Genomic DNA, 63,178 nt, shown 5'->3' with positions numbered 1-63,178 from the left:
GACAATCAAGTTAGATCACTTGAGGAAGAAGAATACTGTTTTAGAGAGAGAGAGTCGTTCAGATGGCATACCTCCAACGTTTCCCTTCCTTCCTTTTTCTAGGCTGGCCATGCAACCTCAGGGATTATGCGTGCATTACCTCTGCTGTCCTTTCCTAGACAGGTGGCAGTGCTCGCCTCTCACCACCATACGCGTATAAAGGCCAAAACCTCCAAACAATATATGCAGAACTGCCAAGCGGTATTGACGCGTGCTTAGAGCGAGCTTCCCCTCTCCCACATCATTGGTCCAAGTGGCACACTCAATCGGGATACCATGACCGACCTATCCCTTGAAGAAACACAACTACGATTAATACGGCTAAGCTGTAAGAAGTCGGTTCTTCCAGATTGACTAGCCGTGAGGCGCACCGGCCTTCGCCCTGGTCTAAATTCATTCCGGGCTATGCTTGGCGCAGTTCCGATCAGGAACACGAATGCCTAGCCAAACACCTAGCCGAATCACAGCTCGGTCAGGAACACGCATGAGCCCATGCTCCAGTCGACTAATCTAGCTCGGCCCGGCGTGACGGCCTGTGGAACCGCTCCAACCGAGCAAACGATGTGACTCGGCCACCCGCTATAACCCGCGTTACCGTAGCTCGGTCATACCTTTCCGGCACAAATCTCCTTCTCAATTGCCCCTTAATCCCATCTGAGCTAAGCGTGATTAGGATTACTGCCATGACCGAGCTATCCTATTTGGTCGGTCTTCTGAATTGCACTAGTCGTCTTGTCACCGGTCGTACAACCGTACTGACAGAACCATTTCTTCGCTGCCACGTGGCTTCGCTCCATTGGCTCCGTGCTGCCCCATAACTGTCTTCCTCACGTGCAAAATTCAAACAGCTGCCGCCGTTTGGGTTTCCCACTCTTTTATACACACACGAGGGGTCATTCGTGTCCCTACTATTCATCTTCGTTTTCGAGCCCAAAACCCTAGCTCTTAAAACCGCCATCGCCATTTCTTAAGCTATTTTCGACTACCTTTGATCTTTTAACAACAGTAGGCGAGCTCGAGGTGTGCTAATCTTGCCCAGGCATCCATCATCCGTAAGTTTCCCTGCTCCTCTTTGTGTTTTGCTCTCATTGTTCTTCGTGTTCTTCATTTTTGTTTTTCACGTTTTTGCCTAGCACTGTTGGAATCCTATCAGTACCCTCTCTTAGGGGCAATATTGGTACACCCTAGGAAAAACTGGAATCGGAGAAGCAGATGGGGCTCCTGTGCCCCTTGTTTTCCCAAGTTTTAAAGCACTAACTCCGAATTTGGGATGAACAACCTAAAATCTGCGTAAGACCGATCTAAAAAAATAATTTAGATCCATAGATAGAACTTCAGCCGAGCAAAAACTAGTTAGTGGCTTCTTGTTGAGGCCGCGACCGTGCTGGACACAAGGAATCAGAACCGAATTAGGAAAGCCAAATCGGCAGGATAGTCGAGCCGAGATAGGAGTCGGGCCAGTCAAACGCCCCAGAAACCTTTTACCGAGCTAGGAACTTCACATAGAAGCCGTGCAATTTATGCCGCGCTAACCCTTGGACTGATTTCTTAACAATGCAGAACAAACTAGGACCGACCAGGCCCGTTCAGCATTACTTTCGGTGAGGCTCAAAGTCTGAGCAAACACACAAAATTTTTCATCGAGATATGACCTAAGTCACCTCAATAAATAAAACCGGGATAGATGGAGAAGTACCGGTTCATAGTGAGTTCTCCCGGGGCCCTTGCTGAGTTCCGTAGAGAGTACAACATTCCAGACGATGTCCATCTGGAGCTCACCAAGAAAGGAGACACCCCATGGGGCGAGCTAGACAAGTGTCCCTTCACGGTCGTGTCCATAGTGGAAGGAGGACTACGCTTCCCGGTCCAGCCCCTGATCTGCGAGTTTTTGAGGCAGACCAGGCTTTGCCCGACCCAGGTTTCCAACAATACATACAAAATAATAAACGGTGTGGCCGAGCTAAATAGATTACTTGGCCTGAATCTCGGCCTCGCTAAGATATTTCACCAATATACCCTTAGCAAAAATAAAGGTGGGCTTTGCTGGTATCTGAAAGTTAGGAAAGGCCGAGCAAAGCTTATTGAAGGTAATCCAGACAAAGAAATCAACGACGACGATTTCCTGTGGGTGTCCGGTCGTTATGAGGACACCGAGGCGCCCATACCAAGCTGGTACATTCGGAAAGATTTCGGGAGTGTCGGTGAGTAGCTCGGTGAACCGTGTTATTTTCTTTCTGCATTGGTCTTCTTTTGCCGATCTAACACTTGTCTTCTTTTTGCAAATTATAAGCTCTTGGCAGAGGATTACTCCCGCGCTAACCAAGAAGCTATAAGGGTTGTGTTGCGCCATCCGGCCGAGGAGTGAGAGTCACCAAAACTGCTCGGCTTCGAACCGACCTACCACTACACAGCACCGCGCAAGGGCAGGGTAACCGATTTTTTGCGTGCGCCTTCCCTAGAACCAGATCCAAACCTTCCACTGATCAAACTGGTCCCATTGACGGCCAAGCAAGAGATGGCCAAGATCTGAGTAATCAAATCGATGATCACCGGCGAGGCGAGCGACTTTCAGCCATCGGAGGCAGCCGGGGGGACTTCTTCCACGCTGGCCGCGCAAGGAGAGGGTGCTGTGTTAGCTCTGACCAGCGAACAAGCTGTTGGCCGGTCGAAGAAGAGGCCGAGAACGGATAAGACTGAACAGCACCTAGCGAATCAGGATTCAACCGAGCACGCTTGCACTGACTTGGGGGACCAGACCGAGCAACCGATCACCGGGCCATCCAAAAGGTCGAGTGCCCCTCCGGTTTGGTCGCTCGAGTTATCATACAAAGGCGGGGCTATCTCCACTGCGGATTCAGTTTACGCGGACAAGGACTACTCTCTCGGTTTCAACATGACCAAGGGGCTGCTCCTTCCCGCCGACATGAAGAAGCATGACAAGTTGTCCGACCTGAAGGTGCTCCGCTCGGTCTCGAAATCAATAGTGGTGGTAAGCTGACAGTCTCCTTTGTTCATCAAGTTTTTGCTCGATTTTTCCATTTTGACAATCTTTACGTGCTTTCAGGCCGCGCAGAAGAACTACTTGGCCCACGAGCAAATGATCGCCGTGCGGCAAAGTTTGCGGGATACAATTTCTGACAATAAGGCCAAGACGGCCGAGTTGACTAAGCTGAAGGCCGCGCAGGAGGCGGCAGAGACCGAGCGTGATACACTAAGTCAGAAATTGGCCAGGGCTAAAGAAGACAAGCAGAGGGCCGTTCAGCTGACAAAGGTTTGCTACCTCGCCAAGCTGCAAAAGCTTCGGGATGCCCACAAAGCCGAGAGGGAAAAGGCGATAGACGATGCTGAAGACCGCGGGTATGCAGAGGGTGAAAGGACTTATGAGCGGCAAGTTCAAGCAACCAAGGACATCTTTTTCCAGTGCGGTTGGAAAGCTACCGTGGAAAAAGTTGGCATTGGTCAAGACGCCAAGATGTTCCAAAACCCGCTTGCTGCCTACATCCCGGCCTATATGCAGGCCTACGCTAGCGCCGCGTAAAAAAGACTTATTGAAGAGGTGAAGAAGGTAGCTGAGGAAGAGGCAGTCGTCGTACAACCAGCCGAGCCAAATCCCCCCGAAGCTTCTGAAGGGGCTGAGGACCGTGAGGCAGAGCAAGAGGCTGTCGCGGTCACTGATGCCGAGACAGAAGATGTCACGACCCAAACCCGGCCCTATGGGTTTAGCACCGTAACCGGTCAGTAATCCGAGATTACCGAAGGCCTGCAGAACAGTAGAATAATAAAACAGAGTACAGGGCCTGGTGGAAGCCAATACCGTAAATAAATAATGTCCATTGAGCTGTGACGGTCTGCATGCCAAAAAGATTTTTCATGCATTCATACATACAAACAGTACAGTCTATACAATAATTTACAGTCACACAGTACAGGGACCTAATCCCTTGATAACAGTACAGTAAACATTCAGTCTATACAGAACAGTAGACGGTACAGAAGGGGAAATTGTAAAACACCCCTAAGCCTTAACACGATAGGCTCGGTACCTCGCAGTGAGGCATATAGGCTGGCTTGACAAAACTGGAGTTTAACCCACGCTCCTAGCTCCGATCTGGTGGCTGAGCACCTACATATATATATAAACAGTGAGCTAAAGCCCAGTGAATAACATAATGCGTAAAAGGGTTATGAATGAATGTCCTTACAGTAATGAAAACAGTCCATTAAATCAGTATTTCAGTCAGTACAGTCATATGTGGTACATCCATTAGCATAACAGTACAGTAAACAGTAGGTCTTAAAAGACCGAACAATAAATGATGGCCATCAGTCAGTAACACTAGTGGTTCCAACGAGGGAACCGACAGAGATCTCTGTAATAGTAACAGTCAGTAAACAGTAGGTGCTAGGGATGCCACAATACAGTTTAGAATATAGGACATACATTCATTCAGTTAACAGTAATCAATTCAGAAAACAGTACAGTTCAGTTGTTCAGAAGATATTCATTTTGAACATATCTTTACACAGTTGTTACTCACAGAGTTTGGGTTACAGTATGCTAGAGCGTGCCTCCCCAGTCGCCAACCCTACACAGTTAACAGATTGAACACACTAAGCTACACAGCTGGGAAAGATCATAATTTAATCCCTAATGCCTCGGTGTGCTCTACATCTATACCCTCAACAAGATACCCTAAACTAGGTCTAAGAATGCCTAGAATGGGATGAGGATGCAAAGATGTGATCAGAAAACAGTTTCAGAATTTTCAGAAAAACAGAGTCCCGCTCGAGCGCAGGTTTCCCCGCTCGAGCGGTCATGCAACAAAGGTACACGCTCGAGCGTAAACTTTCCCGCTCGAGCGTACTGTAAAAGTACTGGATGGGTGAAATCTCCGCTCAACGCTCGCTCGAGCTTGAGACACATGACTCCGCTCGAGCGCCCAATCCTCCGCTCGAGCGGACTGTAAAACAGTGCAGAGATACTGGATGCTCGGATTCCACGCTCAAGCGGCACTTCCCCCGCTCGAGCGGAAGTGCAGAATCTGGGAATTCCAGATTGCACCTCCAAGCTCAAACTCACATTCAAATACATCAAAACCAATCCTCTTGGGCCCATTTTCTGGAAAACGTTTATAAACACATAGAATAACATGGTTCAAAGCTCAATTTGAGAAATCAAAGCCCAAGGGTGTTTAATTCACACTCAATTTCAACCATTTTCAAGCACAAGATGAACATGCAAACATGCATGAATTCAAACCATTTTGAAGCTCCAATTTGATGCTCTAAGGAGCCAATTGATCCAAAAACAAGTTGAAAACATGGACCATTACAAAATTATGGACATGCATGCACCATTTTGCCATGAACTCAACTCCAAATTCAACCAAGAACACATGCAAGCATAAATTATGCTCTATATCAACATGTATGAACTAAAACATGACTTAGCTCTACAATTTAACATGGACCATGCAAGAATTAGTTCAAACACAAGAATGAGAAGGTGAAATTCATACCTAAGTTCCTTGAATGCAAGTCTAGGGGTTCAATTTAGCAATCCACACTTCAATTAGCAAGCAATACACCAAGCAATTCAAGCCAAGTCAACAAAATGAACTCCATTCTCTCCTCTAGTCTCTCTCTAGTCGGCAAGGCAAGGAAGAAGGCTGAGGTAAACGTTTTTTTGGCTCAAGTGTAATGAACTCAAAAGTGTATAGGTAGTGGCCCTCTCAAGGGCTAGGTTGTAATTAAGGCCAACTCCGATTTTATCAATATTTAATCTAATTTAATCATACCTAATCAGTTTTCAAATAATTATACCATAAAATCACATTAATTATGACGATCATAGGACACCAATCAATTCCCGATTCGGCCGCCGATAAGGCCTTCAATTAGCAGTTTAAACACAAAACGCAAACAGATCAAATAATCAATCAACAGATAAAATGCAATTCAAACAGATGTACTCATTCAATCCAGTTCCAGTTTTCAGTCAGTCAGTTTAGTACTTTAATCAGTTCAATTATCAGTCACAATCAGTTCAGTTTAACGGTAATCAATGTTTAACGGTAAGCAGTGGTGAGGGTTATTACAGAAGATGCCGAGGTGCGCCTGGCCAAACAAAATGTCCTTCTAGATTTAGATTGATCTCTTTTGTCCCTTTTTTTTTTTTTTTTTGAATGTAACCGGGCTTGGCCCCACTTTTGTAACCCAACTTGCTTTATCAATGAAAATTCTACTTTTCGCCAGTAATGTACAAGTTTTCTTCGATTTCAAATTTAGACGCTCGGCTACAAAGTTTGCGTGCGAGCAAAATCAGCTCGGCCCTTACATGAATTGGGCAAAACGCCAACTTATTCGTTGGGCGAGCAAAATCAGCTCGGCCAGTTGGAAGATTGGCAAAATGCCAACATTTCACGCGGTGAGCAAAGTCAGCTTGTTTCATTTGGGCGAGCAAAATCAGCTCGGCCATTACAAGTTGGTTGGAATGCCAACTTTTTACACGGACGAGCAAAGTCAGCTCGGCCCTGAAAGAAAATGGACAAAGTGCTAACATTTTATTTGGGCGAACAAAATCAGCTTGGCCCTTACAAGTTTATCAGAACGCCAACTTTTTACACGGGTGAGCAAAGTCAGCTCGGCCCTTAAGGAAGTTGGACAAAGCGCCAACATTTCGTTTGGGCAAGCAAAATCAGCTCGGCCCTTATAGGTTGGTCAGAGCGCCAACTTTTTACACGGGCGAGCAAAGTCAGCTCGGCCCTTAAGGAAGTTGGACAAGCGCCAGCATTTCGTTTGGGCGAGCAAAATCAGCTCGGCCCTTATAGGTTGGTAGGAGCGCCAACATTTTACACGGGCGAGCAAAGTCAGCTCGGCCCTTAAGGAAGTTAGACAAGCGCCAACATTTCATTATAGATGAGCAAAAATCAGCTCGGCCTTCATGCAATTTGGACAAAATACCAACTGTTTGTATGGCCTGTCTCTACACCGGCGAGAAAAAGTCAGTTCGGCTCAGTGTAAGTTGGCTCAGTGTAAGTTGGTCTTCTTGCCCCTGGCGTCTTTAGTGGCCTAATATCCCTGTGATGTCATTATGCAGAAACTCATAATATAAAAAAGTGGGGTTATTTCTCATTACATGCCAGCGATTTACATCAAATGGCAAAAGGCTAAAGATTCAAAAGGCTAAGTAACAAAAACGATTACATTTCAAAAGTAAAAAATCCTAAGATTAGCTGCATTCCATGGTCTGGGGATAGCTTTTCCATCTAAGTCTTCCAAATGGTATGCCCCTTTGCCTGCCAGGCCAGTCACCTTATATAGCCCCTCCCAATTTGCACCAAGTTTCCCTTCGCCAGGGACTACCGTGTTGCCCATCACCTTTCTTAAGACCCAGTCCCCAACCTTGAACAGCCTCGGATGCACGACCTTGTTGTATTTCTTGGAGAGCTCTTGCTGATAGGCTGCTATGTGGATCAGAGCCCGTTCCCTTCTTTCTTCGGCTAGGTCAAGTTCCAATGCCACTGCTTCATTGTTCAAGTCTGGCTCAAAACTTTCAGATCGGATGGTAGGCATACCAATTTCCAGTGGGATGACGGCCTCCATGCCATAGGCTAAGGCGAACAGTGTTTCCCCGGTAGAGCGTTTGGGCGTGGTGCGGTATGCCCAGAGCATGTTGGGGAGTTCTTCAGTCCACTTCCCTTTGGCTTTTTCTAGCCGTTTCTTCAGTCCGTCCAGGATGGTCTTGTTTGAGGCTTCTGCTTGACCATTTGATTGAGGGTAGGCCGGTGTGGAGTCGTAGAGCTCAATCTTTAACTCCTCGCAAAATTCGCGAAAAAGTTTACCATCAAATTGGGTGCCATTATCTGAGATGAGGGCCCTTGGTATACCGAAGCGAGTGACGACATTTTGCCAAACGAACTTCTTCACGTCTTTTTCCTTTATGGTCGCCAATGGCTCGGCCTCAACCTACTTGGTGAAGTAGTCGGTGGTAGTGATGAAGAACTTGCGGTTGCCCGGGGCTGCTAGGAGTGGTCCTACAATATCCAAACCCCAAAGCGCGAACGGCCAAGGACTTGTAAAGGGGAGCAGTTCTCTGGCCGGTTGGTGGATTTGGTGAGAAAATTTTTGGCATTTTTCACACCTGTGAACGTATTTCTGTGCGTTCGCCTGCATGCATGGCCATCAGTAACCTTGGGAAATCGCTTGGTAAGCCAGAGACCTGCCCCCAGTATGACTTCCGCAGATGCCTTCATGGATCTCGTAGAGGAAAGCTTCAACCTTGTCGGGGTGGACGCACTTCAGATACGGCCCGGTAAAAGACTTCTTATACAAGGCTCCGGATAGAGAGAGCCAAAACCACTCTGATTTGGCCCGAATTTTGTTGGGCGTCTTCTTCTCTTCTGGCAAAATTCTATCTTTTAGGAAGGCGATGATGGGGTCCATCCAGGATGGTCCTAAGTCGGTGCAGAGTACCTCGAACACTTCTGGTTCCTCTATGCTTGGCCGAGGTAGGAATTCTATCATCAAAGGATTGGGGAAAGCTGTTTGCGTGGATGCAAGGCCGGCCAACTCGTCAGCTGTGTTATTTTCTTCACGGTTGATTTGTTCCACTCTTATTGGGGCAAACTTCTTTATTTCTGCATGCACCAGCGCCTGATACTTGGCCATTATTTCATCCCTGGCTTCATACTCCCCAGAGACCTGATTGACCACCAACTTGGAGTCCCTGAATACCATAAGAGCCAATGCTTTCATTCTTAATGCACTCCTCAGTCCAGCAAGGAGGGCCTTGTATTCCGCCTCATTGTTGGATGTCGGGAAGCCGAGCATAATTGCCTGCTCAATAATCACCTCGTCCGGGGAAGTTAGCACGACACCTAGCCCGGCGCCATGTCTGTTGAAGGCCCCATTGACGAAGAGCTTCCACATCTCGCCAATGAACAACTTTCAGCAATTGGATGGGTTTTGGGAGCTCCTCAACTCCAAGGTTCCGGTCGGTTCATTCTGGTCTTTCTCCATGCCTCGGTTAGGCTTGTCTTTCGATGAGTTATCCGGTTTTTCCAGTTCGGCTGCCATTTGTCTTTCTTCCATTTGTCCTTCTTCCATTTGTGACCCAACACTTGTCTCTATTGCATGTACCATGGGCCATGCCAAATCTGCACTAGCCAAATCAACCGGGCAAGCCGGATGCATTCCAGGGGCAAACTCCGCCACAAAGTCTGCAAGAGCCTGAGCCTTGATCACTGTACGCGGTTGGAACTTGATGTCGTACTGCCCTAATTCTACAACCCATTTCAAAATTCTCCCTGTAAAGTCTGCCTTTTCAAAGAGCACCTTGAGTGGAAACTCGGTCAACACCACTGTCGTGTGGGCATGAAAATAGTGTGCCAGTTTTCTGGAAGCCATCATCAGGGCTAGGGCTAATTTCTCTAGTGGCAGATATCTCGATTCAGCAGGGAGCAAGGTCTTGCTTACGTAAAAGATGGGAAGGTGCTGGGTGCCTTCAGCATGGACGAAAACCGCGCTCACCACATGTTGAGAGACCGCTAAGTAGAGATACAATTCTTCGCCCGACTGCGGTGTAACCAGGATAGGGGCAGAGGACAGGTACACTTTAGATCTGCCAGCGCACGGTCACATTCGTCATCCCAGAAAAACTTGGTCTTCAAAGTTTTGAAGAAGGGCTTGCAACGATCTAAGGACCGGCTTATAAATCTATTCAGCGTGGCTGCCATCCCGGCGAGATGTTGCACGTCCTTCGTGGAGTTTGGTCGCTCCAGCTCTTGTATTGCCTTGATTTGGGATGGGTTGACTTCAATCCCTCAGTTCGTGACTAGAAAACCCATAAACTTTCCAGTGCCGACTTTGAAGGCGCACTTGGAGGCATTCAAATGAAGCTTGTGATGTTTTAGTGTAGCGAACATCTCTGTTAGGTCGGCAAGGTGTTGAGACTTTTCCTTGCTCTTTACCACCATATCATCTACGTAAGCCTCCATAGTGCGTCCCAGAAGGGGAGCGAACATCTTGGTTACCATCCTTTGAAAAGTTGCCTCAGCGTTTCAGTCTGAACGGCATGACTTTGTAACAATACAGGCCCCTCGGTGTGGTGAATGAAGTGATCTCTCGGTCTGGTTCATACATGGCTATCTGGTGGTAGCCGCAGTATGCATCCAGGAAGCTGAACCTCTGATGGCCAGCGGTCAAGTCCACCAGCTGGTCGATCCGTGGGAGGGGGAAGCTATCCTTTGGGCACGCACGGTTGACTGTTTTATAATTAACACACACCCGCCACTTGCCGTTCTTTTTTGGAACCACCACCGTGTTGGATATCCATCGGGGGTACTGCACTTTTTCTATTGCCCCTGCTTCCAACAAGTTCTTGACTTCTTCTGCCACCACCTCGGCGTGGTGCAAGGTCGAGCGGCGCGTCCTCTGGATGACCGGCCGTGCATTAGGGAAAACATTCAATTGATGGCAAATGAAGCTAGGGTTGACGCCAGGCATATCATAAGGCATCCACGCGAAGGCTTCCATATTGGAAATCAAAAAGTCAACGTACTCATGTCGCTCGACGATAGACAGGGATGAGCCCAAAAGAAAGAACTTATTGGGGTCATTCTTGTCTATGCGCACCTTCACCAAATCTTCAATTGATTTCTCTTCGGCCTTTCTCCTCACGTCTTCCAAGACCTCCTTTCCCTCCAGTCCCTCTATCATTTGAATGAACCCTCTCGGCTGCCGTTCACCGCAACGAAACACTGTTTCGCCATCACTTGGTCTCCCCGAACCTCTTCTATTTGACCAGTTGGCGCCGGGAAGCGTAGAACCTGATGGTAGGTTGATGCTACAGCTTGCATGGCGTGCAACCAGCCCCTGCCTAAGATTAAGTTGTAGGTGGATAGGACCTTGAGCACCCAGAATTCTACTTGCTTTATGATCGAACCCGCCTTGACCGGCAAAATGATCTTTCCCACCGGCCACGCTGGCTGAGAGTTAAAGCCAACCAAAGGAGACGTCGCAGGGGCCAAGGCCTTGTCCTCCAACTTCATTTGCTTGAACGCGTCGTAATACATGATTTCGACCGACCTCCCCTGGTCAATCAAGATCCTTTTGATGTCAAAGTCCTTGACGTGAAGAGTCACTACTAGGGCGTCATTGTGGGGCATCTGAATTCTCTCCAAGTCTTTACTGGAAAATGTGAGGATATTCTTCTCTTCGGACTTTCCTTTCTTCACAGCGGACTGAACGGAGAGCACTTCCCTCATGTGCTCGGCTTTCTTAATCATTCCTCTCAACTCGCAGACCCTTGCCGGTTCAATGATGCCATGGATGACATTGATTACGCCTTGGGGCGCTGCCTCCAGGGCGGCCAGGCCGTTTGGCTCGGTTTGCTCCGGCGGGGCGGCTTTCATACCCTCATCTATGTACTGGTCCAAATGTCCCGCTGCTACCAACTCCTCCAAATATTGTTTGAGCGGCAAATATTGTTTGAGCGGCAAGCAATCCTTCGTTCGGTGCCCCCATTCCTTATAGAAGGTGCAGCGATACCTTGAGTTGAAGCCTCTTTGTGCATTCCCCAACTTTGCTGGTTAGTGGACGAAGGGCTTACCTCGAATTTCACTCAGGATGTGGTAAATAGGGATCTTAAGGACTGTGGTGATACCAGTTCGCGCCTTCAACATCCTCTTGGCGTCTTCCTCTTCATCACGAGGAGCGTTAGCTCGGTCGTTTCTGCGGCCTTGGTTTCTATCATCGTAGTTTGAGTTACGATGTTGATTTTTTGACCGGTCATTTGGGCGGTTATCCTCCTGTCCGACTGAGTGAACCTTCCCCACCACTCTTTTATTCGCCGCCACCGGATTAACCTTCTCGGTCGTGGAGGCGGCATCATCCTCCACACGGATGTGTTTATTGATCCGTTGCATCAAGGATTCCATGGTTGTGGGCTGGTGCATTGTAAACGAATCTTGCAGCCTATGACCGACTGGGAGACCTCGCTTGTATTGAGTAATCGCCAGATTGGTAGGGCAGCCAAGGATCTCATTGCAAGTTTCCCAGTACTTTGCATTATACGCCTTCAACGAACCTCCAGACTCCATCTTGACGCCCAGGAGATGGTTGACCTCCTTTGGTGTTCGAGCGTTGGTTTCGAATCTGGTGACGAAGGCCTCCGCTAATTGCTGCCACCCCTCGATACTCCCCTCCGGAAGCCTTTCGAACCATTTTAGGCCTAGTTCTCCCAAGCTTACCGGGAATATGGGGCACATCAAGGCGTCATTGCGCCGGTGTCCAGCCATTACTTGCCGGTAATGACTCAAGTGCATATACGGATCCGTCTTGCCGTCGTACAAGGTGAACTTAGGCTGGTGGAATCCGGCAGGGAGTGGTGTACTCTCGATTTCTGGAGACAGCGGCGTAGCTGTAAGTCTCACCAGCTCTTTGTCCACAAGCGCTGGGGCCACCATTCTGGGCGCTGGCATTGCCACTTCCTCACTACACTGGATTTGGGAACTTAGCCTCTGCAACGCCGGCAATCTCTGAGTCTCTTTACGGCATGCCCTCTCCTCCAACATATCCCTCAAGTCTCTGGAACGGGTGGAAAAAGAGTATCGCGACGTCATCGATGGGCGCGAGGAACAGTAGGTGCTGTCGCGAGTGAGAGATTTGCCCTCCTGTGGGTTGGAGTCGCCAACCCCATAGCTTCTGGTGATAGAGAGAGAATGTGTCCTTCCTCGGCGGCGACTGCCAGAACGAGGAGACAGGGTGCGCTCACTGAGGTTGTCCTCTCCAGCAACACTTTTTCCTTTGATCTGGCGCTTCAGCACCTCCATTTCAGCCGCCATCTTGCGAATAAAGGCGTCCTGATCTTTGACTTTGTGCTCCAGGCGCTGTGCATGCGAATCCCCCCGCTGACGACGGCCCTCTGGACTCTTCGAGCGATCAGTATTCCTTCCGCGTTTGTCTCACGCACCTCTCGAAGAGGTCTCTAGGCCCGCCATGGATGGAATGTTTGGGGGGCCTTCTCTTCGACGAACAGATTCTGGTGTGACACCATTGACGACGAATAGTGGAGTTTCGCCGTTGCTAGCCATGGAAACGGTCGAAAAAGCTTGAAGAGCAAGGTTTGTGTATCAAACTCTTCCCACAGATGGCGCCAATTGTACAGGGGTGAAATATCCTTTGCTTTCCGTACTCCTTGAACTCAAGCTTCACGTAACGACGTTTGACCTAGAAACAGAGAAACGGTGAGCTGCCCGGCGGTGTGTTGCCGGATAGACCTTTCGACGATCAAGTCGAATCACTTGAGGAGGAAGAATACTGTTTTAGAGAGAGAGAGTCGTTCAGATGGCATACCTCCAACGTTCCCCTTCCTTCCTTTTTCTAGGCTGGCCATGCAGCCTCAGGGATTATGCGCGCACTACCTCTGCTGTCCTTCCCTGGATAGGTGGCAGTGCTCGTCTTTCACCACCATACGCGTGTAAAGGCCAAAACCTTCAAACAATATATGCAGAACTGCCAAGCGGTATTGACGCGTGCTTGGAGCGGGCTTCCCTTCCACCACATCATTGGTCCAGGTGGCACACTCAACCGGGATATCATGACCGACCTATCCTTTGAAGAAACACAACTACGATCAATACGACCGAGCTGTAAGAAGTCGGTTCTTCCGGATTGACTGGCCATGAGGCAAACCGGCCTTCGCCCCGGTCTAAATTCATTCCGGGCTATGCTTGGCGCGGTTCCGATCAGGAACACGAATGCCTAGCCGAACGCCTAGCCGAATCACAACTTGGTCGGGAACACGCATGACCCCATGCTCCGGTCGACTAATCTAGCTCGGCCCGGCGCGACGGCCCGTGGAGCCGCTCCAACCGAACAAACAATGTGACTTGGCCACCCGCTATAACCCGCGTTACCGTAGCTCGGCCGTACTTGTCCGGCGCAAATCTCCCTCTCATTAGTTATGATACATTGTGATGCTGGTTATACCATTATTTTGATTATGATCGGAGAGTAATTAATTATATTTCATATGATGTTTGGTTATAATTCATTTTTTTTTTAGTTATAACTCTCATAGTATTTAATTATACTATTTGTGATAATCAAACTCGCAAATAATATAACTTACATATGGTACACCCTTTAAAGGTGTGTACCATAACATTTCCCTACAAACCACAGCTTCCAAATTGCCTTTATTCTGAATTAATTAAGTACACTCTTGCGTATAATTAATAATTAATTGCTCAGGTTAGTTATATGTTCGTGGCTTAGTTCTTTGCGTTTTGTGACTGTTTTGTATCTAAACTTATATCCTTTTTATTAATATATAATCTGTTTTACTAGTTCTAAAAAATAAAAAAAAAAATAAGAAAAAGACAACGGTTAAGGTGAGATGGACGGCAACAATATGTTGAACACATCTTGATCTTGTAAGTATTAAATTATTAAAAAAGAAAACAGACTCCAAGCCAATCAAGAAAATGGCCAACGATAAACCACGCGACACAACACAACCAATTCAATAAAAAATCATTTCCTTTTGTTTTATGTCCAAGATCATGTTCAAATTTCAAATTTTAATTTCAATTTCAATTTCAATTTCTTTCTAACTCTTAATTAGAAATGAATAAATGGTTTTAGGAGAGTTCATACCCAATGAAAAAGTGAGACTCACAATTTTCTGTTGACACATAAAAAAAGAAAAAAATTAGAATATATATTGTTTAGTAATTTGTGAATAAAATAGTCACTTGGTGTTCTCAAAGGGTATCAAATAATTTTATCTTAACTAATTTGTGCTCTGTTTTAATTGTCACTTTTCATTAATAAAAATCTTTATCATTATTATTATAATTCAATTCAACATCTTAACTAACTTTTGTTGTGTTAATTGTCACTTTTTATTAATAACAAATCATTATCATTGTCATTTTTTTCAACCTTATCCTTCATATTTTAGATTTCTCTTTTTACTTACACTCACACCTAAAGAAATAGTAAAATTGCTTTCATTGAGGTATACCATAAAAATAAAAAATAATTAGATAGCTTCTTTCTCCTGAGTAACTCAGAACTTCTGAGTCAGAAAGACTTGGTGAAGATCAAATCCTTATGAGAAAAATTCCATTTTATCATTCAAACTATCACTTAAAAATTAATTCGACATCTGTTCTTTTAATAATATCAATTTTATACTTAAACTATTCATTCTTAGATCAATTTTATCCCAACTGTTAGTTATATATGGCCCCGAAAGTTCAATTGAAATTTCATTTTATTTTCCAAATTATGCTCAAAATATCAATTAGACCCCTAAATATATATAAAAATAAATAAATTTAAATATCTAATAGTAATATTCATCTAAAAGAGTGAGAAAAATAAATTTTAAATAATCAAATTGCAAAAAGTATTTAAAAATATACCCCACTTTTAGCAGTCTACTAGTCTTCCAACATCTCTACTTTGATTATAACGAGTACAATAGCAAGCTGATTGATTGAAATAGGTTATGGAATATGAGGTCCCGGACTTTATTCATTATATAATATGAATTAACCACAGAATACACATTTTGGATCTGAAAATGAGTACAAGAATAATAACTTATGATAGCTAGTCTCTAAGTTAAACAGGAATAGCAGGTCGGAGAGTGATTAATGCTTTCTTAATTCGGTCCACTGCAGCCTTTAGGCTGGAAAGAGATGATGCATACGAGATGCGAATGCAGCTGTCATCCCCAAATGCATCTCCTGGGACAAGAGCCACCTGAGAATCATAACCTTAAAGTCATTAATAATAATAATAAGAATAATCATGTGAAGTAAAAGCAAGAAATGAACTTCACTGCTTTCGACCATGTTTTTATACCCAGATAACAAATTAATGAGCAGACTCGAAAATAGAGTTTATAGCACTGTCCAGCGCTTGGGTCTAATTCATCTACTTGTGAGTTCTTCCTGACCTAGTTACTACATTCCCTTAGATGTTATTTCTACTTTCTTTTTGTATGAGAGGGTTCAAGAAAAAGAGTTAGAAAATTCGAAAATCGAATTCTCTAGAATATGATGAGAGGCTTAGATTCTTCAATAATCTCAACTTAGGAACACAACAACAAAGGAGATGATGGAGATAAGAGATTGGGTGAAGAAGAAGGCAAAATGGCTAGAGAATAGAATAATGGCAAGGCTCTCCCATGGATCTCCCACTTTCGCTCTCAAGGTTGATAGTGGAGAAGAGAAATTAGTTCTTTTCCAAGAGTTCAAAAATCTCCAAAATACATCCCTTGTAAAGCTATGTGTGGGTGCTATTTATAGGCACCTCATGATGTAGGATGGAGCCCATGTGCAAGGCACATAGGGGATATTCTCTCTAACCACCTTGTCCGAGGAGGTGACCTCTTCGAGGAGGTGACTTCTCCGAGGATGAGAAAACCCCGAAGAGGAGATCAATCCCTCGGCGAACCCTTCTTCTTAGCCACACCTAACCAATGATCCCCAATCATCCCAAAGGGTCAGGGGTAGTCCCAGAGGACGTCCTGCCGCAAAATATTGCCGAGTCTCATGGACCCCCCGGGGTCGTGCCACCTCGACCCGGGTATAGGCTAGTTTAACCGAAGAGTGAATTTGTCTCCACTCACCGTCCTCGGGATCGGGTCCTTTGTTCGAACTCCATTACGCCCATGGTTCTGGTGCGTAGATCCCGGAAAGCTCCGAGCCCGCAAGTGTTCTGGGACTCATTAACGGAGCGACTTCTAGATTGCGTCTGAATCCGTTCGAAGCCAAGTATTTCGGACCTCTAGGTTCGTGGATCCGAACCCTTTCGAGTCCGAGTGCCTCGGATCTCTAGGCTTGCCTAATACCCTTTCGAGTCCAGGCCTGAGTAAGTCTCTAGGTTCGTGGATCCGAACCCTTTCGAGGCTTAGAGCGATTCAATCCGTTTGATGGCGATAAATCTGGGCCCACCGATTCTTGGACTTGCGATAAATTCGGGCCCACTAATCTTGGGCTATTGGGCCTAAATAATTTAGTAGGCTCAAATTAGCCCCTCTTACATTTGCCCCTTGCGTGTATGAGAAATTTTAAATTTCTCAGACATGCATACTGTCATTTCTTCGACCCTGTTTCGCATCACGTTCCCAAAAAAAAAAAAAAAAAAAAAACATTTTGACACGACAGAGCCTATGGATAAAGTTGATGACGCACTTCAATTTACAGAAAAAATTGACAAGCAAAAATTTTAATTTTAATTTTTTTTTTAACCTCACACGTGTCTTTTGCACAATTATACCTCTTTCTTTCTATTTAAGGAAATGGCAAAACCCTAATCAATACCCCTCTCCTTTCTTTTTGCCTACAGCCGCCGAGAGCATTAATTTTTTGACAAGAAAAAGAAAACCTCATTCTCAGCCGTCTCTCTCTCTCTAAAACAGAGACCAACCCAGGCTTCTCCTTTTCTTTTAGAAGGCTCTGTTTGTTCAACACCAGAAGCCACTGCCGTGTTCTCCTTTTATAAACTAGGGGCTGTTGCAATACCAAAGGCCAACGTCATACCAGAGCTTCTTCAATTTTTTTTTTTTTTTTTTTTTGCAACCCGTTGAATACCACTGCAGCTGGCCTCCTCCTTTAACATTCTTTAATCAGAGCAACAACTCAGTGCTCTTCTTTAACTTTTGTAATCACCAAAGATCGCGCAAACCATCGTGATCCGCCGCAGCTCCGTCGCAACACCAGCCTGCCTATCGTCGTGCTGCACCCCGTCGACCTACTGGAGAGCTAACCATGGCTCAGCCCTGCGCTTTGTTCCGGCACCTGTGACCTCACTGCTGCTTCTATCCGTGACTGACCAGAGTTGGCCACGCCGCCCACTCAGCGCGGTGTTGGCCTGCCCAGCATCCTTCTAGCCCACTGTTCACACACGCTGCTCACGCCGTCATCGATCTACTATGAAACCCATTTTTGGTGGGCCTTGGTCTTCCTCTCAACTATTTTTATTCCTTTCACTGTATTAGATTTGTTGGTCTTTGGACTTCAAGATCTAGTTGAATCTTTGCTCAAAGCCCTCTTCCTTTTTCTTCTTATATTTTTGGATCTGTGGGTATTCCTTCTTATTGTTTTGATGGACTTTTGTGCTCAAAATAAATATGTACTGATACATTTTCTAATTTGGGAATTCTGGTGATAATTTATTTCAGTCTTGAGGCTTGCAAACAATCTTGAACTAGTGAAGACAATACCCACCGCTGGCCTCTCTCTGCTGGTTTGCTTCTGGCTTCGACGGTCCAACGCTGACCACACATATCGCCCCACTCAACGTGACGTGTGTGGTTGTCGACTCTTCTGTGGCACCATCGCTGCTTCCGGCTTCAGCTTATCCGACGTCGACCACGCACGTTCGCCCTCTCAACGCAACGTGTGTGGTCTTGCCTAACCTAGCCCCACATCGCTGCTTTTGGCTTCAGCTTATCCGGCGTCAACCACGCACGTTCGCCCTCTCAACGCAACGTGTGTGGTCCTGCCAAGCCTAGCCCAGTCTTGTTGATTACAGTCTGTAAAGCCTCTCTGATTTCAGCTTAAATTTCCAGTATCGGCTTCGGACTTCACCTCTCTAACTGCCCAAATTTGTAAGTATGAAATTCGACTCCCTCTTCCGAATATAAATATATTTAAATATATATAAATATATTTTTGTGGCAATGTAGAGGGCTCAAGCAATCTGATGAAAATAAAAATAAAATAAATAAATAAAAACTGAATCTGAATATGGACTCAATTTTTGTGGCAATCCCAATGATATTTTTTTTTAGCTCAAACACCGTGATTTTGGCCATATGGAAACATGCACTAGTACTTGAAACCTTATTGAGGTGCTTGGCTTGAACATAATTTGTTGAACTTTATCACCGAGGAAAGGCCGAATATAACTTGTTGACTAGTATTTGAGCTCCATTTTTGACATGGAGAGAGAAAACCCTGGACTTATGAATATGGACTTTGGAAAGGACATTCTTGTAATTTGCATAATGATCCATTGAATCTTGCTACTGATAAGCAATGTAATATACTTCGGATCTCGGGCCTGAAATTTACTATTGAACTTCACTCTGTCCAAATTTTGAGCCCCGTATAAATTGGACCTTTAATATGGAACATAGTGACTTTAAGAAATTGACCCAATTGAACTTCATCATGAAGCGACCTATGATATTGCACCTCTTATTGATCATAGAAGACGAAAATCTATATGTTGATGATGCACCCATTGGTATTAAAATTTGTTGAGCTTGAAGAATATCCGAGAAAATGAATTGTTGATGACGTCCGAAGTTGAATTTGTTGATAAACCCATCATGTTGCATGTAACAATATTCTGTATTTTAATACGGTCAACTGTTTAATATTTATACTGGTTATTTCAGCCATATGTCTTCTCAAAAGAAACCCGTAGCTCCGGGGTCATCAGAACCGGCTCTCATGAAAGAGAGGGATGTACCTCCGGCATCTGAGTGGAGGAAATCTCCTTATTTTGGTCGGAAGGACCCCTTCTGGCGGGCGGCTACCTCCACCACTTCTCTTCTATCTCCGAAGGGGGCTCCATTATGTCTCACTGAGGACACTGACTCTGGACACGAGGCCCTCATTTCTCCTTCCTCGGTGCTACGCTTTCGGATTGAGCGGGGGGACTTTCCATACTGTTATCCTCAGTTCAAGGCCTTCTCAAACCCTCCTTTTGGTTGGCAGGAGTGGGTCGATGATGTTCTCTCGGACAAGAGCTTCAGTCAGCGGCTTCAAGAGGCCCGCCTATTGATCCCAGTGAAAATATCTCGATCCCTATCCATCCGTCGCAACAATGCTAGCTTGGAAGCCATGGCTCTTCGGTGGAGCACCGAGACACACACCTTTATACTTGGCCAGCACGAGATGGGGCCCACCCTTGAGGATGTGTTCATGTTGCTGCGTCTGGAAGTGACCGGCCCTGATGCCTTCGACCCTGAGCAGACACCCCCCGAAGATGATTCTTTGATCCAATCTCTGAAGCTAAATCTTCAAACTTGTGGTCGGTGGAGTTCCGTTTTTGATGGTTCAGCGAGGAGGACTAGTCGAGTAAGGACGGACCGTGCCTCCTATACTGCATGGATCCGCCACTTCTTCAAAGATCTTCAGCCCTTGGCCAGAGATGCTGACCCTAACTCTCGGGAGTAGGAGGTTGGTCCGATGTATGACTCCAGGCTCTATTTCTTGGGATTTCTGGCTTGCTTCCTTTCATTCTTCATTCTTCCGAGCACGCCTCCAGATTCCCTCAATCCTTTCGTCTTCCCCTTGGCAGTCAGGCTCTTCAGAGGAGATCGGATCCCTTTGGCTCCCCTATTTCTTGGGAATCTCTATTATCGGTTGGATCTACTACATCGAGATATGGTTCGCTCTGTGGGTCGATATGAGCCTGTCTCCTTTATTCACAGCCAGTTCCTGCTTTGTTTCTTCTTCGAGAGGTTCCCAAAATTTGCCCCTGCTCCGACTGTATTCGAGGCGGAGGTTCTTCGGGAGATAGTGGATAAAGATGGCATCCCCGTGCTTGATACTGATGGGTCTCGGACATTTGGGAAAGCGAAGTCTTGCCAGCCGTTGATTACACGTTGGTCACGTACCATTTCCACCTTATCCTTGAATACTCTAGTGGATGATCCCCGACGCTTTGTGGCACGGCCGTATGTATGCCCGCCTGTGGATGTGGCCACACCGCTTATCTATCATGGTTCCTCCCGCTCGGTGTCCTTTCCTTTGCCGAAGAACATCCCTGCACCGTTTGTTGATATGCTGATTATGATCCGTCCGAGTTCATTACCGGTATGGCATGAGGAAGGTGTTGATAATGCCTTTTATAGGCCTGACCACGTAGCATGTCAATTCGGGTTTGATCAATGTGCCCCGGGGCCAGCACCTCATTTATTATCATTTTCAGCGAGCTACGGGCGCTTCAGTCGCAGGCTTGTACACACTGTGCTTCCCATATCCGGCTCTTTGACGATGCCAGGCTTGAGTCGAGTAGGGGGTTTCACCTCCTCTTTCAGGCGGTATTGGCAGAAGAATATCGATGCGTTTATTGCATTTGTCCAGAGCAGACCGACCGTATGTTTGCCTCCGCCGATTTATAAGAAGGATTCTTCTCTTCGGCTACCTGAGAGCCGAAAATCTGACCACATGTACGAGAGTTTCTTCACCTCATCTGCTCCAACTGACCCTTCTGCTCGGGCATCTGCTTCTAGCTTGGCAATTACTTCTCCGGAGCCAGTCCCTTTGAATAAGGCCTCTGGTCCTCGGACGACCCGCCTTAAGAAGATGGCTCACAAGAGGACTTCTAATGCCAGTCCTTCCGCTCCTCGCCTTTCCAAAAGGCTTCATGAGGTACCCGAAATTTTTGATTTGAAGCTACTTTCCTTTTTGCGACTATACCTTCTAAAATGAAAACTTTTATTTGTCCATGTTGTGTAGGATCTTGCGGTTGTTGACGTTCTCAGTACCGTGGCTCCTGGCCATGCTGCCTCCCCTAGGCCGGACTCAGACTTGGACGACACCCTCCCTTTGTCTGCAAGACTTGTGAAGATGCGCACCTCTCGTATAGCAGTTATAGATGATGACGATGATGAGGTTGAGTCCTCCGACCATTTTTGTGACCTTATTCCACGCATGCGTCGTCACCGCCCTACCGTAGCTGAGGAGGAGCGCTATCTTGGTGACGAGGTTATTGGGGCTCACCGTTCTGATGTTGAGATTACTGGAGGGACTGATGCCACAGAAATTGATGCCATAGGCCATGCTTCTAGAAGCAATGTAGAGACGAGGTGCGCCTCTGGGAATGGTGTGGGGGTGAATGTGCTAGAAATCTCTGAGACTCGCTCTGGCACTTATGGTGATTCTCATCCTCCGGCCCTCCTTCCTTCTTCAGGGATGACTGCTACTGTTCAGGCTTCGTCAGACATTGAGATCGATCAGGTGCTCTCTATACGGCCAAGTGACCTTGCTGATGCTAGGAGTCCTTCAGTTGCTCCGGCTTTGCATATTGATTCTCCCTCTGGTAATCTTTCTTTCTGAAGTTTGTCATTTACTTCTATCTGTGAGAAATATTTACTCAAATGGCTTTCCTGTTCCCTACCTCTAATAAGGCTTCCTTATCTTTTCTTCAGTGTTAGCTGCTACCGGGGTCCTACCTTCACCTGCCTCAGACTCTGCTCCAGTGTTAGCTGCTACCGGGGTCCCGTCTTCACTTGCTCCGGACTCTACTCCGACTCTCTTTGTAACTCCTCACGGTTCTCCTTCTCAAGGGGGAACACCTGCCTTTGAGACGACTGCCAGAGGTTCTTCATCGCCAGTGCCTTCGAATATTTTGGATTTGAATCTCAGTGATTTTCACATTGATAGTGATGCTTTTGGTCTTTCCCCTTATCGTTCGGCATTCTCAGGCTCGGGACCTCTGCCGGGAGTTACCCCTCCGGGTGGTTCATCTAACCCGATAGACATTGGGGAGATTCCTGAGACTAGCAGCTTTCCGGCCCCAATTCCTCCTTCAGCTTCTGGCAAAGTATCATTTCTCCATTATTGGGTAGCTCCTGAGTTTGCTTCAGTTCTACAGCTTGTGCATTCAAGTTACCCGGAGACCTTTGCTTCATTTGCTTGCCAGTGTCCACTCATTCAGACTGCTCTTCTTGAGTCTTTTGCCACTATCTTATATAGCTTGGACAGGCAACAGTTGTGTGACCTTAATGGGAAAGTAGTCGAGACGGCGTATCAGGGGATCTCTGACATGGAGCGTCACCAAGTGGACTTATCATGGCTTCGGAAGCGCCTGGATGGATCATCAACATAATCTTCCACCTCATGATGGATCATGTCATGAAAGATTGCAGTCATAGCCCTTTGGTAAGTTGCACCGGCATTCTTGAGTCCGAAAGGCATGACTGTATAGAAGAAGTTTCCGAGAGGTGTTCTAAAAGCAGTCTTTTCTGCGTCCTCTTCAGCCATCTTAATCTGATTGTATCCACTGAATCCATCCATGAATGAGAACATCTGGTGTCCCGAGGTAGTATCCACGAGGGTGTCGATGTGAGGAAGAGGGAATTCATCATTCGGGCAAGATTTGTTCAAATCTCGAAAGTCTACACATACTCTGATTTGGCCATTCTTCTTCTTTACTGGCACGATGTTTGCTAACCACGTGGGGTACTGTATTGGCCGGATGAAACCAGCCTGTTGAAGTTTTTCAATCTCCTCCTTAATCTTCTCTTCGAGATCTGGATGATATTTTCGAGCAGCTTGCTTAATTGGCTTGGAGTTTGGGAATACATCAAGATAGTGGGAGACTAGGTCAGGATCTAGTCCGGGCATTTCCTTATATGACCAAGCAAACACATCTGAGTATCGGCTTATCAACTTTAACAACTGTTCCCGCTTCTCTGGGCTAAGGCTCGAACTTACGAATACCGGCCTCGGTGCATCTTGTCCATCACTCAGATCTATTTCAATAAGTTGTTCGGGCTGAGGCTTCGGCCCATCTTGCATACATTCTGGAGCCACTTCAGGCTTTATTACTATATCATTGTCAGGAGGCTTTTCTTTTGACTCGGAGTCGGTGACTGAAGAAACCGACTCCCCGCACCTTCATAAATAGTACACCATCTTGCCTCCTTCTCGAACTTTCATCACCTTCCGAGGAATAGGCGGACTTTCTGTTCTAGACATTGCCCGCTTACTTGACTCTGCCATCGGCTCCTTGTCATCTTTGATATCCTCCCAACGAGGAATTTTGACCCCTCAAGGCTTAGAGGTGGTGGGAACTTCTTCGACAGCCAGTTCGGTGAAGTAGATGGCATCAGAATAATGAGCTTCATGGATCTCGAAAGGCCTTTCTGTAGCCTGAATTGTCACCGTCTTCTTTCCCCATTTAGCCTTAACACACTGATGATAACTCGATGGTACAGCCCCATATCTATGCATCCAGGTCCTCCCTAGAATGATGTGATAACTTGCCTCAGAATCGATAATATGGAACTTGGTGGCCGAGCGAATCTCTCCAACAGCTAAATCAACTGTTACGCATCCGATAGTAACTCTCCTTTCTCCACCGAAGCCAGTGATGACTATCGGCTGTTTCACAATGCGTTCTTCAGAGATTCCGGCTTTTTCTAGAGTAGCGCGAGTCATAATATTGATAGAGGCTCCACTATCTAGAAAGGCCCTTTTGAACTCAACCCCGTTAATAAAAACAGTCACATAAAACGGGCGATTGTGAGAAAAAGGATACTTTCGATCAGCCTCGGAGAAAGTAATGGCACTAGATTGCTCTTTTGCCTTCCTCGGGATAGACCCCTCAGTCGACATGCATTCCTCATGGTGTGCCTCGGCTATATTAATGATAGACTTGGTGATTTCCGTTCTTGCCTCCCTGGAAAGTCCAAGCTGGTCAAAGAACTGCTTGAACTTTACACAGTCTTGCAGGGTTTTGGCATAGTGATCCGGATCTTTTTCCACTCTTGGAGGCTCGTAGTTAACCATCTCCTCGGTCTCCTCAAAATAAAATGCCACATAAACATGGTGTCCTCCTCTTCCATAGTATTCTTCTCCTCCTTCTGGATCAAAGGGATCTTCGCCATGAGTCATAAATGTTCTGCCCTCTGGATCGAGAGCACTTCCATAGTAAACTTGCTCACCCTCTGGCTCGAGGATGTCGTCCAGATAACAGTCATCGTCATCGAGATTAGCGATAGCCTCGATCATTGGGCCTTCATAAGCTATCATAGCGACATTCTTGCCCTTGTCTCGGTGTTGAGGATATGGTTGTTCTCGGATGTCTTGAGTCCCTCGCTTTTTGAACCTCAATTCGTCTGCCTCGACTTTATCTCTGAAGATTTTCCTGAGAGTCCAACACTTCTCTGTCGGATGTTTCAATGTACGATGGTAGACACAAAATTCAGGGCTCTCACGATCCTTTTTTGATGGCATTTCTTCAACATAAGGCAATTTTAGCTCTCCGTCAGCCACCCATTCCTTATCTAGAGCTTTCACTTCCTCGATTCCACATGGATAAGAAACATTCCCCTTTTCACCATTATATTGCTTTCTTTTCTGGCCTCTATGACCTCCTCCTTGTGAATTTCGGGTATCCGGGGCAGAGGCAGCAGCAACGATAGGTCCACGAGATGACTTGAAACTAGTCTTGTAACTGGCTTTAAATCCAGACTCCTGAGCCTGAGGAATGCTAATGTTCCGAGCTGCTTCTATTAATGCCGAGAAGGTGGGTAGCTTGTGGTTAACTAGAAACATTTTGTACCTGCTCAATGCCCCTTCTAGACAAATTTGAACCAGATAACTCTCCTCAACTGCTTCATGACAATCCACGGCCTTGTCCTGAAACCTTTTGACGTAGTCAAGGATGTCTTCACTTTCTTGTTGCTTCTCTTTACACAATGTAAGTGTGATCACCTTCTCCGCCACTTGAAAGAACTTGGAGTGGAATTCGTTAACCATTTCCTCCCAACTTCGGACAGAGTTTGGGGCCAAATTAACATACCAACTATATGCTCGGTCGGTGAGGGACTTAGAGAATTCTCTCAGTCGGAGGACGTGGTTTGAACCATGAATACCTAGAGTCTCGATGAATCGCACAACATGTTCTCGGGCATTTCCTTGTTTGCCGTCGAACTTGATGAACTTCGGCACTGTATACCCCTCAGGGTATGGATAACTCAGCATCTCAATGGGGTAAGGCGGCTTGACGTCTGGATCAGGCAAAGAGGGTAAGGTCCTCTTGCCCCGTTCGAGATCAAACATGGCCTGCACATCGGCGAGAGTGAGAAACTGTTGAGGGAGAGAGTTTGATGGTGGTATTCCCGGGACTTGGCTTATGTACCCGAAGACTGAGCTAGGGGCGTCTTGGCCATTCTGGTGCTGCGCATTCATCATTGGTGAGGACATTTGACGATACTGGCCATCAGCGCCTATAGACAAGCCAGTTGGTGATGGGATATTGAATTGAGGCCCATAGAGTCCACCGCACGGCGCCGCTATACCGGGTTGTGCTTGCAGATTTGTTGTCGGCACCAAAGGAGGCCCGCTTGGTGCTTGGGTAACATTCACTGGTGGCGTAACAAGATTATGTACGGGCATAGCTCCCTTTTGCGTCATCATGCTCCTTATGTTTTCCTGGACACCAGCAGTCGTTGGAGTGCCATTCATTACACCAGAAACTCCTCTAGTCACCATTGGATCTTGGCTCGGCACGCCATGGAGCCCGGGCATGGGCAAACTGCTGCCGCCTACTGTGGTTTGAGCATGTGTTACTGTGGCTGTGTTGCCATGAGCCATAGGTTGATTGGGGCCTGCTTCTCCTTGGATTTGATTTTGCGCTCCGGCGGGAATAACTCCACCACCCGTTTGATTTCCGTTTGGCGCCGGTGCAAAATTAGAACTCATCACTAACATGGTGTGAGTGAGATTCTGAAGAGTGGTAAGAATCTCTTGCTGAGTATTTTGAAGTCCTTGAATGGCTTCAAGCAAAAGTGGTTGATCTGGAGCCATGGTTCTGTCATCACCACCATTAGAGGATCCTTGTTGGTGAACTTCATCTTCTCCCGCCATCCTTGTTGGAGTTGTGTGGATTCCAGATCTCGTTGAGACCATTAACCAATCCGCCTCCCCAGCGGAGTCGCCAAAATGTAGGAGAGGGTTCAAGAAAAAGAGTTGGAAAATTCGAAGATCGAATTCTCTAGAATATGATGAGAGGCTTAGATTCTTCAATAATCTCAACTTAGGAACACAACAACAAAGGAGATGATGGAGATAAGAGATTGGGTGAAGAAGAAGGCAAAATGGCTAGAGAATAGAATAATGGCAAGGCTCTCCCATGGATCTCCCACTTTCGCTCTCAAGGTTGATAGTGGAGAAGGGAAATTAGTTCTTTCCCAAGAGTTCAAAAATTTCCAAAATACATCCCTTGTAAAGCTATGGGTGGGTGCTATTTATAGGCACCTCATGATGTAGGATGGAGCCCATGTGCAAGGCACATGGGGGATATTCTCTCTAACCACCTTGTCCGAGGAGGTGACCTCTCCGAGGAGGTGACTTCTCCGAGGATGAGAAAACCCCGAAGAGGAGATCAATCTCTCGGCGAACCCTTCTTCTTAGCCACACCTAACCAATGATCCCCAATCATCCCAAAGGATCAGGGGTAGTCCTAGAGGACGTCCTGCCGCAAAATATTGCCGAGTCTCATGGACCCCCCGGGGTCATGCCACCTCGACCCGGGTATAGGCTAGTTTAACCGAAGAGTGAATTTGTCTCCACTCACCGTCCTCGGGATCGGGTCCTTTGTTCGAACTCCATTACGCCCATGGTTCTGGTGCGTAGATCCCGGAAAGCTCCGAGTCCGCAAGTGTTCTGGGACTCATTAACGGAGCGACTTCTAGATTGCGTCTGAATCCGTTCGAAGCCAAGTATTTCGGACCTCTAGGTTCGTGGATCCGAACCCTTTCGAGTCCGAGTGCCTCGGATCTCTAGGCTTGCCTAATACCCTTTCGAGTCCGGACCTGAGTAAGTCTCTAGGTTCGTGGATCCGAACCCTTTCGAGGCTTAGAGCGATTCAATCCGTTTGATGGCGATAAATCTGGGCCCACCGATTCTTGGACTTGCGATAAATTCGGGCCCACTAATCTTGGGCTATTGGGCCTAAATAATTTAGTGGGCTCAAATTAGCCCCTCTTACACTTTTCATTTGATTATGACACGGCAACCCTTGAAAGATTACCTGAGCCTTGTTCAGCAAATAGCGGCATAGAGATTCTGAATCTTTGATCATACCAAAACCTTCAGCCTCTGCTCCGTAGTAGGAGCTGAAATCAAGGAAGAGATAGAAAGCTCCCTGCAAATGAGAAGTATAATAACACTCAAAATCAATATTGTAATAGCATGGGGACAGATTAATAAAAAAATAAAAAAAGGAAAGAGAAGAAAAAGAACAGGACAAAAGAAGCTAGCACATGGTTTTAAACACCAAATATGTATGCATAATAAATAAAGTCCATACCTGGGGTATTGATATTTTAACACCTTCCAATTCTCCAAAACTCTTAACTAAATAATCTCGCCGCTCCTGAAATGCTTTAACCATAGTAGAAACTGATTCCCCACCAGCATAGCCCAGTCCCAAAGCAGCAACACCTGCTTTTTGGGATATGCTACTGGCACCTGAAGTGAACTGGAATGATACATGCACAAATTAGATTGAGCTTGTTGATAATAAGGCGAGGACATGCTTCCATGAATGTATAAAAAAATTAAAATTGCCATGTTAAAATAACCAATCGCAATGGGGCGCTAATAATCAACACTGCAGTCTGCAATAGATTTCAAGCAGTTTTTACTGAACATATACTGTTACCAACTTATTAGCAAATCATTGTCGAATATCGCGATATATCACATATTGATATATTGCATCATTTTTTTTTAACATTTTTTAAAAAATCAATAAATATTACAATATATCGTGACAAAATATATCCCATATAAATAGATGTATCATATAAATTACCATGACTTTTAAACTTCTATATTTCAATAGCAAAGCAATGCATTTGCAAACCATTAGTAGAGAGTGAAATAACAGTGACCATTATATTTAAAGTCTTGAATGGCCTAAGCTGGTGGAAATCAAAGCCCTGGTGTTTTGGCCTTATAAAAGGAAGCTTTGACTTTAATTTAAAGGTCCTTAAAAGAAAAGTTCTTGGGTCCTTAGAAGCCCTGGGTCCAAACATTAACTGTTTCATATATTAGGTTTACAAAGTACAAATATTACATAACTAACTGTGTGAATAATTGTAAAATCATCAAACAACATGCATAAGATGCACGTCGAAGCCATTTTGATCCATGATTACCTAGGGCCAAAGTAATGACTGCATCAGATAAAATTGTGCCGAATCGCGTAGTCAGCATTCTTAAGACATGTTGCCATTTCAACTATCCAATTGCTTCAAATCTCAACATTCATCAGTGAGAAAGAACAAGAGGAGAATTATTTTATCTTCCATATCTTTAGAAGGTCAGAACCTCCACAACAAAGCATGAGAAAACAATCCAATGTATCATCAAAAGCTTAAGCATATTCAAGAAAATTGATTCTCAATGAACTAGATGTTAAGTTGTTAACAGACATATTGGTGGAGGTTACAGAATACAACTAGGTAAGAGTTTACAAATAAAAATGATGGGTGTGGAGAGGCAAAGAAATGGCATACCTGACTCTGAATCTTTCCACATGCCGCAACATAGTGTTTCGGACCAGCTAGGTATCCAAGTCTCCAACCAGTCATTGCAAAGGTCTACAAATATCCACATTTTCTGAGATTCATCACTTGAGGTTTATGACCATATCAAAATGATCTACAATGGAGACATGTCATGAAAACAGAAAAGAAGCTTAAAAGAAACAGAGTTGGAGCACCTTAGAAAACCCATTGACAGTCAAAGTCCTCTCCCACATGCCTGGCAAAGATGCAAAGCTTGTATGAGTCGCTGGTGCATAAATAATGTGTTCATATATTTCATCAGACAGCACCTGAAAGGAACAGCCAAAGATAGTCCCAAACTCAAATGTTAACTAAGTTGAAAATTCTACTAGTACAGGCACCAAAAGTTACATGACAAGTGATATTACAAGAAGCCGAGGATGCTTTGCCACAATTTGAGCAATTTCTTCAAGCAGTTTCCTCGGGTAAACAGATCCGGTTGGGTTACATGGAGAACAAAGAATCAACAGTCTTGACTTGTCAGTCAGTTTGGATTCAAGAAGCTTTGGATCGAAGAGAAAATTTTTGGAGATGTGAGTTGGAAGAAATACAGGTGTTGCATCAGCCAACCTTGCCATTTCTGGGTAACTCACATAAAATGGAGCTGGAATTATAACCTGAAGAATAAATACTATGCCAATAAGTGTCCATCAAAAGCAAAGGTCAAACATTTGACTCTTAACAATCAAAAAATCAGCACCCCTCATCTAGGTAACCAACAGATTATACGATTGTGCCCACATTGTGTCAACCTTCATTATATAAACATTTGAAAGGGGCAATAAAACATCAGAACAAAACATGCCTATTATGTAGTTTTCTTCTTTTTTCTTCCTCTTCCTTTCTGGAAGGTAAATTCATGGAAAATTGATAACCAGCCGAAAATTATTGTGCCAAAAAGGTGCACTAGTGAACAATCCTCTCTGCAAAATAGTGTCTCTGAACCTCAACTCTTCAATATAATCAACTGTGTGTAGCACCCTTTCTACCATTCCATTTATTCTGCCATAGTTCCATAGTTAAAGTTATTATCTGTTTTAGATCTGCAACTTGCAAGACCCATTAGATTCTTTCTTAATCACTACGGTCAAGAAAACCAAATAAAGTTGCTATCCTTTTGAAGCATGAAGAAAGCGTCAGGCAATCACCAACTGCAGGCCTTTTCCACTAATTATTAAGATTGATTGTGATGAGAGATTCCGATAACACCAACGTACTACAGTCGTACCAGAATAGACACCCAACTGACTCAACATGTCAAATTACCACACCAATCAGGAAAAGATCATTGTCCTCAGCAATTCAATGATATCTTAGGGGTCGTTTGTTAACATTTATGTTTCTTTTTCTTATTTTCTTTTCCTTTGTTTTGGAAAATGAAAACAAAAACTTGTTTAGTATATTGTTTTCGTTTTCTCAAAAATGGAATTGATTCCAAAATTTTTTGAAATGAAAAAAAAAAAGGTGCTTTCACGTGTTTTCAAAATAAGTTTCCACTCTCTCCTCTATCCCCCACCACCTCCAATCACCACCCAACGCCAGCCTCTGACAACATTCCGGTAATTCTTTGGCGATCAGCCGGTCACTTCGATAACTAATTTCGGCGGCCACCTCCAGCCATCCCCGCACCATCAACACCGACTCACTATCAGAGAGCTCCGGCCACCTTCCAGTGACTCTTCAGCAACCAATCAGTCACCACCGTGACCACTAACTCCAGCAACCACCTCCAGTCACCCCCACCACGGGTCACCATATTCCTCCACCCTCCACCATTGGCCACCACCACCGGTAACTCACCAAACATGTTTATCTAATTTTTGTTTTTATTTCTTTACAAAACATTTTTGTACACCAATTAAGTTTTCTGTTTTTATTTTTATTTTTATATAGAGATAAAAAACTGAAACTTGTTTCCTGTTTGTTGTAAACTCACAACGTTAACGAAGGAGAGTTCTGAAAGAAATGGTACAGTCAACTGAGATGTAATTGTTTCAAATCCTAATGTGATTTATTTGCAATGAGAGTTGAATACAGAATAGAAAGAGTACACACTCCATGCCAGTAAACAGGGAACAAGAAACCTAATATTCATTTCACAGCACATGGTAGTCAAAGAACATATTTATAGACATAGTGATGATTGTGAAAGTATGGACTACACTACACCTCATCTCCGGGAGAACAAACAGCTAGCATTGCTTGAATGCTGCTCTGCTTTGCTCCATTGCTCACCAAAATCTGATCAGGTGTATAAGAGATCCCATTCTCCTCTGCCATAAAAAGGGGGAAAAAAAAAAAAATGTAAAAATAATCTCTTGGCCAGAATAACAGTTAGTTTAGCTGGAGAAAAGCATTGAACATGTTAATAGTATGTAGATATTATAATAGTAGATAATATATGTAGATATTATATTTAATAGATTATATTAAATATCGTTAGTTGTTGCATAGTTGTTGCTAGCCTAGCATAGAGATGCTTTCTTTTCCTTTTGCTATCTTTCGGTGGCTTCATCATTTTGTCTTGTAAAACATCTCCTATATAATGGAGGTTCTATTTGGTTGCAATACACATCAAAAACACAGAGCTAATTTGCTCTCTCTCTCTCAATTTCTTATATGGTATCAAAGCACAGGTTTTCTGCCTAGCCTCTTCTTCCAACATATTTTTTTTTCTGCAGATTGTATTTCATCTGTATCCCTTTTTCATCCATCTCTGAAATACAGTTTCACCACACCAGAGCCTTCGTCTCCTTCGGACGATTCCAACGCCACCAATTTCAGCCCAATCAGACGTTACACGCGCTCTCACGCGCCACTTCTGTGAACGACGCGTCGCCTGCCTCCGCCTTCCGCCTCACACGCGCTCTACGCGTCCTCCACACTGTCCCGTGCTAACGTGCACCGCGCACTACCTTGCTAACGTGCGCCGCGTGTTTCTGACGTCAGCACACGTCAGCCCTCTCTGCTACCGTGCACTGCCTGGCCTGTTTTGCTAACGTGCGCCGCGCCCTTTCTTGCTAACGTGCGCCGCGTGTTTCTGACGTCAGCACACGTCAGCCCTCTCTGCTACCGTGCACTGCCTGGCCTGTTTTGCTAACGTGCGCCGCACCCTTTCTTGCTAACGTGCGCCGCGCCCCTTTGCCTCTCATTTTTGTGCCTCTGTGGTCATATTTTGGGTCGTTTCACTCATTTTCCCACTAATTTCGGCCTTCTGAATTCACTGGTAACCTCGGTTTTTTCAGATTCTACCGCCATTGTGTTATTTTTCCCTCATGGATCGCCCGGATTCCTCTAATCACCCTATTTCCGTTATTCTTGACGGGACTAATTATGTCCTTTGGGCACAAGCCATGTCTAGCTTCCTCAAAGGCAAGAAACTTTGGCGTATTATTACTGGGGATGTGTGCAAACCAGTCCCAGCAACCACGGAATCCGCTGCCACGGACTCCGCTGCCAAATATATCGACCGACTAGAAGATTGGGATAGTAAAAACTATCAGATCATCACCTGGCTTCGCAATACTTCTATTACATCCATCAGCCTTCAGTTTGGTAGGTTCCAACTTGAGTTTGCTTCCTCTCCAGCCAAGGCCATCTGGGATTTTTTGCAAGAACGCTATCAGACTACCGGTCTTGCTCACCAATATCAGCTTCTGAGTCATCTTCACCGTATGCGCCAAGAAAACACTCAGACCATTAATGATTTCCTCTCCCAAATGTATTATGTTTGGGATCAACTCGCTCTTTCTGAGCCTCCATGGCCTCATACTGAGGATGCTGCCTTGTTTACTACCTACCGTGACCAACAACGCTTGGTTCAGTTTCTCATGGCTCTCACTCCTCGTTTTGAGCCCGTCCGCGCATCTCTCCTACATCGCACTCCTTTACCCACTCTTGAGCAAGTCGTTTCTGAACTCCTGTCCGAGGAAACCAGGTTTGGTACTCTCCATCCACACCCTGTGGACTCTGTTCTTGCTACTCCCCAGATTCGGAGTTCTCCTTCACCACAGCGGTCCACTACCTGCAACTATTGTCACAACCGCAATCTTCCATCGACTCATCTTCTGGTTCATTGTCCCGTTCGTCTTTGTCGATTTTGCAACAAGACTGGCCCCGGTCATCTCCAACAAGATTGCTTCCGCAATCCTACCCGTGCCTCTCGCCATGGTCCTTCCACTGGGAATCTTTCCCGCAGCAACTCTCACCGTTCTGGGACTCCATTTAAAAACATGCCTGCTCCACGCACTGCTGCTGCCGCCTCCGAAGATTCACCTTCTTCTGTCCCTGTAGATCCTTCCACTCCGGTCTTCTCTCATACCGATGTTGAAGCCATGTTTCAACATTTTTGGCAGCATTCCGGTACTCCTCCATCTACTGCTTTGTCTACCACCGCAGGTAACACTTCCTGGTACTTTGACTCCGCTTGTTGTAATCACATGACCTTTGATCCTACTATTTTTACTCCTCTCTCTTCGACTCCTCATGTTCCTTCTATCCATACTGCTGATGGGTCTCTTCTGTCTGTAAGTCATGTTGGGTCTGTTTCCACCTCTCACTTATCTTTATCCCATGTATATCTTATGCCTGCTCTCACTTTAAATCTTATCTCCATTAGTTAATTATGTGAGCATGGTCTAACTGTTACCTTTTCCCCTACTGGTTGTTTGGTGCAGGACGCTCGGACCAGGCAAACTCTTGGGATAGGCCGTAAGCAAGGACGTCTCTACGAACTTATCCATCTTCATGTTCCGGATTCCTCTCAAATCACTGCTCCTACCACTACTACCACTGCTTCTCCTTTATCTCATTTTCAGCTTTGGCACTATCGTTTGGGCCATCTTTCTGTTGGTCGTTTGAAGTCTTTAATTTCTAGTGGTCATTTGGGTACTGTAAGTTCTGATGCTTTCAATTGTGTGTCCTGTCAACTTGCAAAACAACCTGCTTTGTCGTTTAATAAAAGTGATTCTATTTCTCTTGCGCCCTTTGATCTCATTCATTCTGATATTTGGGGACCCTCTCCTACTCCTACTATGGGAGGCGCACGTTATTTTGTTGTTTTTATAGATGATTTTTCTCGTTTTACATGGTTGTTTCTTATGAAAAATCGCTCTGAACTCAAACAACTTTATTACAATTTTGCTGCAATGGTTAAAACCCAATTTTCTAAAACTATCAAGATTTTTCGCTCCGACAATGCCATGGAATATAAAGATTTTGACTTTCTTTCTTTCCTTAGGAGTCATGGTACTCAACCTCATCGTTCCTGTCCAGGTACGTCCCAACAAAATGGCCGTGCTGAACGAAAACATCGGCATCTACTTGACACTACTCGAGCCCTCCTTCTCTCTTCCTCTTGTTCAGAAAATTTTTGGGGTGAAGCCGCTCTCACTGCTGCTTACACTATCAATTGTATCCCTACACTAGTCATTCATAATCACACTCCATATGAGCGTTTACATGGCACCCGTCCCCCTTACGACACCCTTAGGGTTTTTGGCTCTGCCTGTTTTGTTCTTCTCCAACCTTATGAACGTACCAAACTTGAACCTCGTTCTCGCCTTTGTTGCTTCTTGGGGTATGGTATTGAACATAAAGGGTATCGCTGTTGGGATCCTCTCTCCCAGCGTCTCCGTATCTCTCGTCATGTGGTCTTTTGGGAACACACAATGTTTTCCTCCCTCTCTCATTTCCGTTTATCCGTTCCCTCACCCTCTCTGTGTTTTACTAACCCTTCTGCAGATCTGTTTTCTGATGAGCTTCCTTCACTGCCCATGCCTGACTCTCTTGAGACTGCCTTGCCTACTGGTCTTTCTCAAGCACCTACCAGCTCTGATGGTCCTGATCTTGCTCCCTCGGACTCCTCACCCCCTGTTGAGTCTCTTCCTCTGGCTCCTCATCCTCCTGCTCGACCACACCGGGTAATCCAACCTTCTACTCGTCTTCGTGACTTTATTGTTGGTTCTACTGCTTTTTCTACTTATGAACCCACCTCCTATCGGGAGGCTCGCTCTAATCCTCTTTGGCAGCAAGCTATGACTGATGAATTACAGGCTTTAGACAAAACTCACACTTGGGACATTGTTGATCTTCCTCCTGGCAAGACTGCCATTGGCTGTAAATGGGTATACAAAATCAAAACCTATTCTGATGGCTCTATTGAGCGCTATAAAGCTCGCCTTGTTGCTAAAGGCTTCAATCAAGAATATGGTATTGACTATGAGGAGACCTTTGCTCCTGTTGCTCGTCTCACCTCTGTTCGCAGCCTCATTGCAGTTGCTACTACCCGACACTGGGATCTTTATCAAATGGATGTGAAAAATGCCTTTCTTAATGGTGTTCTTCTTGAAGAGGTCTACATGCAACCTCCCCCTGGGTTTACTTATCCACCTCATAAAGTCTGCAAACTTCAACGTGCTTTATATGGTCTCAAACAAGCTCCCCGCGCTTGGTTTGCCAAGTTCAGCTCTACTATTCATGACTGTGGTTTCACCTCCAGCTCTTATGATACTGCACTGTTTATCCGCAAAACTGCTCAAGGGACCACCTTGCTTCTTCTTTATGTGGATGATATGATTATCACCGGTGATGATGTCAATGGTATTCTTCATCTTAAACAATTTCTTAGCCATCATTTCGAGATGAAAGACCTTGGTCCTCTCAGCTATTTCTTGGGTCTTGAAATCTTCCATGATTCCACGAGTTCTTTTCTCTCTCAGGCTAAGTACACATCTGATCTTCTCACCCGTGCTGGTCTTACCGATTGCAAGACTGCCTCAACTCCCCTGGAGCCTCAGAGTCGTCTTACCCCTCTTGATGGCACTCTTCTCTCTGATGCTACTCTATATCGTCAGCTGGTTGGCAGTCTTGTCTATCTCACTGTTACTCGTCCTGATATTGCCTATGCCGTCCATATTGTCAGCCAGTTTATGTCGGCTCCTCGTACCACACATTATGCTGCATTAATTCGTATCATTCGCTATCTCAAAGGCACCATGTTTCATGGTCTTCATTATTCCGCCCGCTCCTCTCTCCAGCTTCGTGCTTTCTCTGATGTTGATTGGGCTGGCGATCCTACTGACCGCCGCTCTACTACTGGGTTTTGCTTTTTTCTGGGTGATTCTCTTATTTCTTGGCGCAGTAAGAAACAATCTCTTACTGCTCGTTCTAGTACTGAAGCCGAATACCGTGCCCTTGCTGATACTACTCAGGAGCTTCTCTGGCTTCTTGCTGACATGGGTGTTACTCCCTCTGGCGCTACTGCCCTCTTTTGTGACAATCACAGTGCTCTTCAAATTGCTCACAATGGTGTTTTTCATGATCGCACCAAGCACATTGAGATTGACTGCCATTTTATTCGGCAACACGTTACTCATGGTACTGTCCATCTCCATCCGATCTCTTCTGTTGATCAACCTGCTGATATCTTCACCAAAGCTCATTCTCCTGGCCGCTTCGTTGACCTTGTCTCCAAACTCAAGTTGGTTGATGTTTGTCTTCCTTGAGTTTGAGGGGGGATGTTAATAGTATGTAGATATTATAATAGTAGATAATATATGTAGATATTATATTTAATAGATTATATTAAATATAGATAGTTGTTGCATAGTTGTTGCTAGCCTAGCACAGAGATGCTTTCTTTTCCTTTTGCTATCTTTCGGTGGCTTCATCATTTTGTCTTGTAAAACATCTCCTATATAATGGAGGTTCCATTTGGTTGCAATACACATAAAAAACACAGAGCTAATTTGCTCTCTCAATCTCTCTCAATTTCTTATAGAACAAATAGCAAATCAACTAACCCTTCAACTTTTGACAAATAGCTGATCGGAGCTCTAGCGTTCCCGCATTTGGAGTGTACCTTGTGTAACCTTCACGAATTGCATCAATCCCGGCCTACTTTTATAAGATCACAAAAATAAAGAAATGGCCAACAATAAGGGTGGTGCAAGAACTAGGAAACATTTTTATTTTTAAGCATAAGTGAATCATATAGAGAATTGTCAAAAATTACCTCTGCTATTACAGTTGGGGTATTGAAGTCAGGTTCTCCAGCTGCTAATCGGATAACAGGCACACCAGCTTGTACTAAAGCTGTTGCCTGGTCAGATATAACCACCGTCTTTGAGGGCTTCACCGAATTTACTCTGGGACTTAGAGAGATATCAACCTCTATTTGCTCAAAGCTGCTTGCAACTCTCAAAACTGTATTCACCCTGTGTGTCTGTAGTGATTTTATGTTCTCCAAAGATCTAGGCAAAAACAGAAATAGAATCAGAATTAAAGGAATGGTGTTTTCCAAAGTAATTTAGAGAAGAAAAAAAAAAAAAAAAAAAAAAACTCTTTAGAATTATAGAATTACAGGATTGACTTTACTTAATAGGCTACAACATTTTCCCATGTAGAACCAGGGGCAAGTAAGATAATTCTAAACAGCAAAATAAGAAAATTATCATATATTTACACAGAATAATTCATAAAGTAAAACAGCAGAAATACAACATGATTGTGTAAGGGTATGGGATACGTGTATGACACATGTAATCAATATAGACACTTAGGGCATGTTTGATTGGAAGGATTAGAGCATGGGATTGGGATTATTAATTCGTGGGCCCAATTATCCCATGTTTGTTTTGACAATTTGTTTTAGGATTATTAATCCAATGGATAATTAATCCAACAAATTTGTAGGATTATTAATAATGGGGTAGGGGTGGGATTGTGAATACCACACTAATTTGATAGGATTATTTATACTTCACTATTAGTCTTGTGGAATCAAACAAAGCCTTAGATCCTTTAATTTGTGACAATACATGAAGAAATAAAGCAATATTTTTAAGCTCCACATGAATTAGATATAGAAATTTCATATTTCTAATATATTTCTATATAATTTACGGCATCTCACCCAAAAATATTATATAATATGTAATATATATTTGCATATGATATGTCCCCATACCCATACTCAATTTTAAATACGTAAGCCAAGATCATAAGATTCAAATTTATGAAAGTCTGATATTTGTATACACACCCGCACTCGATACCCGTAATCAAGTCCATGTAACATAGGTATTTGTTTTCAACCAATATTCATTCTAGTCCAACCAATCATTTCCATGTATAGCATTTTCAGGATTTTAACAAAATTAGATATTTTGGCCATTGTTCAGCTTTGCTTAAATAAAAAATAAAGAGTAAATTATAAAATAAAAAAACAGAAGCAATAAAGCATAACTCGCAGAATTTGGTGACACGAAATTGGTAAATATGACAGAATTCTGGTGGCGGCAATGATGTTCACACTGCGGAATTCAGTGAGTGAGTTTATGTCCCAATAATGTCCCCCGTATTCTGATTTGAGCAACAACAAAATACTACCTATACAGAATACAAATAAATTATGTGATGTTAAATAATAATTGGGGAAAAAATTATGTGAAATGAATGTAGTTTGGTTTTAGTTTTATGAATTCAGTTTTTTGTTTTTATTTATTTTTTGTTTTTACTTAATATTTTTAAAATTTTAAGTATTTTATAATATTTTTTTGGATACACTTTACTTAGATGTATATAAGTAGTAAAATATTTGTAAAAAATTAACAAATACACAAAAATATGAAAAATGTACAAATTTTTTGTATTTTTGGCATTTAGTGAATTTTTTAAAGATTTTTTTCACAAATATTATACTTTTTAAGTGTATTTATGTTAGGTGCGTCTAAAATTTTTTTAAAAATTGCTTAAACTATTAAAAAAATTCAGTGAAAACAAAAAAAAAATTGAAAAACGAAAAAGTAGAATTTTTTGAAAGATAAATTCTGAAAACTGAAACCAAATAGGGTGTATAAGTTTTGTGAAGGAAAAGAAAACTAGAAATTTAATTAAAAATTTTACATGAACATATGATTAATGGTTACTAGGCCAAGCTAAGCAAATTTTTAATGCCTAATTAATATTATGAGCAAGTTTGAATTTATAATTATCAATTTTAGAATTTGATTTGAGAAGTCTTTATGTACAAATTTAAAAATAATATATTAGAAAATATTATAAATTATTGATTAAAAGCGGGGTCTAGCGAGGGAAAAATGTATGTAGCCTTACCCACATTTTTAGAGAAACTATTTGCGTGACTCGAACTTGTGCCACTAAGAACACTAATGGCAAGCTTTATTGTTGGACCAAGCCGCCCAATGGTGATGATTAATAAAAGTTAGAATGTGAAATGTGTGAGATTAGGTTTAGACTTAGAAAGAAAGAGAAGAGAATACGAAAAATAGGTTTTGGGTGTGTATCAAACCCTCCACCTTACTACATATTTATATATATATATATATATATATATTTTTATTGGCATCAGGGTGTCTAAATCAAAACCCAACTAATTCTCATGGGTGCACAGACCCTCGGTAAGGAGTTTTCCGCAAGTATACCACGGTTAATTCAAGGGTTTTCCCTAGTCCGATGGCCCGAAGTAATTATTAAAACCCAAAAGGTTTCAATCCCTGAACTTTTGAGGGAGCACACCCCCAAAATTTAAGACCTTGCCACTAAACCAACCTCTTGGGGTTACCTTACTACATATTTATATTAAAACCATAATGTAGCAATATGACATGAGTACCCTCAATATAAAATAATAAAAGACACGTGACTATTCTAACACTCCTCATCAAGCTAGCGCATACAAATCAAACATGTACACCTTGATAGATAAACGCTTAAAAGACAGACAAGCTTAACAGCTTAGTGAAAATATTACCTAATTGATCATCAAACAGAATATAACGAGTCGCAACTTCGGAAATTGTTTTCACAGTAGTAAACCCCAAATAAAATGATAGTCCACCTCAATATGTTTTATAGCGATCTCGGTTTCTAACTCAACCTTTATGGTGTTTCGGACTCAGGCCTTATGGTTTAATGTTGTTGTTATGTGTCTTCCTCCTCTTACTCTTTGAATTTGAGTTTTGGAATGTCTTGGGCGTGTTTAGAACAAGTTGGTTGCTAATTGGTCTAGAACCTTGTTGCTCAGAATTTTGGTCTTCCGCTCGAGCGGGCCTTCTTGCGCTCGAGCAGGGTTTGCAATCACTCAGTACTTTGTACATCTGAAAGAAATACTGCAGAAGTGTTTTTCACGCTTGAGCGGCGTTTCTTACGCTCGAGCGGGTCTGAGCTCGAACGGCCTTTCTTGCACTAGTGCGGCCGTTTGAAGTCTGTAAAATACTAGACGTGTACATTCTACGCTCAAGCGAGTCTTATTACGCTCGAGCGAGTAGTGCCTTGCTGTTGTGTCTTGGCGCTTGAGCGGCCTTTGTTGCACTCGAGCAGGTCGAGTTTTTGTGTCAGACGCTCGAGCGTCAAATTCTTCGCTCGAGCGGACTGTACATATATCAGATCGCGAAAGTGACATTTTAAATCACTTTTTCGGTCCTTTCTCTCTCTTAAACTTTCCAAAACCCTAAGTTGAGAGCTTCTCTCTCTAGAATACTCTCTCTCTCTCTCTCTCTCTCTTCATTTTAACCTAGATCAAGTGATTTCTACACCCTTGTGTCTTCATTAAAAAGTTGGAGCATCTCAAGATCTACCTTTTGAATCGAATAGAGTGGGGTTTTGGCATCTTTGAAGCTTATCTCTTTCTTGGCTCGTCTTCTCTTCTTGAGGTAGGGATATTATACTCTCCTATATGGGTTTTAACATAAGTATTAGTCATTTGTATAAATGGTGGGTTTGTGGAAGATTTTGGTAATGTTAAGGTTAGGGTTTTGATATTTGAAAGGGGGGTTTCCTATTTTGGGTTCCATATGTATGTGAGACCTTGAAAATGGGGTTGTTTGGGTATGATGGTGAGATTTGGCCTTGGGTGCACTATTTGAGAAAATGGAAAAAATGCCCTAATTTGAACTATATATATATATATATATTTGTATAAATGACAAAATCATTATGGAAATATGAAATTGGTTTGAAAATCATGAAATTGGAGGAAATTGTGGTTACATGGTGTAGTTGGATTGATGAATCACTCACCTATGGAAAATGTGTATATTATCTGTTGAGAAATTTATTTATCTGTTTAGATATATCTATTTTGGGCTATCGGTGGAAGATAGCCTTGATTGCTATTGAAACTGCATGTTGATTAGGTAAATTGAAACTAATCAATTGAAATATGTCATTGAATTTTACGATCGAATGTAAACATTGTATATGTGATTGAGTTGGTTATTGTATATGGCAACGTGTGTAAATACATTGTATGTGTATATTGTTTGGGAGGAGATAGGGGATGTACTCCGTTGTTTGGGAGAAGATAGGGGATGAACTCCATGGGTAATTAAGTTGGCCAGAGTGTCCAGGGTAAAAGTCCCAAAATCTTATCTATATTTGGGTGCCGGTTCCCTCGGACGTAGTTCCGTAAAATGGCAAGTTATGGAAGTGTATGAATGATGTTTATGATTGAAATGTTGATGAATGAGTTGTAGTCTCATTTTGAATTGTTTATATGATAATGAATTATGTCAATGAATTGACTTGGGGTAATAACTGGATGTAAATCGAAATGTGGGTATCAATGTCGATTGATTATGGAAAAGGTTTAAGATGGTTCATAAGTGTTAAACATTTATCGAATGCTAATGTTTTAATTAATTCTCATATGTTGTTTAGCAAATCTCTACTGGGCATTGGCTCACCCTACTTGAGACACCATTTTTCAGGTACAGGTGATATGCTGCCTCCAAGGTCTTAGCTTGGCAGGTTTAGGGGTTGAAGACTCCTTTGTAGTTGTTTTGCTTTGATGTTAACTGTATATTCAGGTCAAGGGCTTTATATGTAAAGAGTTAGAACTCTTATTTTGTTGTAACCAAGTTATTACTTGGAAAGATGTAAGCCCATAGGGCATTCCTTTTGTTATTAGAAGTTAGCGTTACATGTAATATCTTTTGTAAAAAAGACTCTGATGAATAAAAATATAATACCTCTTCTGTGTTCATGGATTATATGAATGGTTGTCTTATACTGTATTTTGAGGGCGTTACAACTTGGTATCAGAGTGTACCGGGTTTGAATACTTTGGATACGTGGGAAGTGGTTAGTACCACAATGGGTTTGTCTTGCTTGTTAGAGACTTAAGTGAAATGTTATGTGCTTATATGATAACATGTTTGTGTGACTATATGGGTATGGGATTTAGTTTCTAGGATGTTGATTGGGTCTATGGGTTTCTGGGAGTCCTGTTGGAAAGGCACTTGATCATTACCGTTTCTAACTGGAACTCTAGCAACGCCACGAGACGGTTACTATCCGGAAATGAAATTCGTAAGTGTTTACGTGATTATGTGCTTATGTGAAATGAATTGCTGTTGTCCATCGTATTAGGACGCGAGTGAAATAGTTTCAGCATATTTGTGAATGTGCTAATGCCTTTGTTACCTTTATTAGGATGTCAGGACGAGGTTGTGGTGGTAGGCCTAGGAAGTAGGAGATACCTATACCGGATGAGATTCCGGCGCAGGAGGAGGGAGTTGATTAAGCCAACGTGGCCGAGCCAGTAGGTCAGCAGGCCATGAGCGCCTTAGCCTGCGAAATGGCAAGAGCATTGAGGGAATCTATGGACATTCTCAGGGTTGAGAATCAAGTCCAGGCCAATGTAGCTGAGGCAGGGCCGTCTTTTTTGAAGAGGGAGTTCTTCTGGTCGAATCCGGACGAGTTTTTGGGTGACCCTAAGGAGCCACTGAAGGCTGACAAGTAGTTGGAGCAGATGACGAAGACGTTTGAGATGCTTGACATCGAAGACGGAGTTTTGCGAGTGACTTTGGCATCCTTCCAGCTGAAGGGAGACGCAGGTCAGTGGTGGAAGTATGTGCGGGGGCGCATTGGTGGGACTTGGAAAGCCTTTGTTGAAGTCTTCCAGGACAAGTATTTACCAGTTACGATGAGGGAGAAGTTGAGGGATCAGTTTTCTTAGCTCAAGCAGTTGAATACGCCTGTGGCGGAGTTCAAGGCCACCTTTACTAGCTTGTCTAGATTTGCTCCGGAGTTATTGGCGACTGAAGAACGCCGTTGTCTGGAGTTCGAAAAGAAGTTGAGGACTGAACTCATGTTTCGAGTTACCGGGTCCATGATTAGAGATTATGGGCGCCTTGTGGAGGCTGATGCCCATCTTAAGACCATTATGCATGCGGAGGAGGAGAGGATGATGGGCTTTAGGAGGAGGCAAGATGATCAGGGGGACAGTAAGAAGCAAATGGGTTCTAACCCTCAGCAGTCCTAGGGAGTGCATTCGAGGTCTACCTTTCTAGTACCGAGTTCGGGTTTTGGGAGAGGCGGACAGGGAGACATCACCTGTTATAAATGTGGTCAGTTGGGCCATAAGTCTCCAGCTTGCCTGCAAAGAGGAGGAGGGCAGCGTGCAGCATCATCTTCGGCTCGTTCTCAGGGCCAAAGTCAAGGCAGAGGCCAGCCGCTCACTTGTTATCAGTGTGGACAGACGGGGCACCTGAAGAGGTTTTGCCCACAGTTGGATGGCACACCTGGTGCATCTGGTTCGAAGCAGACACGGAGTTATCAACCAGCGCAGTCAATTCAAGCCTCGAGGGCTAATCAGGGAGCCTTTTCGGCTCAGTCTGTGCAACAGTTTTATGCTCCGAGAGGTAAGCAGGTAGATTAGAGACCTACACGGCGCGTGTATGCTGTTACAACGTCGGATCTTGTACCAGCTCCATCTGTTGTGAGAGGTACCTCTTTGTTTTGCAACTCGGTTGCTAATGTCTTAATTGATACGGGTGCATCCCATTCGTTTATATCTTCTACATTTGCATCTGTTTTGGGATTGTAGTTGGCGCAGTTAGTATCTCCTATTTGTGTTGTATCACCTATTGGGGGTGAGGTGGTTTTGAAACAAGGGTGTTGGGGCTGTGATATAGAGGTCATCGATCGTCGACTTCTGTTTTCTTTTGTGTTGATGGATATGTCTGGGTTTGATGTGATTTTAGGTATGGACTGGTTATCGTCATACCGGGCTGTTATAGATTGCTACCGTTAGAGGGTTACTGTATGTACCTTGAGCGGTGGCTGTTTTCATTTCTTGGGGGATCGAGTTGGTAGAGTCTTACCACCGGTATATGATCCGCGAGGACGGAGTGAGGTTAGTTGTCTTCTCGCTAGCTTTATGAGTAGTGAGTGTGATGAGACCGAGACTGAGTTGCCAAGAGTGATTTTTGAGTATTCGGACGTTTTTCCTGAGGATCTTGTTAGTTTATCACACCATTGAGAGATCGAGTTCTCTATTGACTTAGTGCCTAGCATGGCACCGATTTCCATGGCACCGTATCGTTTTGCCATAGCTTAGTTGAGTGAGTTGAAGATTCAACTCTAAGAGTTACTAGATAAGGGTTTTATCCGCCCTAGTACTTCGCATTGGGAAGCATCGGCACTCTTTGCTAAAAAGAAAGATGGGGCTTTGAGACTTTGCATTGATTATCTAAAATTGAACCGGGTTACAGTTAAGTATCCTATGCCCCATATAGATGATCTGTTTGATCAGTTGAAAGGATCCCGTTGTTTCTCTAAAATAGACTTGAGATCGGGTTACCATTAGTTGAGGGTCAGGGAGGAGGATATCCCGAAGACGACATTCCGTACGCGGTATGGCCATTATGAGTTTTTGGTGATGCCTTTTGGGCTGACCAATGCACCGGCTGTGTTTATGGACTTGATGAACCGGATCTTCCGGAAGTTCTTGGATCGCTTTGTGGTCGTTTTCGTGGATGACATTCTGATTTATTCACCTTCTGAGGAAGAGCACGAGGAACACTTGCGAGTGATGCTTGAGTTGCTTAGGGCCCATAAGCTGTATGCTAAGTTTGGGAAGTGTGAGTTTTGGCTAAGAGAGGTTAAATTCTTAGGCCATGTGGTATCCGGAGAAGGGGTGACTGTAGATTCATCCAAGATAGAGGCAGTGCAGGATTGGGCATAACCTAAGAATGTCTTCGAGATCTGTAGTTTCTTGGGGTTGGCCGGGTATTACTGTCGATTTGTGAAGGATTTCTCCAGACTAGCTTCACCTTTGACTAGATTGACGCGGAAAGGGGTCAAATTTGTATGGAATGAGACTTGTGAAAAGTTGTTCCAAGAGCTTAAAGTTAGGCTTACCACCGCTCCAGTCTTGATTATTTCGGAGAGGGGTTTGGGTTATGCAGTGTATTGTGATGCCTCACGAGAGGGTTTGGGTTGTGTGTTGATGCGAGAAGGGAAAGTAGTAGCCTATGGCTCACGTCAGTTGAAAACACATAAGAGGAACTACCCTACTCACAACCTAGAGTTAGCGGCTGTGATATTTGCCTTGAAGATTTGAAGGCACTAACTTTATGGTGAGAAATTCGAGGTGTTCTCGGATCATAAGAGTCTGAAGTATCTGTTTACACAGAAAGACTTGAATTTGAGGTAAAGAAGGTGGATGGAGTTCATTGAAGATTATGATTACGAGTTGCATTATCATCCGGGGAAGGCCAATGTTGTGACTGATGCCCTTAGTAGGAAATCCATTAGTGATATAGCTTGTATTGCTATCCGGGAATGGGAGATGTTGGGTGCTCTTGGTGAGTTTGACTTGCATCTCGGTGAGTTTGTGGAGTCTGCAGCCTTGTTTTCCGTAGTTACACAACCTACGCTTGTGAACCGGGTGTTAGAGGTACAGAAGGGTGATTTTGAGGTAGAATCCCTCCAGGAAAAGATTTCTAGTGGGAAGGTAGAGAAGGGTTTGACTGTGTATCCCAACCTGAGTGTGAGGTACCGAGACTGCTTATTTGTGTCGGAGTCTTGTCGAGAGGAAGTACTCCGAGAGTTTCACCATTCTCGCCTTATGGTGCATCTGGGGGGCACAAAAATGTATCATGATCTGAGTCGCCAGTTTGGTGGAGAGGTATAAAGAAAGATGTGGCAGTGTTTGTGTCAAAATGCCTTACTTGTCAGCAAGTGAAGGCCAAGCATCAGAGGCCAGCGGGTTTGTTACAACCCTTGCCTATAGCCGAGTGGAAATGGGAACACGTCACGATGGATTTTGTCGTGGGTCTTCCAAGGACTCAACGGGGTAGTGACGCCATTTGGGTGGTGGTTGACCAGTTGATTACGTCGGCGCACTTTATTCCTATGCGCGTAAGAGATTCGATAGATCACCTTGCCGACTTATATATTCAGGACATAGTGAGGTTGCACGGGGTCCCAGTATCGATTGTCTCAGATAGAGATCCGCGTTTCACTACCCGGTTGTGGCAGAGCTTGCAGAGTGCCTTGGGCACTAGGTTGACCTTTAGCATGGCTTACCATCCTTGAACTAACGGGCAGTCCGAGTGCACTATTCAGATACTTGAGGATATGCTACGAGGCTGTGTCCTTAACTTTAAGGGGTCGTGGGAGAGACACCTACCTTTAGTGGAGTTTGCTTACAGTAACAGTTTCCAATCGAGTACTAGTATGACACCGTTTGAGGCCTTGTATGGCCGACCGTGTAGATCTCAAACGTGTTAGGCCGAGGTGGGTGGTGCACCTTTGTTGGGCCCAGAGTTGGTTCGAGAAACGACGAAGAAAGTGGCACTTATTCGCAAGAGGCTGGTTACAGCTCAAAGTCGCCAAAAGAGTTATGCCGACCATAGGAGGAGACCTTGTCATTCGAGGTGGGTGATCATGTCTTTATGAAAATATCACCTAGATGGGGTTTGATGAGGTTTGGGAAAAGTGGAAAGTTGTCCCCTCGGTTTATTGGCTCTTTTGAGATCCTTGAGAGGATTGAGGAGGTTACTTATCGTTTAGTGTTGCCGCCGCAACTGTCCAGAGTACATTGTGTGTTTCATGTTAGTATGCTTCGGAAATATGAGCCGGATCCATCACATGTATTGGATTGAACCGACTTAAAAGTAGATGAGGATGCTTTGTATGAGAAGAGACCGGTGAGGGTCTTGGATAGACGGGACCAAGTCTTGTGAGGCAAGACGATTCCCTTGGTCAAGTTATTGTGAAAACATCATGGAGTTGAGGAAGTAACTTGGGAACGTGAAATGGAGGTCCGAGAGAAGTATCTAGATCTGTTTATTAATGTTTGAGAATATGATGAAAATCTTGTTTTGTTAATGAACTCTAAGAACATTGAATATGTTTAGGGTGTGAAACATTGTATACGTTTAAATTATGAGAACATTATATATGTTATGGACAGCTTGGAAACACGAATTATTTGTAAACATTGTATATGTTTGGGAATATGGAATATCACGTGTATTGTGTTACCTTGGGAGCATTGTATATGCCATGTACACTTCTTGAGAATTTGAATTTTTATTAAACATTGTTAATGTTTTGGAAATTATGAATTTTGTTTCGATATGGGGCTCGTGTATCGAGTTGGTGAAAATAAATGATCGGAGGATGGGTCATGGTATTGGATTTGTAAGTATAACATGGTTAGGAATGACCAAATGTTGATTTTGAACTTAATTTGTAATTTTGGTGACAAATTTTTTTAAGGGGGGGAGGTTATAGCGATTTCGGTTTCTAACTCGACCTTTATGGTGTTTCAGACTCGGGCCTTATGGTTTAATGTTGTTGTTACGTCTCTTCCTCCTCTTACTCTTTGAATTTGAGTTTTGGAATGTCTTGGGCATGTTTAGAACAAGTTGGTTGCTAATTGGTCTAGAACCTTGTTGCCCAGAATTTTGGTCTTGCGCTCGAGCGAGCCTTCTTGCGCTAGAGTAGGGTTTGCAATCACTCAGTACTTTGTACGTCTGAAAGAAAGACTGTAGAAGTGTTTTTCACGCTTGAGTGGCGTTTCTTATGCTCGAGCGGGTCTGAGCTCGAACGGCCTTTCTTGCACTAGAGCGATCGTTTGAAGTCTATAAAATACTGGATGTGTATATTCTACACTCAAGCGGGTCTTATTACGCTCGAGCGGGTAGTGCCTTGCTGTTGTGTCTTGGCACTTGAGCGGCCTTTGTTGCACTCGAGCAGCTTGAGTTTTTGTGTCTGACGCTCGAGCGTCAAATTCTCCGCTCGAGCGGACTGTACGTATATCAGATCGCAAAAGTGACATTTTAAATCACTTTTTCGGTCCTTTCTCTCTCTTAAACTTTCCAAAACCCTAAGTTGAGAGGTTCTCTCTCTAGAATACTCTCTCTCTCTCTCTCTCTCTTCATTTTAACCTAGATCAAGCAATCTCTACACCCTTGTGTCTTCATTAAAAAGTTGAAGCATCTCAAGATCTACCTTTTGAGCCGAATAGAGTGGGGTTTCGGCATCTTTGGAGCTTATCTCTTTCTTGGCTCGTCTTCTCTTCTTGAGGTGGGGATATTCTACTCTCCTATATGGGTTTTAACATAAGTATTAGTCATTTTGTATAAATGGTGGGTTTGTGAAAGATTTGGGTAAAGTTAAGGTTAGGGTTTTGATATTTGAAAGGGGGGTTTCCTATTTTGGATTCCATATGTATGTGAGACCTTGAAAATGGGGTTGTTTGGGTATAATGGTGAGATTTGGCCTTGGGTGCACTATTTGAGAAAAGGGGAAAAATGCCCTAATTTGAACTATATATATATATATATATATATTTGTATAAATGACGAAATCATTATGGAAATATGAAATTGGTTTGAAAATCATGAAATTGGAGGAAATTATGGTTAAAAAGTGTAGTTGGATTGATGAATCACTCACCTATGGAAAATGTGTATATAATCTGTTGAGAAATTTATTTATCTGTTTCGATATATCTATTTTGGGCTATCGGTGGAAGATAGCCATGATTGCTGTAGAAACTGCATGTTGATTAGGTAAATTGAAACTAATCAATTGAAATATGTCATTGAATATGACGATCGGAACATGGCAACATTGTATATGTGATTGAGTTGGTTATTGTATATGGCAACATGTGTAAATACATTGTATATGTATATTGTTTGGGAGGAGATAGGGGATGGACTCCATGGAAAATTAAGTTGGCCGGAGTGTCCAGGATGAAAGTCCCGAAATCTTATCTATATTTGGGTGCCAGTTCCCTCGAACGTAGTTCCGTAAAATGGAAAGTTATGGAAGTGTATGAATGATGCTTATGATTGAAATGTTGATGAATGGGTTGTAGTCTCATTTTGAATTATTTATATGATAATGAATTATGTCAATGAATTGACTTGGGTAATAACTGGATGTAAATCGAAATGTGGGTATCAATGTCGATTGATTATGGAAAATGTTTAAGATGGTTCATAAGTGTTAAACATTTATCGAATGCTAATGTTTTAGTTAATTCTTATATGTTATTTAGCATATCTCTACTTGGCATTGGCTCACCTTACTTGGGACACCATTTTTCAGGTACATGTGATATGCCGCCTCCAAGGTCTTAACTTGGGAGGTTAGGGGTTGAAGACTCCTTTGTAGTTATTTTGCTTTGATGTTAATTGTATATTCAGGTCAAGGGCTTTATATGTAAAAAGTTAGAACTCTTATTTTGTTGTAACCAAACTATTACTTGGAAAGATGTAAGCCCGTAGGGCATTCCTTTTGCTATTAGAAGTTAGCGTTATATGTAATATCTTTTGTAAAGAAGACTCTGATGAATGAAAATATAATACCTCTTCTGTGTTCATGGATTATATGAATGTTTGTCTTATACTGCATTTTGAGGGCGTTACATGTTTCGTGCACTCATGAAACATAGGATTATTGGCAATAAAAATAGCAACCTGATTGTCATAGCACATGTACATAGGAGGAGGAACAAACACACCAAACTTTTTGTTTCTGCTTTAAACACTTTTTTTTTGTTATCTGTTTTAGAACAATTATTGTCATTATGCACCATCAAACCCTTATCTCTTTTTGTTTTTGCCTCTTGATACAAACAAGGATGGACCGAAGGGGGCTGGTAGGGGAGACCGCCACCTCAAAATTTTGAAAAAAAACTCCTTGAATATATTAGTTAAGAATATGCCTAAATTATATAAGTTTGCCACCCCAAGATTTTATTAAAAAATTTAATACTCGCCTCCCTAAGATTTTCTCATTCTATAGCCGAATATCCATAGTTACCCATTTGAAAAAATCATTTAGAGGGAATATTTAAAAAACAAATGGCAAGTGAAACGACTTCCATCAACTTGGATTTTCAACTCAGCCTTCGCTTTCAAGTTGTCATCTTCACATTCCAACTCTCTGTGTGCTTTTTCTCTCTATCTCTATGTTATTCTTCTTATCTATTTTAGTTCTCCCTTGTTTCATCTTGTTTTCTTTTGTTTTGATTTTGATTTTTGATTTTTTGGTTCTATCTTCAACTCAGTCTTCATTTTTGGTTTCTTTTTCATCTTTCCCATATTTATTTCAAATTTTTTTTTGCTTCTTTTCTTCACCTTCGTCTTGTTTCTTTGTTTTGATTCTCTCTTTTCCATATTTAGTCTTTTAAGAATTAAACTAGGGAAATTGTGATGGAATTAGTTTCTTAGCTTTGTTTCCTATCCTAACAATAGTTATATAAGTCTTTCAAAATTGAAAATATTTGAGAACTTATAAATAAATTTCAATTGCAAAACTAAGGAATTGAAATCCTTAAGCATCCCAAATTTAAAAAGTTGTCAACAATTTTTAAATTGTGCCACTTATTGGTAAAAACATGATATAGATTGATTTTATAGCAAGTTATCTGATCACATATCCTATTGATCATATTTTTGTAATTATATACGACGAATAAATTTATTTAATAACATAGCTTTATGATATTTTATACATTTTGTATTAATAAAAATTGATATTGCATTTTCCACTTCATTATAACTTCTTCTTTTTTTATATTATATATATATATATATATATATATATACACGTTCGACCCCTCAAAGCTAAAATCATGCATCTGTCTCTAGATACAAAGACAGGCAATTTGTCTGTCGCAGGCACATTGAAATGAGTCAATTCTTATCAACTGAAATAAAAAAAATAAAACTATTAACATACAAATGGAGATATTCCCAATTGAAGTAGGAACAAAAAAATAATAATAATAGAATTTATTCAAGGATTTTTTATTGATAAATCTCATTTGGAGATATTCTAACTTAATAAGTCTACCGAGAAAAATTATAACCTAATTAGTCTCATGTATTTATATTTTTATTCTATGATGTCCTTTTTTTCCCGATTTATATTGTTTGTTGAACTATTATACCCTTATGTCTATTGTTGATATATATATTACATAGAAAAATGGTATACATATTTTCTTTTTGTTGCTACTTCTATTTTGGTAGTTACCATTATTCACGCTTTTCTTTTTTATCAGTTTCATTCACATTTGTACTATTGTTTCATTGTGTTAGGGTTTCAAAACTCTCTATTTGGTAGGGTTTAAAAACTCTAGTTTACACATAGTGGTGAAATAATATTATATTCTTCCATTGTTACGGTGAAGCTTTGTATTCCTCTATTGTCACTTTGTGTTCAAAATTCTGTGTTCATCCATTGTTGCTCTGTGTTAGAAACTCTATATTTCTCCATTATTGTAAGTCGAAACTCTGTTTATATCCAATCAATTTTGTTACAAACATATTCTTCAAATGTGAGTTTGGTTTGATTTAGATTAGTAGAATAGTAAAATTGTATAGATTGTTAATGATAGTGATAATGATGAAGACAGGGCCGATCCTCACTTATTAGGGGCCTAAGACGAATTTTTTAAATTGGGCCCTTCATATATCATTATCCAAAAAAAAAAAAAACTGTTTAGATAAAACAAAAAAGATAAAAATTTATTTCTATTGCATTACAATTTAACAAAATTCAGATAACAAATATATATATATATATATATAATAGTTGAGCTTCAATTAGTTGAATCAAATCTTTATTTTTTAGCTTACCAATGCTATAAGAACAAAAATTAATTGGGGGCAAAGATGAGAATTTTTGACACAATTCAAGCAATGTATAAAATTAGCAAGTTAAGGTTGACTATTTTCAACATGAATCCAAGTATGACACAACCCAATAACATGAATTATTAGTTATATATTTGAATGTTCACTAAGGGATGCCATGACATTTTTTTAATCTTTTATTTAACTCTATCTAACTGAATAAAAAAGTATGTAAAATAATAATTAAGACTAATATCTTTTTTTCATTTAAGATATATATTTTTTTGTTACCTACTTTAGAGTCAATCTAATAAAAAATATATAGTAATAAGGTACAACTTTTTTAATTAGAAAAATGCAATTGAATTAAAAACAAACATTCTATGAATAATTACATTTAGTTCAAATACATTTTATAAAATTCAACTTATGAGAAAAATTTTAATCTCTCAATACACTTGCTAAGTTATTTTTAACTAAAAGTGAAAGTTTTCACATTAAACATCAATCGAACACGAATCAAAATAATATCACATGACAACATAAAAATAAATAAATTGAACTAATATTAAAATAATTATGAAATAACATGACATGATACACTCCCCTAATTGGAGGCCCTAAATTTTGTTCAAAATTGGGGGCCCGAGGCGACCACCTTAGTCGCCTCACCCCAGGGCCAGCCCTGGATAAAGATGATGATGAAGACGAGTATTTGGATGATTTTTATTTTTATTTTTAGAATAATTGAGTTTTTTTTGGATTTCTAATTCTGTTGCTATCATTATTTCTATTTTTATGTCAATCAGTGTGAATATTCACATTTTACATTGTTTGAAAATCTGAGAAATAAGTGTTGGAATATAGATATGGACATATTTGCAAGATGTTAATGTTCACATATCATTGGTTATTTGTTATTATACTTGTTGTTTGAACAATCATTTTTTGTTACCATTAAAACATTAAAATAGTAATTAGCGTGTTTGGTTTCAGTTTTTTGAAAACTAAATTTTTTGTTTTTCGTATTTTTTTTTAGTAAATATTTTATAAATTTTAAGTAATTTTTTTACTTTTTTAGATGCACTTTTCTTAGATGTATCTAAATAATAAAATATTTGTGAAAAATAATTTAAAAAATTAATAAATACACAAAATACAAAAATGTACTAAATTTTTGTATTTTTTTCTATTTTTTTGGTATTAAGTGTATTTTTTAAAGTTTTTTTTCACAACTATTATACTTTTTAAGTGTGTTTATGTTAGGTGTGTCTAAAAATTTAAAAAAAAAAATTACTTAAAATATTAAAAAATTCATTGAAAACATTAAAATACGAAAAATAAAAAAGTAGAATTTTCTGAAAACTGGTACCAAACAAGCTGAATACTTTTTTCTTTCAATTTTGTTTCATGTTGCAGTGTGAATATTCACATTAGTATAAATTTAATTTTTCTAAGGTTAATTGTAAATTGTGAACATTCACATTATATTTTGGTATGAATTTTTTTTTTAAAATTTTTTTTCGAAATTTAGTTGTATTTTTTTTTACTATACTTGTTGATTGAACAATCATTTTTGTTACTATTAAACAATCGAAATAGTTGATTTTCATTTTTTTCAATTTTATTTTATATTTTCACGTTGCAGTGTGAACATTCACATTAGTTTGATTTTATTTTTTAAAAAAATTAGTTGTATATTAATTATAAATTGTGAACATTCACATTATATTTTGGTATATAAGTTTTGTTTTTTCGAAAGTTAATTATATGTTTGTTGTTTTTGTTACTATACTTGTTAGTTGAACAATCATTTTTGTTACCATTGAACAATTGAAATAGTTGATTTTCATTTTTTTCAATTTTATTTTATATTTTCACGTTGTAGTATAAATGTTTACATTGGTATAAGTTATTTTTTTTAAGGTTGGTTATATGTTAATTATAAATTGTGAACATTCATATTGTATTTTGGAATGAATTTTATTTTTTTTGAAGGTTAGTTGTATGCTTGTTTATTGTGAACATTCACATTGTAATTTAGTATGTGTTTAGCTTTTTTCAAAAATTAGTTGTATGTTGTTGTTTACTATGAATATTCACATTATATTTTAATTTTTATTCAGATTTTTTGTTGCGTTACTTTTAAAATTTTCAAATTATAGAAAGATTTAAAATTCATTATTTGAGATTTTCTCCATGGAATGCGGGAGAGATTTTCTTCTTAAAATAAGGGAGAGATTTTCTCCATGGAATAAGGAAAATATTTTCTCTTTAAAACGAAATAAAGATTTTTTCCATAAAATGATGGACTTATTTTTTTTTTTGATCGACAAATATTAGTTGTTAGTTGTTAAATTAACACTTATGAGAGAAAATCTCCCAAGCACTTCCTTAATTCAATCCGTAGGGAAATTGAACTTATGACCTCTTTAAGATTAAGCCTTAAAGAAGGCATGGTTGCGAATTAGGCTAGGCCTAGTTGGTTTAAAATGAGAGATTATTATTACGTATTAATTTTAAAATAGAAACATGTACAAAAAAAAATTAGAAAAGATAATTTGGTCATATTTCATTAAACATGACTTAATGTAATATTCAAAAAAGAATATAAGGTAGATGGAATAAAACAATTAGAAAGAGAATTTATCAACAAAAAAAAAACTAATTTAAACCAGTTGACCAGATCCCAAAAAAACCCCATGTATCAAGCAAATAAACTCCTTTTTAAACACTTAAATTTAAGTCACAGGTTTCAATTTGAAGCTTGTATTTTATTTTTATTATTATTATTTTTCATCTTTTCTTGTACAAATTGAAGCCAAAAAAGAAAGAGAGAGAGGCATTAGGTGCTTACCTGGGGGAGAAATTGCGGAGGGAAGAGGAAAAAGAGAGTGATCTGAAGCAAGCCGAGTCCGATGAGCAATGAAGTCCCACAAATTGATATCTGAAGGCAATGCTTGGTGAGGCCTGCAGCAGGAAACAACTTGCCAATGCCATTTAGAGTAGGAGACAAAAGACAAGGTGGATTCCTCAAGGAGTTGGTGAGAGAAAAAAGAGATACAGAGATTGCCAGTTTTTTATAGTGATTCTGAAATCCAACGAAAACCAACATGAACAAGTGTACAATTGAGAGAGAGAGAGAGAGAGAGAGAGAGAGAGAGACAAAAAGTTTAGGCAGTTAGGTATGGGTGACGGGGGGTTGGTAGAAGTGGCCAGTTGTGGAGGGCGCGGTTGTTGGAGTAATTAGGATTTGTGGCAAAAGTTTCAACTTCCCCCTACGACTCCCCTCCTCCACGACAACACAAGTTTGGATTTTTTTTTTTTCAAAATTTTTAAACACGTCTGTTGGACGACTCCGCATGGAAATTGTACTGCTCTGAGGCCGGCTTGTCCCGAGTCTATCCGAATTGTTCGTATGGTAAAATTTGGCAAGTAAATTGTTTATATAAAAAATCAAATACATTAGATATGTGTAATCTTATAATAAGAGTACATTTATTTTTTAAAAATAAACGATTAATATAGTTTTAATAATTTTTAAAAAATATTTAAGACCTAATCATGGGATTATTGATGTCCAATTAATTTAATATTTTACATGGATGATATACTTAACAAATTCTACAATATGAACGGTTTAAATTATCAAAATAGATCTAGAAAAATCCTTAAAAGTCAACAGCAACCTTCACTCTCCTAGCATGGCGTCCTACTGAATGTACTGCGAGACCCTTTATATTTTTTGAAAATTTTTAGGAAAAGTTACTATTCAATTGAAATTGTATAAAATTATTATATATTAATGGAAAAAATTATAATTATAATTATAATTATTAATATTTATAAAATTTATTGCTTATTTGTAAATATTTTTCAAAACTCATGAAATTTTTCCAAAGGGTTAATTATTATACAATTTAATATTTAAAAATGACAAGACATTATGCAATGGGTATGTTTCGAAAAATTTTAAACAATTGTGGTGGCTTAATAATTATATAATTTTAAAAATAAAAATACATATAAAAAAAATGACCAAAGGCATTATTTGATAGGCATATGACCTATCTATCTATACTATCTATCCGGGGTGGCCCGACGCTTTTATTTATTCTTGTAACTAAGTAAGGTTTATTGATATTAAATATTTATAATTTTTATATCATATTCATTTAAATTTTTTATTGTATCTTTTTTTGTGTTTGTAACAAAATTTTCCTTTAATTCTTTTCAAAGTGTGGATTAATTTTCTACTTTCTTTTTTGGAATACCCATATTCAAATTGTCTATTAGACATATTTTAATTTTAAAAATATTCACAAACAAAACTAACCAATCTACCCACAAAAAAAAAAAAAAAAAGTAAATTACAAACACACCCCCTGAGATTTACTTGAATTACAAATTACCCTCTGTGATTCTAGAAATTACATTATGCCCCTTAAGGTTTCTAATTACATAACAAATAGGTCATTTTATTAATAAATCATCAAGTTAATAGTTTTTAATAATGTTAAAATTTTATTTCAATTAATAATTCAAATAATTTTATTATTGTGTAGGCGAACAGTTAGGAATTTCACTTTTTAAATTAATTTTGTTAAATAAAATTTTTTGATAGGGAGGTATTTGTAATTTTCTAAGCCACAGGAGACAATTCGTATTTTAAACAAATCTCAATGGGTGTATTTGTAATTTACCCAAAAAAATTGCATTACAATTAAAATATACTAAATTCTAAAATTGTAGAATAATATACCTGATTATAATAATCCAAATAGCCCCCCAAAATCAAACAGGTTGAATAATTCTTTGTTGTAGCCTTGCAAATCACCCACCACACCTAACCATTACAATCAATAAATTTTTATTTAAATTTCATTACAATTAAAATATTTCAATCTTTCTGTGTCTCCATATTGATGGGAGTTTTTTTTTTTTTTTTTTTTTTGCTTTTTTAGTGATATCATGAATAGGCTTACATGTATGACCTTTATTTTTTCTTAAAAATATAAGTATTGGGTCTTTTTCTTTTCTTTTCTTTTTGGGCCTTCCTTATTGAGCCTTCTTTTTGTAAAGGGTAAATTACAAATACACCTTTTGAAGTTTGCTTAAAGTATAGATTATCTTTTGTGATTTGAAAAATTACAAATACCTCCTTATTAGTATTTTTTATTTAACAGAATTAATTAAAAAAATATAATTCATAATTATTCTCCTAGACAATAATAAAATTACCTAAATTATTAATTGAAATATATTTCTAACATCATTAAAAATTGTTAATTGATTTGATAATTTATTAATAAAAGGGGCAATTTTTTGTGAAATTAGAAACCTCAGGGGTGAAATGTAATTTTCAAAATCACAAGAAGCAATTCGTATTTTAATTAAATCTCAAGAGGTGTATTTGTAATTTACCCTTTTAAAAATATACATAGACCTTAACTATAACGTTCCTGGTTTTGACCTGACTCTTGTGGTATCCTGGACTCGGGTTTAATGCTTTCATATTGTTGTTTACCTTTTGCTTCCCTTGTGTCTCTTTGAAATTTGCTTTTGGGTTGTTGTGGTTGTATTTGGGCAGGTTGGTCGCTTATTTTTCAAACCTTGTATTGCTCAGAATTTTGGTCCTCCGCTCGAGCGGCACTTCCTGCGCTCGAGCGGGCTTTGCAAACTCTCAGTATTTTTGCAAGTCTGCAAAACTACTGGGAGAGTGATTTCTACGCTCAAGCGGCGTTTCCTATGCTCGAGCCGGTGGGCACTCGAGCGTTGGCCTCTTGTCTGCAAAACTACTAGATGTATGTTTTCTAAACTCGAGCGTCACTTCTTGCGTTCGAACGGTGAGCGTCTTGTTCATTGTGTCTTGGCTTTCGAGTGGCCTTTCTTGTTCTCGAGCGGAACAACTTATTGTGTCTGACGCTCGAAGGTCAACTCTTGTGCTCAAGCAGACTGTGCGTATATCAGATCGCGAATATGACTTTTTACATTAGTTTTTCAAATCTTTTCTCCCTAAAACCTAAAGTTGAGACTCTCTCTCTAAAACACTCTCTTTCTTTACATTTTTACGTAGTTTTAGTGATTTTTTTCACCCTAATCTCTTTGATAAAAAGGTAGACCATCTCAAGATCTCCATTTTGATCCGAATAGAGTTGGATTTGGGCATCTTTGAAGTTGCACTCTTTCTTGGTTCATCTTCTCTCTTTGAGGTAGAGATTTTTTACACTTTCATATAGTTTTTAGCTTAGTTATTTGTTGTTGTGAAACAATAGTGGGATTTGTGAGTATTTTGAACAAATCTAGGGTTTGAGTGTGAAATAAAAAGAGGGGTTTCTAAATGAATGTGAAATAAATGATTATGGGGTTCGAATATGAGGTTTTATGATGGCAAAATAGTTAATTTTTGCATTTGGGTTGATATATGGAAAAAAAGGGTTTTACCTCGAATGGGTCAAGTTGTTATTTTGTACAAATAACTAAAATTGATAATGATAATGTGGAATTGGATGATTATTGATGTAAATGGTGAAGTTGGACACGTGTTGTCTCTCACCTATGGAAATTTGAATAATTTATCTATTGAGACGACTGTATATCTATTTAGAAATATCTGCATTGGCTATCGGTGGAGAATAACTATGATTGTTGTAGAAAATGTATGAAGATTAAGTAAATTGAAACTAATCTAATGTTGGTTGTCATTGAATATGACTATGTTTTAAATACATTATATATGTATGCTTTTTGGGAGGAGAAAGGGAATGTACTCCAATGTTTGGGAGGAGATAGGAGATGGACTGTATTAAAATTAAGTTGGCCGAAGTGTCTTGGGTGAAAGTCCCAAAATCATGTGTATACATGGGTGTTGATGCTGCGGATGAAATTTTCGTAAAATGAAAGATTGAAGTGTTGTGTGGTAGTGTATTAAATTGGAAAAATCACTGAGTTGTAGTCTCGGTTGAGTTGTTAAAAGATAATGAAATTGACTCATGAATTGAGAAGAATAAATGAACTTGAACTGAATTGAAGGAACATGAATTGAAATATGAACTTTGATGCTTTATGGTTATATAAAATGTAGATATTTTGTCACTAGCATTATATATGCACATTATACTTATATCTTTGTTAAATTTCATATATCGTGTTAGATTGTTCCTATTGATGTGACAACTCAGACTTGCTAATCGTGATTTTAATTAAGTAATTATGTGTTAATTCTAATTGAACTAAGTGCCTAGTAATTTAATTTGTGCCTATCTGTCCAAATAGGGAAAAAGGTTATAACTTTGAAACCGAAATTGACAATCTTATTGGGTGCACAAATTGAAATTGAGTGCATGGGTGGGCTCATTGGAATTTTTAGAGTCATTTGGGAAGTTTAATTAAAAATTGATTCAGTTTACTGAAATTGACTGTGATTGAATTGAGCCTTAATTGGAACTATTAATTATTGTGATTTAAGTGTTATTGATTATTATGAGATTTATTAACTTGTATTGTTTGAACATATAGGTTAGAATGAAAATTAAACCTTTATGATTCGCTGATTTTAACGAGTTAGAATTAAATAATAAGATAGGAAATTAGAGCCTAATCCATCTTAGTATAATTTAATTAAGTGTAATTAAGATCATTAGATAATGAGATTAAATGAATTTGAATTACTTAACTACAATTTAATTAATGTAATGAATTATTATTATTATTATTATAGAGCATTCTACTCATCTATTGATCAAGGAAAGAGAGAGAGTACTTGATGTTCACCTAGGAATACCATACGTAGAGAGAGATGGAGTGAAAGTGCTCTAAGTAAAGAACTTAGCAAGAAGAGAGAAATGAAGGAAGAACTAAGAGGAAGTTGAGAACTTGAATGAAAATTTTCTTCAATAATCAAGAATAGGTAAATTCTTCTTTCCAATTTCTTGAAACTAAAGCTCCTTTGCTTATCATCTCCTAAGACACAATGTAATTAAAGAGAATTTACAAGAAATTAGAGGCTTTAGTACATGCAAACCAAGATAAAAGAGAATTGAGGGAAATTGAACTTAAGTCCACCATGCATGGCATAATTCTTGAGTTTCATGATCATATATGTGTTTTCTTGCATGAGATTCTCCAAATGAAGGGAAGTTTAGGAAATTTAAAGGTACAAAATTCAAATATATATATATGTTCATGTTTGCATTTCAAAAGTATAGTTGATTTTTATTGGAAAACTTGAGTTGAATTAAAGTCACTCTTGTGTTTGAGGATGGAGTTTGTAATGTCAAGGTCACCTCCATAGTTTTTGGGAGTGAAATACTTGGAATTGAGGTTAAATTTTCTTGGAAATGCACTGCTCCAGCAGAGCAGTTTCGACCACCATTTCAACCTAGCTCGCTTGAGCGGCCTGGGCCCTCGCTCGAGCGGGCAACCTTCTTGAACTCAGGGGAGCATTCTGCTGGACCACCGTTCATGCGGCCAAGGCCACTGCACGAGCGACCAAACCACCGCACATGCGGCCAGGCCACCTCAAGTGTGGCCAACAGGGCAGTTCGGTTTACTTTTCGCTCATCTTTTCTACTTTCTAGGCCTCTGTTTACATGATTTTAAAGGGTATTTCATGTGCATTGCATCTCATGAGTGAACGAATGAAAGTTAGCACCGATTAAGTGAACAATGAATAAAAATTAACTGAATAATAACGCAGCGAATATAAATAGAAGTGATTGAATCCGACATGGATGTAATTGGGTTGTTGTGCTTGAATTTGTTTGTTTAGGTTGGACGCCGAACGATTAGCACGTGTTTTTCAGGAGCCCACTGTGAGTAATAATGTTGTAAAGTTATGTTCAATTATAATTATTTTATGAATGATTAAATGTACTGTTTTCTGAAATGATATTGTTTACTGAATAAATGTTTGTCCTATTTATGAACTGTACTCGTGGCATCCATAGTAACTGACTGTTACTGCTACTGCTACTGCTACTGTTACAAAGATCTCTGTCAGTTCCAATTGTTGGAACTATTGTTTACTATTTGATGGCCATCAACTGACTATTCAGTCTTTTAAGACCTACTGTACTGTTTTGCTATTGGATGTACCACGTATGATTGCTATGATCACTATATGACAGATATGATATGAAATATGAGATACTGATCGAATAAATTTTTTATTGATGTAATTGACTGTTTTATATACTGAAAGGGCATTCATTCTTAACCCTTTTACACATTTGTTATTCACTGGGCTCTAGCTCATTATTTATTATATATATGTAGGTGATCGGGCACCGGATCAGAGTTAGCGGTGTCGATCGAATCCTGTTTTTGTCAAGCCAGCTACTGTGCCTCACTGCAAGGTTCTGAACCATTGCATGTCAGGGTTTATTGGGTGATTCAAATTCACCCTTTTGACATTGTGTTTATGAGATAAGAATGTTTATTGAGTTTTGTTAACTGTTTTTGGCAATGGTATTTAATTCCCTAGCTTATGTTTTGTTATGAACACGTATGTGTTATGGACTTAAGTGTTTGTATAATTCCAAGTGTGTGAAATTTTTTTTGTTCATTCAAGTCTCCACAGCTCATTGGGCGGTATTTTGTATTATTGATTGACTTCTGCCAGCCCTCTTTATATTGTATTATTGCTATTATTGTTAAGCAGGCCTTTGGTAATCACAGATTACTAGCTGGTTACGACGCTAAACCTATAGGTGCGGGTTTGGGTCGTGACAACTGGGCTTTGGCTCACCCTATTTGGGAAAACCATTTTTAAGTGTTGGTGACATGCCTTCGCCAAGGCAATAGCTTGGAGGGACTTTTGGGAGCAAGAGTTTCTTTATTTTGTTATATTCTTTTGTATAGCCAAGGGGTTAAATTGTATTGAGCTAGGCTCACTTTTGTGTAACCAAGCAATGATTTGAAAAGATATAAGCCTATAGGGCAGATGACTATATGTTTAGTTTTAATTCTCTTAACATTGCAACATATAGTGTAGATTCAGGATGAACATTTGTGAATGTATATCGCATGTGTTGACTTTTGTAAATGAACTCTGATAAATAAAAGCACATTATTTCTATTATTCCTCTGCTTTAAGGATTGGTTTTACTATAATATTTTGGGGGCGTTACAACTTGGTATCAGAGCATACCGGGTTTGAATACTTTGGGTACGTGGGAAGTGGTTAGTACCACAATAGGTTTGTCTTGCTTGGTTGAGATGTTAGTATGTATTGTATGCTTATGTGATAACGTGCTTATATGATTATATGGGTATGGGATTTGCTTCCTAAGATGTTGATTGGGCCTACGGATTTTTGGAAGTCCTATTAGAAGAGCACTTGATCACTGCTGTTTCTAATTAGAACTCTAGCAACGCCGCAGAACGATCATTATCTAGAAAGGAAATTCGTATGTGTTTATGTGATTACGTGCTTATGTAGAGTGATTTACTGTTGTCCATCGCGTTAGGGCATGAGCGAGTTAGTTTTGGCACATTTGTAAATGTGCTAATACCTTTTGTTACCTTTATTAGGATGTCAGGACGTGAACGTGGTGGTGGTAGGCGTGGTAGGTTTAGAAGGCATGAGATGCCTCTATCGGATGATAGTCCGGCACAGGAAGAAGGGGTTGGTCAAGCCAATGTGGTTGAACCGGTTAGTCAACAGGTCATTGGTGTCACACCCCAAACTTGGGTATGACCTGCCGTGGCCCACAAGACCTTAGCTCGAGGCACATATAAGTCTAAACATGAATCCATAATCACATTGAACAACTATACAATAGTCCAGTAATAAATAACCAAACTCAATCCAGTGACATGCCACAAGTATAAACGACAAACCAACCGTAATCAATACCATCTAAACTTATGGTATAGAAAC

The 63,178-nt window shown here is 41.0% G+C and overlaps 3 protein-coding genes across 3 annotated transcripts; all 3 read right to left on the bottom strand.

The window, feature by feature from the left end:
• Positions 1 to 8,223: 8,223 nt before the first annotated feature.
• Positions 8,224 to 8,970, bottom strand: LOC145824202 (uncharacterized). The gene has a single exon (XM_082923821.1). It carries the CDS (start codon positions 8,968 to 8,970, stop codon positions 8,224 to 8,226), a length of 747 nt encoding a protein of 248 aa, XP_082779947.1.
• Positions 8,971 to 10,754: 1,784 nt separating this feature from the next.
• On the bottom strand, positions 10,755 to 12,884 carry LOC145824201 (uncharacterized). Its single transcript, XM_082923820.1, has 2 exons — positions 11,651 to 12,884; positions 10,755 to 11,485 (listed from the first exon to the last, which is right to left on the bottom strand). The coding sequence occupies exons 1-2, from the start codon at positions 12,882 to 12,884 to the stop codon at positions 10,755 to 10,757; spliced, it is 1,965 nt and encodes a 654-aa protein (XP_082779946.1).
• A 2,659-nt stretch (positions 12,885 to 15,543) lies between these two features.
• LOC114322130 (bifunctional aspartate aminotransferase and glutamate/aspartate-prephenate aminotransferase) lies at positions 15,544 to 55,710 on the bottom strand. The gene is made up of 10 exons (XM_082866825.1): positions 55,154 to 55,710; positions 37,398 to 37,635; positions 37,186 to 37,279; positions 31,553 to 31,656; positions 29,752 to 30,000; positions 29,539 to 29,652; positions 29,333 to 29,416; positions 28,120 to 28,290; positions 27,841 to 27,954; positions 15,544 to 15,816 (listed from the first exon to the last, which is right to left on the bottom strand). The coding sequence occupies exons 1-10, from the start codon at positions 55,294 to 55,296 to the stop codon at positions 15,676 to 15,678; spliced, it is 1,452 nt and encodes a 483-aa protein (XP_082722951.1). The 5' UTR covers positions 55,297 to 55,710; the 3' UTR covers positions 15,544 to 15,675.
• Between the last annotated feature and the right edge of the window lie 7,468 nt (positions 55,711 to 63,178).

This window comes from Camellia sinensis, chromosome 4, assembly GCF_055761805.1.
Source record: "Camellia sinensis isolate YWXY chromosome 4, ASM5576180v1, whole genome shotgun sequence".
NCBI classification, from domain to species: Eukaryota; Viridiplantae; Streptophyta; class Magnoliopsida; order Ericales; family Theaceae; genus Camellia; species Camellia sinensis.
This window is presented reverse-complemented; position numbering and strand designations above follow the sequence as displayed.

What these genes read in the sequence shown, in the direction of transcription:
- LOC145824202 (XM_082923821.1), bottom strand. Translation starts at nt 8,970, where the DNA reads ATGTGGAAGCTCTTCGTCAATGGGGCCTTCAACAGACATGGCGCCGGG.
- LOC145824201 (XM_082923820.1), bottom strand. Translation starts at nt 12,884, where the DNA reads ATGGCGGCTGAAATGGAGGTGCTGAAGCGCCAGATCAAAGGAAAAAGT. An exon ending in CATCCTGAGTGAAATTCGAG is followed by an intron (nt 11,486 to 11,650) that starts GTAAGCCCTTCG and finishes AGTTGGTAGCAG; the next exon opens with CGGGACATTTGGACCAGTAC.
- LOC114322130 (XM_082866825.1), bottom strand. Translation starts at nt 55,296, where the DNA reads ATGGCATTGGCAAGTTGTTTCCTGCTGCAGGCCTCACCAAGCATTGCC. An exon ending in TATTTGTCAAAAGTTGAAGG is followed by an intron (nt 31,657 to 37,185) that starts GTTAGTTGATTT and finishes TTTTTATGGCAG; the next exon opens with AGGAGAATGGGATCTCTTAT. An exon ending in GTGGAAAGATTCAGAGTCAG is followed by an intron (nt 28,291 to 29,332) that starts GTATGCCATTTC and finishes GTATCATTCCAG; the next exon opens with TTCACTTCAGGTGCCAGTAG.